This window comes from Apium graveolens, chromosome 2 (assembly GCF_009905375.1).
Source record: "Apium graveolens cultivar Ventura chromosome 2, ASM990537v1, whole genome shotgun sequence".
NCBI classification, from domain to species: domain Eukaryota; kingdom Viridiplantae; phylum Streptophyta; class Magnoliopsida; order Apiales; family Apiaceae; genus Apium; species Apium graveolens.
The window spans coordinates 254,655,103-254,727,191 of record NC_133648.1 but is presented as its reverse complement, the minus strand read 5'-3'; the positions used below and the strand labels follow the sequence as shown (position 1 = coordinate 254,727,191).

Here is a 72,089-nt window from a genome sequence, read left to right as displayed (position 1 = left end):
AGTTGTGTTTTGAAGTTTTCCGATGTTCGCCGGAAACTGGCAAACTTCACGGCCAAATTCCGGCCAACTCAGGGATTGTTAGGATGAATTGATTGCATGGTTGTGTTCCTGATGTTGTGTAGATGTGATCTGGAGCTTGTGGTAAGGTGAGGAGGTCGGAATCGTGTTCTCCGGCGAACCCGACTGTTTTCCGGCGACGGGGTGTAAAAATTGCAGTTTGGTCCCTGGACTTTTGGGGACGATACAGTTAAGTCCCTGAAGTTTTCAGACTTTGCAAATTTAGGATTCCTGTTTATAAAATGTTTAAAAATCATATTTTCTATTTATTTTTATTATAAAAATTCGTTTTTAATTTCTGAAAATTCTAAAAATTATTATTTTAATTCCGAAAATTATTTTTAATTCACAAATAAATCTGAATTAATTAGTTAATTAATTTCAGTTAATTTCTAATTGATTAATTGGTCAATTAATTCGAAAATTAATTGATTAATTGATTTAATTAATTATTAATTGATTTTTATTTAATTATTTAATTAGATTTAATTATTTAAAAATGATTTAAAAATTCCGAAAAATAGTTTCGAGCTTTAAAATATTATTCTAAATTATTTTCAAGGCTCGATAATTATTCTAAAATTTTTTCGGAACCAGAATTGGCCAACCGAACCCTGTTTATTAACCCGAAATTGATCCAACGACCCGTTTTAATTCCGAAAAATGTTTTAAAAATCATTTTAAATACCCGAAAGCATATTTATGACCCGAGACTTCTTTATAAATGATATGTCATTGATTACGTGATGTATTATGTATTATACGTGACCTGTTGTTTGACTATCGGTTTATATATTCGGTGTTTACTTGGTTATTGCATAGATTTCAATCCGTTAATCGAATTTGGGTAAAATGAAGGGTAGATAGAAGTATGTGTTGAATAGAATCCTGTGAGTTGATGATTGATAGATGCTTATGATATGTGAGCAGAAGAGGCAAGGTGTAGGAAAGGGAAACAGGTAGTTGAGGAGTAAGACGATTGTGATTGAAAGCAAGTGCAGGATAGTAAGCTAATATCAGGCAAGTGTTCTGAACTTTCTCGAGATATTGTAATTCTTGATAGTCTTGTTGACATTGCAAGTGCTTTGAAGCACGGAAACCTAAATCCTGATTTCAGTTATTGTTCTTGAGCTATGAACCATATTCTTTCTAATCCATTGATTGTTGTATACCCAAACAAGAACCACAAATCTACGATACTACTCCACAAATACATACAAACTAAATACCAGACACTGAACTGAATTATTATATACTCAATCCATGATATCTTATGCTTTGAAAGACCAAATCCTTGAAACCCTGAAACGTTGTTTCCTTTGTTATCCAATTCTTTCATTACCCAGCATTCAAGCTTTGAAAGTACCTTGTTGATCCTTACAAGGATTTAAACCCTTTCATTATTAAACATTTATTGTTGTTAATGATTTCGGTTATTGTTTATTATTGCATATTCTGTTATTATGTTAGAATTGGATTGTTTTTATAAAATTGTGGACCAGATTCGTGGTCAGACCATATAATGGTCAAGTTAGGCCAATGTGTGCCTTGGATCCAGTAGTTAGAGCAATGTTGTGTGCCTTGCTCGGGGTTAGTGCGTGACTGATCAGCAGCCTAACCTTGGTTTTTAAATTAAAAGTATAATATCCAATTCTAAATCCTAATCCATTGTTCACTTGATATCATAATTATATTCACCTGATGATCATTATTCTCAGTTTTGTCATTGTGACTTGCTGAGCTAGTTAGCTCATTTGTGCGATGTTGTTTATATTCTTTCCAGTTAAAAAGGAACCAGTTGGTAAAGAGAATCCCCAGTCCAGCGCGAGAGCTAGGGGTTCAGGTTGAGAAAGCTGAGCTAGTAGGCTTCTTTTGGAATAATTTAAGTTTATAAAAGTTTGTATTAATGTTTAATACTCAGTTTGAGTTTGAAATAGTTGGGATTTGAACGGTTTGTAATATATTAGTGTGTGTGGCTTGTGTGCATACTTTAACCTGTTGCGGTCCGTGGTGGTTGGTAAGTAGGGTCACTGCATATATTATTATTATCTTTATTATTGTTATAAGCAGGTTATAATTAAGGTGTGTGTGTGGACCCCAAACTTCTGACCCGGGTTTGGAGGGCACCACAAGTTTGGTATCAGAGCTACAGGTTATAAGTCACTGACACAAGCCTAGGTTGACGGGAATGGGTAGAGAGATAGGATTAGAAGTAAGGTATAGGATGATAGAACGTCGAGAGGTTGAGTGTTATGGTATAACCGGTATTAGTATAGTTTGCGTCGTGGTACGAGATTCTTATATTACGATATGATTTCAGATAGCAGAGATGGCCAACTCTTTTATTCCCGTATCAGCTTATCACTTAGAGCCTTCAGTTGGAGTGCCGTTTTCAGATCCACGTCTTGTGATTCCACCAGCATTGGCTATTCTACCTCCACCGGTGTTGCAGCCCGTACCATTGCAGGCTATTCCACCTCCAGGCATGAGGCCACCTGTCAGAGGACCCCCACCAGCTGATTCAGATTCCACTGGGCATTCAGTAGCGAGTGCCCCATTCCAGTCTACATTGCCCCCAGTTCCTTATTACCGGTATGAGGCTCTTCTATTGGAGAGTGATTCCTTGTTGGCTCAGATCAGAGAGTTACAGCATATCATTAGGACTATAGATGTTGATCGTGGTGTGAGGGAGCTTCGAGAGGAGATTTACGTGACACGGAGGGTTCTTGAGGCTAGGCTACATGGAGCCACACTACCTGGCAGAGGTCCTGATGTACTGCTGGGCTGGGCTACTGAGGTGATGGAGGACTTTGAGAGGCTGGCAGGACCAGAGTTTCCTTGGAACTGAGTTAGAGATTTTGAGATGGAGATGCTGAGCAGTATTGTTATGGTTATGTAGTATGGACAGTAGTGTGTAGTGTGTATCAGTAGACTTTTGAGTTGTATTTATAGACTAGCGATGCTGACTAGTGAGTAGGTTGTTGTACCCTTTTTGCTTTTACTTTCGAAGCGTCTTTACGCTTGTACTACCCTAAAACTTTTGATCTATATATATCAGTACCTTTTTCCTTTCCAGCACTGTCATTTATTTTATTACACCAGTTATACCCTGTGATACCATGTACCCTGTTTTCCATAACTGTTTATATTCTGTAAAGAAGCATGCAATTTACTTAGTTACAACTGTTTTCAAAAAGAGACATTCCTGTTTTACAAAACTTTTCTTTTATGCAAATATTTGATTCAAAAGCTAAATAAATTGATTGATTCTTTACAGAAAATGCCTCCCAAAAGAAATACCCGCACCAACACCCAGAATGAAGAAACCAACAACAATAATAACCAAGATGATACAACCCAGAATGTGAACTCAGGACCCATGGACCCAGCAATAGCCCAGATTCTTCAAATCTTGGCCCAACAAACAGTTCACCTGGCACAACAACAGCAGAGACAGACCAATCCCCAGGTAACTTTCAAAACTTTTCAGGCAGTAAACCCACCAGAATTCAAGGGTTCCTTAGAGCCAATTGAAGCAAATGTGTGGTTAAAGGAAATAGAGAAGGCTTTTGCCTTAGTGAAAGTAAAGGAAGAACAGAAGGTTGAGTTTGCAAGTTACTATCTGAAGAATGAGGCCACCTATTGGTGGGAAATGGTGAAGACATTGGAAGGCACAGATGTTATTGGTTGGGAAAGGTTCAAGGAATTGTTTTTAGAAAAGTATTTTCCTCAGTTTGTTCAGGATCAAATGGAGTTGAAGTTTTTAGAGTTAAAGCAAGGGAATATGTCGGTAACAGATTATGAGGGTAAATTTGAGGAATTGTCAAGGTATGTGCCGTCGTATGTTGATACTGATAGGAAGAAAGCTAAAAGATTCCAGCAAGGTTTGAAACCATGGATCAGAGGGAAGGTAGCCACTTTTGAATAGGATACCTATGCAGGAGTTGTACAGAAGGCTATGATCGCAGAGACAGAGAGTGAGATGTTCCAGAAAGATAAGGAAAGCAAGAAAAGGAAAGTTGAGGGAAGTGAGGGTCAGTCACAAACAGGGAAGTTTTCAAACTTTAAGAAGGGCAAGTTTCATCCAGGGAGAAATTTTAATTTCAGAAAACAAAATGCAGGAGACGGAGGCCAGGGCAACCGTCCAGCTAATGTGAATCAGCCGAATCAGTTGAGATTAACTTTTCCAGATTGTCAAGTTTGTGGAAAGAAGCATGGAGGAGTTTGTAACAAGTTGAACGTAGTATGTTTTAAATGCAACCAGAAAGGGCACTACTCGAGGGAGTGCCGAAATCAGCCAGCAAGAGAGCCAGCAAATAAGGATCAACCTATCCGGAATCCAGCAGTGAAAGTTCCAGTCATTGGATTTACATGCTTTAAATGTGGGAAGCCAGGACATATGGCCAGGGATTGCAAGACACCAGCCCCAGTCAGTAATGCATTAAGGATTATAGGATCTACCCCAACAGTGAATGAGACTCCAAGGGCTGGAGTTTTTGACATGTCGGTGAAGGATGCGATCCAGGATACGGATGTCGTGGCAGGTACGCTTAATGGGAATTCTTTATGTGCCAAAGTGTTAATAGATTCGGGAGCAACTCGATCGTTTGTTTCACAAGATTTTGTTAGTAAGTTAAATTGTCCAGTTGGGTATTTAAATGAAATAATGACTGTGGAATTAGCAAATCAAGAACGTGTAACTGTTAACCAAGTTTGTGGGAATTGTGAGATTGAGATTTCTGGTAGTAAGTTTTGTGTAGATTTGATACCGTTTAAGTTAGGAGAATTTGACGTTATATTAGGAATGGATTGGTTATCTAAGCATGATGCTCAGATAGATTGTCGAAATAAGAAAGTAATGGTGAAAACGCCAGACGAAGGAATAGTAAAGTTCAAGGGACAGAAGCAGGTAAAGAAGTTCTTAACGATGATTCAAGCCAAGAAGTTACTACGGCAAGGATGCGAGCATTTCGTAGCATATGTGATTGACAGAAGTCAGGAGCCAGCAAAACTTGAAGATATCCCAGTAGTGAATGAATTTCCAGACGTATTTCCCACCGAATTGCCAGGACTTCCTCCAGATAGAGAAATTGAATTTGCAATCGATTTAGCACCTGGAACAGAACCAGTATCCAAGGCCCCGTACAAAATGGCGCCTGTTGAGATGAAAGAGCTAGCAAAGCAATTGCAGGAATTGTTAGAGAAAGGAGTAATCAGACCCAGCGTATCCCCGTGGGGAGCCCCGGTATTATTTGTCAAGAAGAAAGATGGAAGCATGAGACTGTGCATCGACTATAAGGAGCTCAACAAATTAACGATTAAGAATAAGTATCTGTTACCCAGAATTGATGATTTGTTTGACCAATTGAAGGGAGCCAAGTATTTCTCCAAAATTGATTTAAGATCGGGATATCATCAACTAATGATTAAACCAGAAGATATACCAAAGACAGCTTTCAGAATAAGGTATGGGCATTACGAGTTTTTAGTGATGTCTTTTGGATTGACCAACTCCCCAGCAGCGTTTATGGACCTGATGAACAGAATTTTCAAGGAATATTTGGACAAGTTCGTTATAGTATTTATAGACGATATTTTGATCTATTCAAAGACGGAGGAGGATCATGCGGAACATGTAAGGACAGCTTTGGAGATTTTAAGGAAAAAGAAGTTATATGCTAAATTATCAAAGTGTGAGTTTTGGCTACAGGAAGTTCAGTTCTTAGGACACATAGTCAGTAACGAAGGGATCAAAGTGGACCCGACAAAGATCGAGGCAATTACGAATTGGGAAAGACCGAGAACACCCACTGAGGTAAGAAGTTTCTTGGGATTGGCAGGATATTATCGATGATTCGTTCAGAATTTCTCAAGAATTGCAACACCATTAACAAAGCTTACATGAAAGAATGAAAAGTTTATATGGAATGACAAGTGCGAAGAAAGTTTTCAGGAATTGAAGCGGAGATTAATCACAACACCTATTTTGTCACTTCCAGAAGATCAAGGGAATTTCGTAATTTATAGCGATGCTTCTCATAAAGGATTAGGATGTGTTTTAATGCAGCACGAAAAGGTGATTGCATATGCGTCAAGACAATTGAAACCACACGAACAAAAGTATCCTACTCATGACTTAGAGCTAGCAGCTATAATTTTTGCTTTGAAGATTTGGAGACATTATTTGTACGGAGAAAAGTGTGAGATTTTCACGAATCACAAAAGTTTGAAATATATATTTACCCAAAAGAAACTTAATATGAGGCAAAGGAAATGGTTAGAATTGATCAAGGATTATGATTGCTCGATTAATTGTCATCCCGGTAAGGCGAACGTGGTGGCAGACGCATTAAGTCGGAAGGAAAAGTTAAATGAGTTATCAGTACCTGAAGATATATATAAGGAATTTCAGAAATTGGAATTGGAAATTAGAGTTTGCAAACCTGAGGAAGCGAAAGTGTATAGTATGACTTTCCAGTCGGAGTTGTTGGAGAAAATAAAGAAATGTCAGAAAGATGTAATGGATCAAGATATAAATCATTTGGTAGGTGAAGAATTATGCACGCAGAAGGATGATCAAGGCATTTTGAGATTTTCATCTAGAATCTGGATTCCACCAGTGACGGAGTTAAAGAATGAAATTTTACAAGAAGCACATAGTTCAAGATATTCCATCCATCCAGGGAGTACCAAAATGTACAGAGATTTAAAGAAGAATTATTGGTGGCCAGATATGAAGAGGGAAATTGCGGAATGGATTAGAAAATGCTATACCTGTCAGAGAGTTAAAGCAGAGCATCAGAGACCAAGCGGATTGCTACAACCATTGGAGATTCCAGAGTGGAAGTGGGAACATATTACCATGGATTTCATAGTTGGATTACCAAGGACAAGGGCTAATCATGATGCCATTTGGGTTATAGTGGATAGACTTACCAAGTCAGCTCATTTTCTACCTATAAATGAAAGATTTTCGCTCGACAAGTTGGTCCATATGTACCTAAAAGAAATTGTAGTTCGTCATGGAGTTCCAGTGTCTATCGTATCTGATCGAGATCCAAGGTTTAATTCAAGATTCTGGAAGAGTTTTCAAGAATGTTTGGGAACAAGACTGAATATGAGTACAGCTTATCACCCCCAAACGGATGGCCAAAGTGAAAGAACGATCCAGACAATCGAGGATATGTTACGTGTTTGTGCTATTGATTTCAAAGGAAGTTGGGACGAACATTTACCCCTGGTAGAGTTTGCTTACAACAATAGTTATCATGCCAGCATTGGAATGCCACCTTATGAAGCCCTTTATGGAAGCAAATGTAGATCTCCAATATATTGGGATGAAGTAGGAGAACGCAAGATACTTGGACCTGAACTGGTACAGCAGACAAAGGAAGTTGTTGAACTTATCCAGAAAAGATTAATAGCCGCTCAAAATCGACAGAGGAAATATGCAGACCAATCAAGGAAAGACATGGAATTTGAAGAAGGAAGCTTGGTATTACTGAAAGTATCACCATGGAAAGGACTAACGAGGTTTGGAAAGAAAGGGAAGCTAAGCCCAAGATATGTCGGACCTTTTGAGATCCTAAAGCGCGTTGGCAAAGTAGCTTACGAATTGGTGTTACCTCCGCACATGGAGCACATTCACAATGTTTTTCATATATCGATGCTTAAGAAATATAATCCAGACTCCAGGCATGTAATAGAATATGAGCCAATAGAGCTTCAGGCAGATTTATCATATGTAGAGAGTCCGATAGAGATTCTAGAAGAAAGAGAGAAAGTATTGAGAAATAAAGTGGTAAAGTTAGTAAGAGTATTGTGGAGAAACCCAAAGGTTGAAGAGTCAACCTGGGAGTTAGAAAGTGATATTAGAGAAAAGTACCCTCATTTGTAATCTTAGGAGATTCTGAGGACAGAATCCTTTTAAGGGGGGAAGGATGTAATATCCGGGATATATCGTGTAATTATTTTTGATATTATTATGTGTGCCCAGTATCTATTCTGTGAGTTAATTGTTAAGTGTTATCTGTACTTGAATATTCAAAAATAATATTAATTGAGTATTTTAATTTTTATATGTCCAAAATAAAATATAGATAATTGTCATATCTTCCTAATTATTTTTATGTTGGTTTATGGATTTATAAGAATCATATGAAATTTCTAAAATCTTTTTCCGGGTAATTAAAATCTATTTTATAAAAACGGGAACCAACCGACGTCAACCGTTGTTACGTTTTCAGAACCCGAAACTCTTTCGAGAACTCCTTCCTAACCTAATTATAATATTCCGAGCATTTTCCATGTTTCGACTTTTTCGATCCGGCTTACGGTTTGTCCTACGCGGGTCCCGGCGCAACATTTTCGATACAATATTCGTTTCGGTAAATCAATAAAACCCGTATTCTCGATAAACGGGAGCTTTTTATTAAACTATCCCAATTATCACTTCGTAATACGTGTAACCAGGCGCTGAGACCAAGACCGCAGTACAAATTGTACTGATTTGGATAATTATCCCGAAAACCGATACCGTTTGGATCAGTTTTTACAAATAAACGTACCGTTTTATATCCGGAATGATCCAACGGGATACTAATTTTCCATAATTATAAATAGCCTTTTACCGTATTTTATTTCGTATCAAAATCATTTGCAGATAGTTAATTATATAATTTTCAGAGAAAAACCCTAATTACATAAACTGTTCTAAGAATCAAACAGCAAAACGAAGGTGTTACTGATCTCTGTTTTTAAAGCTTGAGTAACCAAAACGAAGGATTTGAGGTGTTCTATCAGATTCTGAGCTTTGTTTCACTGTAGAAATCAAGGTTATTTTTCTAAAAATTTATTTATTTTCGAATTTATTTTATTAAAAATATGAATTTTTGTTCGGATGATTGTTTGTATGATTTGATGATTGCATGTTGTAGAGCTTGTTTTCCTGATGATTTTCATATGTCATACGTCTGATTTGGAGTTCAATAACATGTTCAAATTTGAGTTTAATTTTCGAATTTCAAAATTAGGGTTTATAACCCGTATGAATGTTCTTAATTGAAATTTGGGGGTTTCTTATTCTGTGATAGATTGATGTTGTGTTATAGTGGGTTGTGTTCTCTGTGAAATTTGCAATCTAGTCGTATAAGTCTCATGAACCAACGAGGTCTGTAGAGAAGGGAGTTGTGTTTTGAAGTTTTCCGATGTTCGCCGGAAACTGGCAAACTTCACGGCCAAATTTCGGCCAACTCAGGGATTGTTAGGATGAATTGATTGCATGGTTGTGTTCCTAATGTTGTGTAGATGTGATCTGGAGCTTGTGGTAAGGTGAGGAGGTCGGAATCGTGTTCTCCGGCGAACCCGACTGTTTTCCGGCGACGGGGTGTAAAAATTGCAGTTTGGTCCCTGGACTTTTGGGGACGATACAGTTAAGTCCCTGAAGTTTCCAGACTTTGCAAATTTAGGATTCCTGTTTATAAAATGTTTAAAAATCATATTTTCTATTTATTTTTATTATAAAAATTCGTTTTTAATTTCTGAAAATTCTAAAAATTATTATTTTAATTCCGAAAATTATTTTTAATTCACAAATAAATCTGAATTAATTAGTTAATTAATTTCAGTTAATTTCTAATTGATTAATTGGTCAATTAATTCGAAAATTAATTGATTAATTGATTTAATTAATTATTAATTGATTTTTAATTAATTATTTAATTAAATTTAATTATTTAAAAATGATTTAAAAATTCCGAAAAATAGTTTCGAGCTTTAAAATATTATTCTAAATTATTTCCAAGGCTCGATAATTATTCTAAAATTGTTTCGGAACCAGAATTGGCCAACCGAACCCTGTTTATTAACCCGAAATTGATCCAACGACCCGTTTTAATTCCGAAAAATGTTTTAAAAATCATTTTTAAATACTCGAAAGCATATTTATGTCCCGAGACTTCTTTATAAATGATATGTCATTGATTACGTGATGTATTATGTGTTATACGTGACCTGTTCTTTGACTATCGGTTTATATATTCGGTGTTTACTTGGTTATTGCATAGATTTCAATCCGTTAATCGGATTTGGGTAAAACGAAGGGTAGATAGAAGTATGTGTTGAATAGAATCCTGTGAGTTGATGATTGATAGATGCTTATGATATGTGAGCAGAAGAGGCAAGGCGTAGGAAAGGGAAACAGGTAGTTGAGGAGTAAGACGATTGTGATTGAAAGCAAGTGCAGGATAGTAAGCTAATATCAGGCAAGTGTTCTGAACTTTCTCGAGATATTGTAATTCTTGATAGTCTTGTTGACATTGCAAGTGCTTTGAAGCACGGAAACCTAAATCCTGATTTCAGTTATTGTTCTTGAGCTATGAACCATATTCTTTCTAATCCATTGATTGTTGTATACCCAAACAAGAACCACAAATCTACGATACTACTCCACAAATACATACAAACTAAATACCAGACACTGAACTGAATTATTATATACTCAATCCATGATATCTTATGCTTTGAAAGACCAAATCCTTGAAACCCTGAAACGTTGTTTCCTTTGTTATCCAATTCTTTCATTACCCAGCATTCAAGCTTTGAAAGTACCTTGTTGATCCTTACAAAGATTTAAACCCTTTCATTGTTAAACATTTATTGTTGTTAATGATTTCGGTTATTGTTTATTATTGCATATTCTGTTATTATGTTAGAATTGGATTGTTTTTATAAAATTGTGGACCAGATTCGTGGTCAGACCATATAATGGTCAAGTTAGGCCAATGTGTGCCTTGGATCCAGTAGTTAGAGCAATGTTGTGTGCCTTGCTCGGGGTTAGTGCGTGACTGATCAGCAGCCTAACCTTGGTTTTTAAATTAAAAGTATAATATCCAATTCTAAATCCTAATCCATTGTTCACTTGATATCATAATTATATTCACCTGATGATCATTATTCTCAGTTTTGTCATTGTGACTTGCTGAGCTAGTTAGCTCATTTGTGCGATGTTGTTTATATTCTTTCCAGTTAAAAAGGAACCAGTTGGTAAAGAGAATCCCCAGTCCAGCGCGAGAGCTAGGGGTTCAGGTTGAGAAAGCTGAGCTAGTAGGCTTCTTTTGGAATAATTTAAGTTTGTAAAAGTTTGTATTAATGTTTAATACTCAGTTTGAGTTTGAAATAGTTGGGATTTGAACGGTTTGTAATATATTAGTGTGTGTGGCTTGTGTGCATACTTTAACCTGTTGCGGTCCGTGGTGGTTGGTAAGTAGGGTCACTGCATATATTATTATTATCTTTATTATTGTTATAAGCAGGTTATAATTAAGGTGTGTGTGTGGACCCCAAATTTCTGACCCGGGTTTGGAGGGCGCCACAACACCTGAATGCCATATGAACTCGTTACACCTGTGACAACAAGACCAACTCATTCATAATCGTTCTATCTATCTCACTGTTTCAAAGGACTAACTTAATTTATATTAACCTTCTTTTCTTTCCAATTCTAATAGTTCGTATTCATGAATTTTCTATTTTCACTGACGGTTCTACTTTACGTTTCAGGCCTCTTTCTATTCGATTAGCCTGACCCATGATCGTTTTCAATCGTATTCGAGAATCTTTAATCGGTCTCTGGCATTTTCTATCCGTCTGCGCCCGATATCTTGAGCTCATGACGCCTGATGCTTCGGAATGTTCTACATCTATTCAAAAACTAAAAAGGAAAATCTCGGCAATTGCATCTACTCACCACTTGGTGGTATACTTTAATTTCTTTTCAATCACCATCAAGTATATTCATTGAGCGAGAATCTGTTATTATCTGAAAGGAAATATTAATTTGGAACGGAATGAATCATAATCTTTATTCAAAACCCGGTCTCTTGGTACTAATACTCATTTTGTTGTCATATCAAATTAGATATCAACACGAACTTTGATGCTCACAACGTCCCATACTGAAGTCAACATCAATCATCTGTATTAATACCACCTTTGATATCTAACAACAAAGTAAGTATCAGCATAACCTAGAAGATGGATCAAATCCTATTCTTTAATTCCTAACTTTTCAAATTCCTTCACTTATTCTCCATTGATCCTAATGATATTCACTTTTCCTTTTCTACTCAAGATATATGTCCTTAAATGACCCTTTTCTATTTGGTAGTTAACCACACACCGGAGCTCAATTATAACCAGAATTCATATCTTTGAAGCTGAGAATGCAGTTGTTATTTTTCAACTCTTCGCAAGCATATCTTCAGGCGTTCTACTTGGTCTTCCTTAGTCCTTGAATTAGCGAGGATGTTATCAATAAATACAATCACACTATCCCAATACTCCTGGTACATTGTGTTCACTTAATCTTCAAACTTATAATTTCTAATAATCGACGCGTAACCTCATATCTCCATTCTCTTTTTCCATGACCGCTTTTGTGCACAGCGCAAAATACTCTTTATTTCATTATTCTTTCATTTCATATTTCTGAAGTTTTCCTTCACTTATTATTTCATCCCTATTGAGTTAGACGATACAGGTCTTTTGACACCAGCTTGACTCTGTGCAGTAACCGACGAGAAATTCTTACCTCATTCCCTGAGGTAATCTTGGTAAATCATTCGTTCGAACCTCCGGGACTTCACTTTAATTTTAAGGAATTCTGACATGAGATTCATTGCAACGTTCTTCTCTAGCAGTTTACCATTAATACCTTTGTTTAATCATTCCTGTTTACACGCATTCCTTGAATGAAATTCCCATCTTCAATTATCAGCATTTCACTTCTTTCTCCAATCAGTTATGGCACAACCGACATTCATAACTTGCATATATCCGGGATTATTTTATAAAATTTCTTTATCATCCTTTTGATTCAATTTCTTTTCTTCATTATCTCTCCATTCACATTATTCATTATCTCTTTTAAATATAACGAATATCTTTTTCTTAGTAATATTAATCTGTTTATTATTGGATAAGTCATTTCTGGAGTTCATACTGGAATGAAGGCTGTTATTTGTAATATTTAAATTCTTACTAACAGAATTATCGAATTTTATCGGTTGCTATTTTCTTAGCCTTGCTTAACGCATCACAGATCGCGTGTTTGACTTCTCTTCATTGACCAACATCTCTTTTCCCTGAGTTCACATACGGACTTCATCAGTCTCCGTCTTTCATTGGATGCTTAAATTTGCGAGCTTTTTGTTATTTTACAACAACTTCCATTTAATCACCGTTCAAAAGAAATGTACACTCAAATCTTCCATTAATTCGTCATTCAATATGGGTATACATCCAAGTTCTCCCTGGAACGCTATTGCAGATGATATAATTCCTTTGCTTTATCTTGAACCTTCAGTTCTTAAAAATATTCTTCTTACTAGCATGTACCAGTAACTTCCTGTTCCTCTTATTTATCGAAAAGAGCGTATTCTTCTGGACCAAACCTTGCACCTGTTTGCAGTAACATCACGCTAATTGTAGTAAGCTTTCAATTTATGTTAACGCCATTACTTTTTCCAAATTTCTTATCGCTTTAATTTCGGATCTGGAAATCATGTTAGAGCTTGACTAAATCTAATTGGAATCGATCTCCATTTAACTAACCATTAGTTGGCAAAGTTGATCAATTAACTCTATTAAATGATCACTTAAACCAAGTGTTGACTAGCTAACTGGAATCAAAGACCAATTATATAAAGTCGGTTTGGTCATAACAACTTTCTCAAGAACCGAGATCGCAATTATTTGGAGTACTGACGAGAACGACAATATACTTCTTCGTCCTTAAATATAGGGTAATTTTTGAAAATTTTGGCAGCACTTCCCCTATATCATCGACTACCAGTCGGACTCAAGACGACACCATCTGTAACGCCCCCAAATCCGGGGTCAGAGGATTTGGTCGTCACTATAAAACCTCAATCCAAATTAACCTGTTTAATCAATAAATAAATGTCAGCGGAAGATATTTAGCATAAATGACCCCAGCTAATCCAAGATCTTTTAAGGTTATGGTTCTAGAAACAAGAATTCCAAATTCCAGCAATAAATTTTTCACTTTCTTTTACATTTCTTTACAACAATTCTCAATCTCAAAACTTAACCCGCTAGTATAACTTCGAAAAGAAGTATACTAGGCCCAACTATAAAATACACAATTATAATATAATATAATATAAACAACTTTACACAATAAAACTTACACTAGCCCGCAAACCCTGGACCAACCACCTTCCAAAAACTTCTTCTTTGCTTCCTCGAATTACGCAGCTAAACAGCGCAAGCTAATCCTTACTTGAGGTTAAATTTAAAAACAGGCAAGTATAAGCGAAAGAAATGCTCAGCAAGTTCATTATAATATATATATGGTTGTTTTGACATAAAACCGACATCTACATCAGAGCAGAACCGTTAAAATCATAATTGCTGAATCATAAAATTCTAGTGGAGGAGCCTCAGAATTGATTCCTTAATCGTATTCAAAACCATTTTGATATTTTTGAGCGAAATGCTTCAGCAATACTTTGAATCTTGACGAGAATCAAACTCGTAAAACAGTGTTTACAAAAATATCGTAAACAACAATAACATGAAACAATGATTATAGAGTGGATCATAAACTCATTCAAAACCGAACTCTTCAAATTAATACTTACTTTGCTGTTATATCAAATTAGATATCAATACGAACTTTGATGCTCACAACACCCATACTGAAGTCAACATCAATCATCTATACTAATACCACCTTTGATATTTAACAACAACGTAAGTATAAGCATAAATCGGAATCTTAATCAAAACTGCATTTTACCATTATTCCAAAACAGAAACAATTGATAAATCATTTATTCCTATGAATTTCAAAAACGATATGATAATTTAGATTAAGATCATCCTCCGACGGACGTACTATCACATGCTGATCAGCCCGTGTGATAGCACAAGGTCATGATTCATAGAAACGTGACCCCAAAAACACGAGTACTCAAACAAAAAGGCAATATACCTGCCTGTGGCAAAAGTTGTGTCATAATATTTCATAGGGCACTAGAAATAGCCATCCGCTGGACCGTCCGTCCCGGTCACTTACGCAATTATGATCTAATCTTAAATCTTTTATTGAAATGGGGTCATAATAATCGACACCCGAAATAATTTTATTCCCCCAAATCTTGGGTAGAAATATTCACAACCAAATCACTTTTCTCAAAATCTAAAACATTTATAAATCCGATAATTGGATAAGTAAAATCACTTGACTATTCTGAACATAGAATAACAGAGGGTACTTGCGTAAACAGAATCATTTAATTCAGCGATATGTAAAACATTTATCGATTCTAAACTGAGAATAGGGAAAGCAATACTTGCATCAAAAGATTTAAAATAAATATCACTTGAACAATAAGTGATGATAGGGATACTTGCATAATTAATTCGAAATAAACATCACTTGAACGATAAGTGAAGTCAGGAGTACTTGCCTTTGGGTTTTTAGCAGTTAGTCACACTCGCAAACACGCATCAGTTCTGACATTCTGTCTTAAGACATCACCGTCCTTCTATTCAACACTTGACTGATATGCTGCTCCTGCAATCGCTAGAAGCCAGATACCCAATACCATTCCATCTCATTCCTTATCCACCGTCTTATCCCGATCAACTCAAGAGATCCGCATCTATAATTAAAATATAAAACTTTAATCGTCTAAACGATAACCACTCGATGAATTACGCGTCAAATCCTATCGTCTACCCATACGATAGCCCACACACAAGGAAAACAGTCAAACACAAGACTTATGACCCACATATACACGTAATTCACATAGCATGTAAATACATAACGCATGTATCACATAATTCATATCACATATGACTCGGTTCGTCAAAACATTCGACTCGGTACGCTTAAAACTGAAATCAGGTCAAAAATATGATTTATCGATGAATAATCGACTCAGAATCATTCGTAAAACAAGAGACCTTTCGAAACAAAAGGATTTGGGTCTCGAAAGTATTTTTATTGAAAGCAGAATATTTTTCTGAGTCTAGAGGCGTTCGTTTCGTATTAAACGGACGGACGGTTTATTTATTATGAATTTTTGAACATTTTTCGGAATTAAAACGGGTCTTCGAATCATTTAATAATTAAATAATAAGGCTCGAACACTCGAAAATAATTTTATAAGAATTATCGAGCCTGAAAAATAATTTAAAATAATATTTTCTTGGAAATCGGACAGCACCTCCTCTATTTCTTGGACTGCCAGTCGATATCATATCGACACAATCAACAACAATTAACACAATAATTTATATTTACGCGTATAAACACTCCAGAAATGAATAACACGGTCAAAAATGACTTCTACAAAAACTTCTAAAAAAAATTATGAAATAAATATATAAACACTAACATGTTATAATATTCACAAGTACGAAGGCGGAATTTCAGAATCGTTACCCAAAATAAATTTTGATCACCCCTTAAGAGAATATCTGATGTCCGGAAAATATCTCCAGAAAAATCCGAAATTAATAGCCATAGACATATACACGCTGAGATGCCATGTGGAGTAATCAACGCCTTCAAACTCCTTTTTAATGTCCTGAAAATAAATTAAAACGGAAATATAGCGGAAATATGCCCCGCAAATTTTCTTCTCAGAACCTCGCAATATATATACCTATGCGTAGGTATCGAAGCGCTGATCGTTTATATATATACCAATTGAAATTTGGATATACAGTTGAGAAGATGAATTTTTTTAAAAATTTAAAGGTATAAAAACAGGGAGGGACAGAGAGTAGAGAGAGAGGGGACTGTTTTTTTTGCTTTTGGTAAAAGGAAGGGGTAAGGCAATTCGGGGGTGCGCCAGGAGTGGGGAGGGTTGCACGTGGCCGGGGCTGGGGCTGGGGCTTTACATGTTTCTGTTTTTTTTTTATTTCCTTTCCTTCCACTGTACTACTTGCAGTACTAAAGAATATATAAGCCTAATTTTGTCCCGAAATTTAGAATTTAACGAGCAGGCTTACGGGTACAATTAACCCGAAAATTACCAAATAAGTTTTAAAATTCTCGGAATAATTAAAAACTAATAAAATAAAATTTTCATAATTTTTAAAACATTTTTGACTTGCTCGTTAAACCCGCATTACACAATTTAACGAACCGAGCTGCACTTGAAACAAATTCAGAAAATTACGAAAATAGTCTTAAAATGTTACAAATATCCCGAAGTTTATAAAAACATAAATTTCGAAATTTTAAAACAATTTTTGAAATGCAATTTATACCCGCTTTTATCAATTAAACGAATTAACGCGCGGGGGAAATTAATCCTAAAAATTTCCAAAATAATTTTAAAATTCTCGGAATATTCCAAACTTAAATAAATATGAGTTTCATAATTTTTGAAGGACTCTAGAATTAAATACAGATTTTATAAATAAATGAAATCAGAAAATCATACAGGGCTAAATAATTGATGAAATATTGATTTCTAAATTTTATAAAATCCCAAAAATAATTATTGTAATTATAAAACCATAAAAACAATTTTAGAGACAATCCAAGTATTTATGCAAATAAATATTCGAAAATAGATTACTTAGCTGCTAAGTAACTAAAAAAATGATACAATTTAATACCATATTTGGATAATCATCAAAACCTAGCTTTTTATAAAACACCATATACGAAAATAATGTAAAAATATCCCGTCTCTCGAGAATACGGATTTTGTTGATTACCGAAATAACTATCGTATCGAAAATCTTGCGCCGGGCCGCGCACGGGTCAAACCGTAATCCAGATTGAAAAAGTCAAAACACGGAAAATGTCCGGAATTACCAGATTAGGTTAGGAAGGAGTTTTCGGAAGAGTTTCGGGTTGTAAAAACGCAAAAACGGTTGAAGTCGGACGATTCCCGGCTTTATAAAATAATTTTGGTAATTATTCAGAAAATAATTAATAATTCATAAATTAATATAAAATCATCTAACAGTCCAAAAATTACCAGAAAAATATCACAATTATCTATATTTTATTCTGGACATATAATAATTTAAATACTAAAATAATATCACATATAAACACCCAAACATCAATTCCAATTACCAGATAATTCACCAAAATTCACATAAAATTCACATAAATAAATCCAAATAATTATAATAATAATATTTGAAAAATATGGGATATTACAATGTACCCCCCTTATAAGGATTCCGTCCTCGGAATCAGCAGAAGAGAGCACTTAGGGTTTTCTAACCAACTTTCCATTTCCAAATAACCTCAATTTTCCATAATCTTAAACAAATCTTGTATTCCTGGTATAATAAAACTTTTACAGGAGCTTCGCTGTGTACCACTGTTCCGTCTACATCTTTTGACCAATTCCTCAATAGAATCGCTTTACTGATTGCGAGAAAGAAGAATAGAGAGAAAGATAGAGGGAAGAAAAGAAAGAGAGAGATAGAGAAATAAAGAAACAGAATGACTTCGCTATACACCCCTGATATTTTAATCGCATTGCAATCCACTGTTGCTCTTGATAATCCCATCACATAACCCTGCTTTGACTTGACCAGGATAACTCAGCTTAACTTGATTGGCATACCTTCGAATGTTTGAGATGATAAAATCATGGAATTTCAAAAAGAAATGAATTTGATACCATAATGGGACCAAGATCTGAATTTGAGAAAAAGTATTGTTGAAATAGAAGAATAACTGAGAGATCAATAAGATCAAGTGAACTTGGTATTGCGTGTCCAAATTAAGACACTACTAAAGGTTGTTAACCTTCATGTATTCACAACACACACAAGTGATGGCGTCCCATCCAACTCCTATCACACAGACAGGGATACCTTGTGTCCCCTATAGTTAGGGTTGTTCATCTCAGTCAGAATAAAGAATATGAAAGAAATTGAAAATCAAATGAATAAAGCTGACAAGATTTCAAAGCTGATATTTCTGAAGGAAATGAAATCCAGAGAACAAAATTATGTCACCAAATAAGCAAATGGTGTCACATCATCAAGAAACTATCCACCAAATAAGAAAAGTGGAATTAATTATCATAAGTTGACAGAGCTATCAAAACCTGAAAAAAAATAGGCTTCATGACAGCCTCTAGCACATTTAAAACACAGATAGGATTGAAAATGAGTGTTAGGGAATATATCCTCTAACAATCACTTCTTTTGAGAGAGGCCAAAAGAAATTATGGAAAGAGAAGGTATTGTCAAAGTCTTAATACTTATCTTCTATCTGAACTCTTCTGTTCACTTGTCATCCACTTCTAGACATTTCTTCACGTTCCAAGGATATCGATAATCTCCATCGTCGTCGAATCGTAGTCTCGAAAGATTCCACAATAGAAGTTTTGCAACTGCCAGGAGTTCCATCCAGCTCAGCACAACCATCTCAAACGAATACGCCTTATCTTAACTTATTCGTTGGTACTATATCCAATAGTCCAACAGGAACTCGATATGAGCTCAAGCGTCCTCACATAGCTATACACACTCCTACACACTCTCGTTTCTAGTTTACTATAACCTCAGCTCTGATACCAACCTGTAACGCCCCCAAATCCGGGGTCAGAGGATTTGGTCGTCACTATAAAACCTCAATCCAAATTAACCTGTTTAATCAATAAATAAATGCCAGCGGAAGATATTTAGCATAAATGACCCCAGCTAATCCAAGATCTTTTAAGGTTACAATTCTAGAAACAAGAATTCCAAATTCCATCAATAAATTTTTCACTTTCTTTTACATTTCTTTACAACAATTCTCAATCTCAAAACTTAACCCGCTAGTATAACTTCGAAAAGAAGTATACTAGGCCCAACTATAAAATACACAATTATAATATAATATAATATAAACAACTTTACACAATAAAACTTACACTAGCCCGCAAACCCTGGACCAACCACCTTCCAAAAACTTCTTCTTTGCTTCCTCGAATTACGCAGCTAAACAGCGCAAGCTAATCCTTACTTGAGGTTAAATTTAAAAACAGGCAAGTATAAGCGAAAGAAATGCTCAGCAAGTTCATTATAATATATTTATATGGTTGTTTTGACATAAAACTGACATCTGCATCAGAGCAGAACCGTTAAAATCATAATTGCTGAATCATAAAATTCTAGTGGAGGAGCCTCAGAATTGATTCCTTAATCGTATTCAAAACCATTTTGATATTTTTGAGCGAAATGCTTCAGCAATACTTTGAATCTTGACGAGAATCAAACTCGTAAAACAGTGTTTACAAAAATATCGTAAACAACAATAACATGAAACAATGATTATAGAGTGGATCATAAACTCATTCAAAACCGAACTCTTCAAATTAATACTTACTTTGCTTTTATATCAAATTAAATATCAATACGAACTTTGATGCTCACAACACCCATACTGAAGTCAACATCAATCATCTATACTAATACCACCTTTGATATTTAACAACAACGTAAGTATAAGCATAAATCAGAATCTTAATCAAAACTGCATTTTACCATTATTCCAAAACAGAAACAGTTGATAAATCATTTATTCTATGAATATCAAAAACGATATGATAATTTAGATTAGGATCATCCTCCGACGGATGTACTATCACATGCTGATCAGCCCGTGTGATAGCACAAGGTCATGATTCATAGAAACGTGACCCCAAAAATACGAGTACTCAAACAAAAAGGTAATATACCTGCCTGTTGCAAAAGTTGTGTCATAATATTTCATATGCCACTAGAAATAGCCCTCCGCTGGACCGTCCGTCCCAGTCACTTGCGCAATTATGATCTAATCTTAAAACCTTTTATTGAAATGGGGTCATAATAATCGACACCCGAAATAATTTTATTCCCCCAATTCTTGGGTAGAAATATTCACAACCAAATCACTTTTCTCAAAATCTAAAACATTTATAAATCCGATAATTGGATAAGTAAAATCACTTGACTATTCTGAACATAGAATAACAGAGGGTACTTGCGTAAACAGAATCATTTAATTCAGTGATATGTAAAACATTTATCGATTCTAAACTGAGAATAGGGAAAGCAATACTTGCATCAAAAGATTTAAAATAAATATCACTTGAACAATAAGTGATGATAGGGATACTTGCATAATTAATTCGAAATAAACATCACATGAACGATAAGTGAAGTCAGGATTACTTGCCTTTGGGTTTTTAGCAGTTAGTCACACTCGTAAACACGCATCAGTTCTGACATTCTGTCTTAAGACATCACCGTCCTTCTATTCAACACTTGACTGATATGCTGCTCCTGCAATCGCTAGAAGCCAGATACCCAATACCATTCCATCTCATTCCTTATCCAACGTCTTGTCCCGATCAACTCAAGAGATCCGCATCTATAATTAAAATATAAAACTTTAATCTTCTAAACGATAACCACTCGATGAATTACGCGTCAAATCCTATCGTATACCCATACGATAGCCCACACACAAGGAAAACAGTCAAACACAAGACTTATGACCCACATATACACGTAATTCACATAGTATGTAAATACATAATGCACGTATCACATAATTCATATCACATATGACTCGGTTCATCAAAACATTCGACTCGGTACGCTTAAAACTGAAATCATGTCAAAAATATGATTTATCGATGAATAATCGACTCAGAATCATTCGTAAAACAAGCGACCTTTCGAAACAAAAGGATTTGGGTCTCGAAAGTATTTTTATTGAAAGCGGAATATTTTTCTGAGTCTAGAGGCGTTCGTTTCGTATTAAACGGACGGACGGTTTATTTATTATGAATTTTTGAACATTTTTCGGAATTAAAACGGGTCTTCGAATCATTTAATAATTAAATAATAAGGCTCAAACACTCGAAAATAATTTTATAAGAATTATCGAGCCTGAAAAATAATTTAAAATAATATTTTCTTGGAAATCGGACAGCACCTCCTCTATTTCTTGGACTGCCAGTCGATATCATATCGACACAATCAACAACAATTAACACAATAATTTATATTTACACGTATAAACACTCCAGAAATGAATAACACGGTCAAAAATGACTTCTACAAAAACTTTTAAAAAAATTATGAAATAAATATATAAACACTAACATGCTATAATATTCACAAGTACGAAGGCGGAATTTCAGAATCGTTACCCAAAATAAATTTTGATCACCCCTTAAGAGAATATCTGATGTCCGGAAAATATCTCCAGAAAAATCCGAAATTAATAGTCATAGACATATACACGCTGAGATGCCATGTGGAGTAATCAACGCCTTCAAACTCCTTTTTAATGTCTTGAAAATAAATTAAAACGGAAATATAGCGGAAATATGCCCCGCAAATTTTCTTCTCAGAACCTCGCAATATATATACCTATGCGTAGGTATCGAAGCGCTGATCGTTTATATATATACCAATTGAAATTTGGATATACAGTTAAGAAGATATTAATTTTTTTAAAAATTAAAAGGTATAAAAACAGGGAGGGACAGAGAGCAGAGAGAGAGGGGGGACTGTTTTTTTTGCTTTTGGTAAAAGGAAGGGAGGGGTAAGGCAATTCGGGGGGTGCGCCAGGGGTGGGGAGGGTTGCACGTGGCCGGGGCTGGGGCTTTACACGTTTCTGTTTTTTTTTTTAATTTCCTTTCCTTCCACTGTACTACTTGCAGTACTTAAGAATATATAAGCCTAATTTTGTCCCGAAATTTAGAATTTAACGAGCAGGCTTACGGGTACAATTAACCCGAAAATTACCAAATAAGTTTTAAAATTCTCGGAATAATTAAAAACTAATAAAATAAAATTTTTATAATTTTTAAAGCATTTCTGACTTGCTCGTTATACCCGCATTACACAATTTAACGAACCGAGCTGCACTTGAAACAAATTCAGAAAATTACGAAAATAGTCTTAAAATGTTACAAATATCCCGAAGTTTATAAAAACATAAATTTCGAAATTTTAAAACAATTTATGAAATGAAATTTATACCCGCTTTTATCAATTAAACGAATCAACGCGCGGGTGAAATTAATCCTAAAAGTTTCCAAAATAATTTTAAAATTCTCGGAATATTCCAAACTTACATAAATATGAGTTTCATAATTTTTGAAGGATTCTAGAATTAAATACAGATTTTATAAATAAATGAAATCAGAAAATCATACAGGGCTAAATAATTGATGAAATATTGATTTCTAAATTTTATAAAATCCCAAAAATAATTATTGTAATTATAAAACCATAAAAACAATTTTAGAGACAATCCAAGTATTTATGCAAATAAATATTCGAAAATAGATTACAAAGCTGCTAAGTAACTAAAAAAATGATACAATTTAATACCATATTTGGATAATCATCAAAACCTAGCTTTTTATAAAACACCATATACTAAAATAATGTAAAAATATCCCGTCTCTCGAGAATACGGATTTTGTTGATTACCGAAATAACTATCGTATCGAAAATCTTGCGTCGGGCCGCGCACGGGTCAAACCGTAATCCGGATTGAAAAAGTCAAAACACGGAAAATGTCCGGAATTACCAGATTAGGTTAGGAAGGAGTTTTAGGAAGAGTTTCGGGTTGTAAAAACGCAAAAACGGTTGAAGTCGGACGATTCCCGGCTTTATAAAATAATTTTGGTAATTATTCAGAAAATAATTAATAATTCATAAATTAATATAAAATCATCTAACAGTCCAAAAATTACCAGAAAAATATCACAATTATCTATATTTTATTCTGGACATATAATAATTTAAATACTCAAATAATATCACATATAAACACCCAAACATCAATTCCAATTACCAGATAATTCACCAAAATTCACATAAAATTCACATAAATAATTCCAAATAATTCCAAATAATTATAATAATAATATTTGAAAATATGGGATATTACACCATCAATCAACCAAATCGTCCACAATCATATCCGTCCACTTCCATCAACCAAATCCATCCATTCAACACAATTCAGATTATATCATTTTGATCAGCATATGTATTATTAATTGGCATAACATATATCTTTTTAATTATAATTGGGTCTTACATCAATAATGATTAATATAACCATACCTCTCTCAGTTCTTTCAGGATATTACAAAATGTTATTAGTGAACTTTAAAATTTATCTTGTTGCTTTTCAAGGATTTTACTTCGCGATTCTTTTAACTTATTTCTTGTCATTACCAATTGGGTACAGTTACTTTTAAGAATTATGCTGCATCCGCCAACTAATCACAACAATCATCTATCTTGGACAATACACATTCAATTTTATTAACCAATCAGTTTATCTTTTAATAACCACGCACGGTTTTCATTATTATCGTCATAATCTGATGGAAACTTAATCATTATCTCGTTATTTCTTAAAAGACTCCACAGTCGAATCACCATTTCTTCATCTCCACTTATGTTTCCGTATTGAACTTTCGTCACTGGTCTGGTTATGAGTATTTAATCCACCATAGCTTATTTACTCAAGTTAGAGAACTTCACAATTTCTTGAAGAACACGTTCGAAATTCGATTACATTTAAGATTTCTTCTATCTTGAATCTTCACGACAAATATCTTCCCACGATGAAGGGATGCTTCACGTATTAATTGCCTATATGAGTTATTGTGCATAATTACCTTGATCTTCGATGGTCGTCTCGACACTCGTTCACTTTGTCTTACGCACACAGCTTTATTTTCTTATTTTATAATTAATTTATTTCTTACAGTTCATTAACGATTCACTTCTCGTCGAAATCCTCTGATTTGAAGTGCATTGCGTTAACGTAATATACCATACTAATGAGATCCTCATAACACGAACAACTGTCAGATTTGATGTCTTTGCCACGACCGTGTTGTCGGTGTGTCCATTCTTCCTTGCTCGGCTTGCAATCATATCCTCCTTCGACATGTAATTCTACCTATCGCATGGGAATATTCTATTTATTTTGTAATCGTCAGAGAACAAACTCAATGCAAGAGGAGAGTGTGTGAATAGGATTTTGAATGAAAAGAAGGATAAGGAATAACAATGCAACATACGATTGGGAGAATCTGTAAATCAGTAAATTGAAGGAAGAAGAAAAATTGAGTGAAGAAAGAGACAACCATATTCGTGCTCAAGATGGCCAGTCTTTCATACTATATGGCATATAGTACATGATTAGGTAGCGTCCCACCCGACTCTTCGTCATTTCGACAAAGCGTCATATCACAACACTGTTTGTCTCAGTCAGGAATCAAGAATTTGAGAAGAGAAACAATTCAGAAGGAATATAATAAATTTTCTTTCATTTTCGCCTCATATAATTTATCAACAGAAGAGCTCATACGTACTCAAGAATCAAAAGAACATATGTTATCGTATTAGAAGAAAGAGTGTCAGTGTTAATAACCTTCCACGCTTCACTTACGTATGCCCTCAGAAACCATTCGAATGCGAGATTCACAGTCTGGATCACATTATAAATTCGGAATATCGTCTGGAAATGCCTCCACATAACTGCTTTAATAATTTGATCATGATTGCGCTCCCATAAAATTTATAGTCATTTCTTTTGACTTCATCTCTGCCACGTAGAATAACTGTTGATCATGCCACACCTCAACTTCGTCGATAGAAATATGATTCTTCTCCAATCATCTGGAAGACTTTTCTATTTCCTTCAATCATCCTCTGTCCGTTCGAATTATAAGTTTTGTTAAATTTTAATAATTTCATGAATTGGGTAAATAATATTTTAACATGTTGATTCAATCATTAATATTATTATTAAACAAAATTTATGTTTGTCTTTCACGGAAAAACTTTAAACTTTCCTCTTGCCAATGCGTCTACTTGGTCCTCTGAACTAACAACACTGAATCTAATTCCATTCTTCTTTTTAGGTCATTTTCTGTTTACAATAACAAGAACATAAATAGTAATTCGACAACCAAATTGTAAAGCTTATTTCATGCCAAAAATCCTCTGAAATCTAATTAAGAAAATCTTTTTCGAAATCTCATTTTAAAGTTTTGAAACTCAAATATTTGGTCGTCATTACTATATAAGTTACTTGCTATTTTTATGATTTACCAATGAAACGTCTAATTAAAAGAATGCCCATATAAGGGTCTTTCCACTTTGATACTTCTTCCACTTTTTCTTGGATTTTGCTCGTACTTATTAGTCTACGAAACTTCATTTACCGTCGTATATCATTTTATTCACAATTCTACCGCAACGCTGACATTTAGTACTGTCTTTGACATTCTCGTCGTCGTCCTTGACGTTAAGCTTACAACCGCGCATGCGATTCGACGTTCAGTCTATAGATAGGGTCGCATCTTCTTGCTAGTCTTACCTATACCTAGTAAGGTAGATATCATTTCTTGCGCAGCTCCCGATAAGTGATAAAAATCTTCTCGCAACGGTGGTGCCTTCGAAACACGCAACATTGGTTCTTCATCAGCTTCCATCAACTGGTTGCCTTCGGCGTGGAGCTCGTCCTACTACCTAATTCTAAGTTAAATCGTACTGAAACTCATGAAGTTCTCACAAGACTCAATCGCATTTTCCTTAAAACCACATGAAAGTAGGGTAACATACCCAGTCTCCATCGATCTGTTGATTCCTCATTACTGTAGAATCTGAGAACTCAGTATACCTATAGCGTTGCGATATTCGCCTTACATTTTCTCAACAATCCTATCTTATCAACTCCATATCGGATCTGTTAACCCTAATTCGCACTCAACTCAACTTAACCTGAGCATGCCTAGGGTCTTTCCTATCTTGTACGACCTATCATTCCTATCTTACCCTCACCTATTCTTATTTCAGTGACCAATAACCTGTAGCTCTGATACCAACTTGTAACAACCCAAATCCGGGGTCAAGATTTGGTGTCACGAAACAATCTTTACATAATATAAAAGAATATTCAATTAACCCCTTGATTCCGGATCATTTACAGGTTATGGTATGAAACAAGAATCTACCCTTCTACAACTTACAATAACTAAAATAAAAGTGAAAATACCTTTGTCCTAATGATCCTGTCATATTCTTCTAACTTCTTCAACTTCTCGCAGCGGAGATTTCTCTAACTTCAGCTGTCTATCAAAGCTATTTACTTTTATCCTTATCTGAATCTGGAAGAAATAGGAATTTACAAAGTAAGAGTGAGCCAAAAATGCTCAGCAAGTATATACTTTGAGTTTCAAGCATTAATACCAAAGGAAAAACTTCTGGACAAAATCTTAAAAATAATTTTAAACAATTCGATTTATTTGAGAGAGTTGAGCAAATAAACGTTGGTTGTCACCAACCTTTAACTAAAATCCAAAAATGACAAGCGATTCCCCGATTCATCTCCTGAATCAGGGTTTTGTCCGGTTTTGGAATCATAAAAACATTCGAGAGAGAATGCCGTTAATGGCGATCAACAACAAATTAGACTGGACACTAGTTCACATCTATATCCTGCTGATCAGTTAGGATACAGTGCAGATCTATACCCACCTGTATAGATCCAGTCGGGTCCCCAGGCTTTACGACCCATCTCAAGGCACCGGTCATGTCCCGGCCCTTAGGATTAAGTAAAACTTAATCCTCAAAATATCACCATCCAGCCTGTGGAGTATTTTGATATCAAATCATTTTGAATTCAAAACATCCCAATTCAGGATTCGCAAATAACCCGAAAGAATGGGTATTTGCTCAAGAGATCAATCGAATTATAGGAACACGAATAAAATGATCATGCATAATAAGAGTAATTGCAGTGAAATATAAAACATTTAACTATTCTGGACTTAGAATAGGAACGAATAAATATTTGCAATATTTTAAAAGAAAAATCAGGAATACTTGCAGTATTTAAAAAAAATCAAGAATACTTGCAGTATTTAAAGGAAAGTTCGGGAATACTTACCTCAATAAGCTTTAATTACTATTACTAGTTAATTTTGGTTCGACTTCAACATTCGGCCTTATCGTCAAACTATTATCCCATTCTGGATACGATCCCAACACTCAGGCCCTTCGACTGGAACTTCATTAATCTCGACATCTAATCGCTAGATCATTACTAGTCCAACGTCGAATCTCGGGTCTTCCGACTAGGATCTACAGGGTTAAAATACCCTAATTTAGATAATCTTCTCGCTCAACATAACACCCCTATCACTTCTACCCATACGGTTTCATAACCCGACCCGTACTTATATGTATTATTTAAATACACATAGCAGTTATGGTTCACATCTTCGAAACTTGGTTCGGTGTTTGTTTTCGGAAAATACGTATACTCGTCATTTTGAAAAAACGGGTAATCAATTATTTATTTATAAATTATTTTGTCTCAATCGTAATTAAGTTCGTATAATATAACTATATATAGTTATTCGACCTCTCCGATAATTATAGGTTACGTTCTCGTATTTTCAGAATTATTTTCCCGAAAATCGGGCAGCGTCTCCTTTATTTATCGGCCTACCCGTCGAAACAATTCGACGTCAAATTCACAACCAACAGCAACAATATCCAATCCAATTTGCAATCCCAAACACCATTACAATTTCAATTATTTATTATTATCATTCGTACTTTTACGTTTCTGTTTGTATTTTTCGTTTCACAAATAATTTTTTACCGAACTAATTTTATTTAAATAATAAATGTAGGACTCAGATAAAAATCATCATTGCCTACCGTCGGATCGCCGAGGCTCATCGCCGACGGCGGTAAAATTCGCGGGTTTCCGTTTATCGGACATCCTACACAAATTTCCCCGATTAATACCATTATTTCCACATGAATAAACATTTATCACGTATATATATATATATATATATATATATATGTTATATATATGTTATATATATTTTTTTTCAATAATTCCTGCAGAATTAAAATAATAATAAATTCAGTCGAAACAACCGAACAGAACGACCAAACCACAGGGACACGGTCAGATAGATATTTCATTGTTTTTGTTTATGTTTTATCCCTTTTTCTGTAAAGCCTAATCTGTTTCGTGTTTCGCATTATAACAGTATAATATATGAATAACGACAAATTACAATATTTTCATATTTATTCGAAATTTACAAAATAATAAATAAAATAAATAAATAAATAAAATGAATAAATAAAATTTCTTTAATTTTTGAATTATTTTTGGACCGCAAATCCGACCCGTATTTTTACGATTTTAACAAACAAACGGGGAGGTGGATTTAATCCGAAAATTTCTAAAATAATTTTAAAGTTCTCAAAATATTCCAAACTTAATAGACTTAAATTTTCATGATTTTTGAAGTATTCTGGAATTAAATACTGATTTTACAATTAAATGAAATCAAAAAATTATTTAAAATTAAATAATCGATAAAATATTTATTTCTATATTTTATAAACTCCTAAAAATAATCAATAAAATTATAAAGCAACAAAATAATTTTAGAAACAATTTTAGCATTTATAAGAATAAATATGCAATAAAATTACTTTAAGAATGAATTAAGTTCATACAGCTCGATAATTAATTACAAAATTAATCTTTGCATCCAACAAATCACAACAATTAATACTACAGCGACACATAACTGACAGAAACATCACATATTTTATTTATTTAATAATTCGGTAATTACATTTACACATCGGATCCGAAAATAGGTTAGTTAGCCGCTAAGTAACTACGTAACGATACATTTTTAATACCCAATTTTGATAATTATCAAAACAGATCCTCTTATAAAACACTTTATACAAAAATAAGGTAATAATATCTCGTCTTTTGAGAATATGGATTCTTATCGATATATAAAATGATTTGCGTATCGAAAATTTCACACCGGGACTCGTACAGGTCAAACCGTACCCCGGATCGAAAAAGTCAAAATACGGAAAATGTTCAGAATTATCAGATTAGGTTAGGAAGGAGCTTTCGGAAGAGTTTCGGGTTGTAAAAACGCAAAAACGATTGAAGTGGGACGATTTCTGGTTTCTAAAAAGTAATTTTTTATAATTACGCGAAATAATCATTATTAATTCTATAAATCCTAATAAAATCATATGATAATCCAAAAGTTACCAGAAAAATATCAAAATTATCTAGATTTAATTCTAAATAATTGAAAATTAAAATATCTCAATTTTATCAGAAATAAACATCCAAATATTATTATCCATCATCAAATAATTCACATAAAATTCAACAATCGTGGCCCTTTTCTTATAAGTAGAAAAAATAGTTTACTGTTAAAAGCAAGCAATTTAAAATAGGAGGGCTTTTAGTAAATGGGAATAAGTACTAAGGCAAGTTAGCAACAATGACATGCAAAATGTGAAAAATATATACTAAGATGGGAATGAACCAACTATGAAATTACATGTACGAAAACTAACCTGCAAAAGAACTATTGTTGAGTCCTGCAAGCCAACAGGTTAAAGATCAGAATTAAGTACTTATTGACTAATAAGATGGTTGATAGAGAAAATTATGAAAGTAAAACTAGGTTGCAATAGTAACAGCTGCATAAAGAATTAATATATAGATATTGCCGAAATATATAAACCACCTAGTTACCAACTATACTACTATGATAGAATACAAAACACATATACAAATAAAAATCAAATTTATTCTACTTAAAATATTATTTATTAGATATACTAAAGAATACATATATATGATTTCCACCATGCAATCATAACACTAAATAAAATATTCTAAAAAATACTTGCAATTAATACTTCCATTGTAGAACACAAACATCAATTTATAATTATGATTCTACCAAAGAATATAAACGACGCTAGAATTAAATCCGGAATGTAACCACCTTAGAAGACAAAATACCACTTCTCCGTTCATTTTTAATACTAATCGTTACGAAATACCCAAAATCAGATTTAATCTATTATTTGTGCTTCCATGATAGAACCCAAAAAACACACAAAAGCATTTTTTTTTCTAATTTAAGAGATACAAATTCTGAAAATAAAAATATTCATCTATAATTGAATCAAAAACTATAAACACCTATATATACTTTTATTCTAATTAGCAAAAAAAACATATACTTTTATTCTACTGTAGAATTAATATCCTTACCTATTTGGTGAATATCGTATAATATCGTATAATATCAATTTCTAACTGAAATGTTCCTAAAAAAATGAATTAAAGAATAAGAATGCTGGGATTTACATGAAAACAAATTAAAAGTAAGAATCAATCTTTTGTCAAAAAAAAGAAGTAAGAATAATCTAATTTATCACAAAACATTAAATGTGCCAAATAAATGACTCAATAACAAAGATTATGATTCACTTATTCTGATGAGATTTTCAGATCTGAACTCGTAATTGACGATTATAATCTTCATATCTTCGATCTCTACCTCGCCCACGATGAAGCTGTGTGTATAAGTTTGTGTACGGCGTTAGAATTGTGAGCGGCTATTTATTGTTTTATTTTATTTGAAAAATGGTCTTAAACTCTATCATATTTACAATTATGTCATAAATAATATAATTAATCCTGACCATTAGAAGAATGGAGGGTTGAGATCATGGTTCTCTATGAATCTCTATTTAAAAAAATATCTATAGATTGGGACTCATGATATCCATCCCACTAGTTTAGCAATTTACTTCCTCCATCCTATCTCCTAAGGGGTTTACATACATTTTAATTTAAAATTCTTCAAAAATGATGTAGTTGTCTCAATTTTGTTTAAAAAAAATTCTTGTAAATAAAAATATAATGTTCAAATTTTTATATAAATAAGAAAATTTTAAAATTAAATTATGAAATTATATTTAATAATAGCCTTAAAATTCATGATAAGGACATAAAAAAATCTTAAAAAAATGAGTGGGATGGAGTGAATAGCAGTGTTTTTTTTTCAATGACAAAAATAGGGAAAAAAGTTAACCAAATTATAACTTCCGATTATTTATACGTTTGTATAGATCTTTAATTATTCTCTTGTATTTATATTTCATAAGATTACCTCAGAATATTTTTATTACTCTCATTTTTTTTTTAAAGTTGTTTCATATCCGATTCTTCATTAACTATCAGTTTTTTAAAGCTGATTATTGCGAGCTTGAAGAAAAGTCAAGTGAATTTTAAACAATATCCAACCAAACCAGATCAACTGAACCAAATTTTTAGGACAATCCAAACTTGACAAAACCTTAACAGAAAAAACACACACAGTCACACGCTCATCTCTTCTCTTACAATGACTACTAGGTTATGGTCATTTTTAGTTCCTGTACTTTTGCTATGTATACCTTCCTGTACCTATTCAACTACCACTTCTGATCTCTTTGAAGCCTGGTGCATCTCCCATGTCAAAACATACTCTTCACAACAAGAAAAGCTTTACAGACTTAGAATATTTGAAGAAAACTATATGTATATTACCCAACACAACATGAACAATAATATGGCTGCTAATTCATCATTATCATATACTCTGTCAATTGATAATGCCTTTGCTGATCTGACCCACCAAGAGTTTAAGGCTTCTAGGTTAGGTCTGTCATCTAAAGGGCTTATTAGAATGAATCTTGGTGGATCAAGTAAAGATTCTGATGATGTGAACAATGTTCCTACTTCACTGGATTGGAGGGATAAAGGTGCAGTTACCAATGTTAAAGATCAGGGAAGTTGTGGTATGTGTTACTTCTGTATAAATATCAGTCACTCTCACCTTGTGTTTATTTTCATGTGAATTGATGTTAATTTGTTTGTATCGATTTCGCATAATTTTTATTCTTGTAGCTTAGTGGTAAAGTCAGTATGTGACCATCCCTTCTTTACATTTTTGAGATATTGCTTGAACACCCTTTTACTTGCCCTTTATCCCAACTGAATATTGGTCAAATGTCTCATAAGGTGTACTAAAGGGGATACCATCTTCTCTGGGTGTAACATATATACATAAAGATAAGAAGTGTTTATAATGTGTTACTACATTTTTCCAAATACCTTAGCTGACTATCAAGGAAATTTGAGGTAGTTAAGTTTCATCATTGATGTATTGTTGAGGGGTCCAAAAGAAAAGGCAGAGAATGTCAATGAAGTATAGTTAGATCGTTGGTTGATATGTATATTCAATTGTATTGTCTTGCAAACTCAAATTGCAACTACAACTTTAATTTGCAGAAATATTAACATATGAGATGTAATTTGTAACATATGAGATGTGCTAGCATTTAGAACATATTTCCCTGTACTTGATTTAATTCTCCATTAGATCTCTTAAAAATAATCTGAAGATTATCCCTCCTAGGCTCCTATGTTAGATTCTTGAGTACTTATAAAATCAGGCAGCCTTTTGCTATTACTTAACAAATTTATGCTAATGCCTTGAATTATATTGCTCAGTTCCTATTTCTTGATTTTCTGCATCATCTGAATTCTGATCATTTGGATAATTTTAAAATGAGTTGAATTTGTTAGCAGCTAGTCCTACGTAGTCTTTTATCCTATGTTACCCGAACTCTTCAATTTCGCCCTCATACCCATGTCGAGCGGACATGACATGGGTGTGGGCATGGGATCTGAGTTGGATCCTTCAAATAAAAACTGGACACTCGTATTTTCAGCAATATAGTTTAAAATGATTGACAAAGCCTCACAACATCTTGTTTCTAGTCTATTTACAGAAATATAGTTCAAAATGATAAAGCCCCGCAATATCTTGTTTCTAGCAAGGGATTTCTATAAATTACTATTTTCATGCTATTCTTTTGATTTATGCTATATGTTGAAATAAACAATTAGCAAATGTCTTTATATTGGTAGAAGACACTAGTTTACCAATGTAAAATATATAAAATGTAGGTATAATATCACATATGTAATGGTTATATGCCGAATCCCCGCACCCGTATCCATTTCCACAAATCCTAATTTTTCAGAAAGAGTCCGACACTTGGATCGACACCCGTGTCAGACACCTGTACCGAATCCGGGTAACATAGCTTTTTTCAGTAAGTTATTAAATCAACCGTTTGTTTATGCTGTCTATTCTTTTTCATTTTTCAAAGAAATCATCTAGTAATCATCTGAAACCATATGTAGTAAATATCCTCAAGCATAACTAATCCACATATTTGTAATCATTCCTGTTTTCGCATAACCTTTGATAATATTCTGATTTTATTCAAAAACTGAATTGTTTTTTATATGTTGTTTAGGTGCATGTTGGTCATTCTCAGCAACTGGAGCAATTGAAGGTATTAATAAAATTGTTACCGGATCTCTTACCAGCCTGTCTGAGCAGGAGTTGGTTGACTGTGATAGATCTTATAATGATGGTTGTGAGGGGGGACTCATGGACTATGCATATCAGTTTGTTGTGAAAAACAAAGGCATTGATACTGAGGATGACTACCCTTACCAAAGTAGGGACACAACATGCAACAAAAACAAAGTAAACAATTTATGTTTCTTCTCTGTTTTCGGTCCAACATGCTTCATGTTTGTGTATATCACTGTTAGATCAGGCTTGAACATGTACAGTAGACCACAGTGTTCTCATTTGAAAATATACCAAAAGTTGTATTCATCTGATGGTTATCAGCAATTATATGGTCTTCCTTACTTAACTCCCCAATTTTATTGTCCCTGCAGTTGAATAGACATGTGGTAACCATAGATGGGTATATTGATGTGCGGGAAAATGATGAGAAACAACTCTTGGCAGCAGTGGCAGCTCAGCCAGTAAGTGTAGGTATATGTGGAAGTGAAAGAAATTTTCAGCTATACTCGAAGGTTTGTATAAACAATATTGCATTTGATCCAAAATAAATCACACGTTTGTCATAACCTTATTAAACACAAATGAAAAGTCAAACTCATGTGATCTTTCATTGTCTTCATGTTTCTTGATATAGGGAATATTCAATGGACCATGCTCGACTTCTTTGGATCATGCTGTATTAATTGTGGGATATGGTTCAGAAAATGGAGTTGATTATTGGATTGTGAAGAATTCATGGGGAAAGCAGTGGGGAATGAATGGCTATATGCACATGCAACGCAACAGTGGAAATTCTCAAGGTATTTGTGGGATAAATATGATGGCGTCATATCCAACCAAGACTAGCCCAAATCCACCACCCTCTCCTTCCCCAGGTCCTACAAAATGTAGTCTATTAACTTCTTGCTCAGAAGGTGAAACCTGCTGCTGTGCACGAAGCCTTTTTGGTATATGCTTGTCATGGAAATGTTGCGAGTTAAATTCTGCAGTATGCTGTGATGATCATCGTCACTGCTGCCCTCAAGATTATCCAGTCTGTGATACAAAAAGAAACATGTGCCTCAAGGTTTGTGTTTCTTTTCAGCTTCTAGGTCTCTTCTGCTAATTTTTTTATCCCATTATATCATGCATGGCTGTCTAAGTTGCTTAATCTTGCCTAGTAAGATTTGGATTTTGGATTGTACCCAACGATCAATAAGTTGATTGTGCATCAGTAATCTTGTCAGTGGCGGAGGCACATGGTACCCAGGAGATGCTTTAAACGTACCCTTTATTTTCTCAAGTACGAACAAGGTCAAGTTGATATATTTGGAGTATTCTAAAAGAAGCAGTAAATATACTGAAACTTTAACACACATAAAAATACATTTGCAGCCCAACCAAATTTTAGACCATAAAACTAACGGAAATAACTGGTTAATATAGTGAAAAGAACTTTATCTTACTTAGTAATATATACAGTAAAATACATTTTTATGCCTTAAACAAATACAGATTTACTAGCTCTATAAATGAATTTAAGTTAGTATTCTTGTTTAAAAGTTTATTTGTATTAATTTTGGAGCACCCTGACATTGTTTTCTAGCTCAGCCACTGCATCTTGAAGTATTGTTTTTTATTATTGCGGAAAGAGTATTGTATTTGTCACTGGCATTGTAGTTAGTCTAAAATTGTCTCGTCAAGTTTAGGGTGTAAGCTTGCTTGGTTTTTGTAACTCATTTTTGGTCTACTTCTTTAAGGACTACACCTTCAACAGGAAAGTCCTTGATTTATTCAAGTTTTCTGTTGGTGCTCTGATGCTAATTTATCGCTGGACTCCAGCAGAGTACTTGCTAAAACATAATAATATACTAAATAATTAAGGCAATGTCAATATTTTTTCCTTAGTATTCCAGAATTTAACGAGGTTAGTTATTGAATAATTGTAGTCATAGTGACATGATAGTGTAATTAGGATGTAACTTGAGGAAATCTTGCTTTTTAACACTGCAACTGGTTTCATTTGTTCCTGTTACTCTTAATCAAATTACGGAATGAGATTTTGTTCACAACTCTTCTCTGCATCTCTCTATGGCCTTATGGTTTAATATTAGTAGCTTCTGCACTTCCCTGTACTTGCTTCCTAGCTCTATCCTCATATCCTAATCCTAGATGTGCAATGTCATTACAAAATCAATATCATAACAAAATATAGTTTGTTATATTATCTCATTCAAACTTCATAGCTAGACTCCAATACGGAAACCATATTTTTCTTGCTATTAACTACATTTGAGCAAATTGTATCCATAATCTGATGCTAAATGATCCCCCGGTTGCAGCAAACAGGCAATTACACGTTGGTAATGGAGTTTAAGAATAAAAAATCTTCAGGGAAGTTAGGTGGCCGGATTTCTTTTCTGGGGGGCTGGATCCTCTGGAGGTAATTCCATTTAATAGAAATATAGCATTATAGATGTATAACTGACTAGTTTACTATTTATATATTCCACCATGTATGAATAGTTATAAACATTTGTTCAAAATATAGATTGTGGTACACATTCTATAATTATTTGGACGAGAATTTCAATTTTATTGGATTTTATTTAACTTAATGCTCCATGTTGTAAAATGTGGTGATGAGTTTCCTTGTATGATTATTTTTCAATTATTAAAGATGATCATTATTTAAGTGAATGCAGTTTGCATCTATGAGTTATTTGGTGATTAATGTTTATTAATTATAGACGAAACCACTGCAAATGTTTTGAACTATACATAATGAACGGGTACAATAGTTTTAACTTGAAACTCAAAATGCTCTGTAAACAAAATTGTCAGTCTACTAGAATTGTTCGAATATAACAGTATTTTAGGCATAATAAAGCGCTTTTCATATCAATATAAGTTCATTCTCATTTCAAACCTGCGTTCTCTCGAAACGATGGAAGCTTATTTGGACTATTCTTCCTTTCCTCAACTTCAAATGGTTTCGTAACCCTCCTACATTTGATGCTGAGATTAAGTTTATCAACTTTTTCTTTCGTCGAAACTATGATTCTGATGTACTGAAATTGAATCTCTATTTACATTTTCCCCCAAACTCCAGGACTCCTTTAATTGACAAGTTTATTAGTTATTCAATTTCACACAATGTCGAAGAACTAATTGTCGATGTTCCGGGTTTTGATTTTATTGATGCTATTAAATTATCAAGATACGCAAGTTTAAGTTCTGATAATATGAATAAGCTCGTAATTAGTCTAGATTTTGTTAATTTCGCGGAGGAAGAACTGTGTTTATCTTGGAATGTACCTCATTTAGAAACGTTGCACTTGATAAGGCCTTATTATTGGAAAGCGTACTAGTTATGTGAACGAAGCTTGGAGTGCTTTACTTGTTTATGAACTCTGGTACTTGATGGATTTGTGTTACCACATTCTATAAGCTACCCTGCTTTAACCACACTTGTACTGCATATCATAAAATTTACTTATAATTCAAGTGATATTTTTTACTCACTTGTCAATCTACGGAACCTCACCTTGTTTTTCTGGACAAGCATATCGGATGATTATGTTATAAATTGTCCTCAGCTGGTGAACCTGGAAATCAATTTCTCTGATACTACCATTGGTAATTGTGGTCATGTCATTGTATCGTCATTGAAACTCCGAAATTTCAGTTCTGTTAGTTTTTCCCAATCAAATTTGAAGTTTGTGAGTTGGAGAATGTGAATATAAAATTTGGGGTTTCTCAGTTTCCAGTTACTGAGATGTTAAGGGGACTAGGAAGTGCAAGGATTTTTACTTTTAGTCTTGACTGGAGGACCATTTAGGCACTTTCTGCTGTTTCGGGCCTTCTCGTCCATTCTCTTCCATTTAGTAACTTAAAGTCTGAAGGTACCGTCAGGGTATAATAAATCAGGTATGGTATGCCCACTAACCTCAAAAACTACTTACTCGGCTGCTCTCTAAAAGCCACTATCATCACACCATTGTCCCAATCCAACAAGATTACTCATACGTTGACAACTTCTGTCACAGCGCAGAATGTGGTTCTGCAAGAGCCCTTGGCAGCTCCAACCAAGGTGTTGGTTGGTTCTAAAAATGTACATAAAACTGTATGCATTGACACTGTGGGCATGGGAGTGCAAGAAGAGCAGCTACTGCAAAATTCTGCAGTAAACGCTGACAGGGTTAGACAAATTAGTGCTCCAGTGGAAGGGACTAACATATAACCGAGTGAGCTTAGGGAATAGTGGTTTCAGCTTATGCAGGGCCATGAGGTCAACTCCGAGTTTGTGTGTCTACTCGATATCATAATGAACAAGTACCCAGAAACTTTTGAGCAATTCACCCCCATAAATAAGAAGTTATGTATAATGAAGCTGAATATGCTATGCACCTCAGTAAATGTCTTCACCAAAATCTGTATGAATCAGGTTGATGCTGAGATGATCGCTGAGCACAGGGCTGTGTTTACTGCCTTACAGAATTTTGGATTCAACGTTAGTTGGCTTGTGAACCGTCTGAACTTTATAGAACAACTTCGGTTTTCACAGCCCCTACTTCCCGAGCTAAATGCAATAGAAAGTCAAATTGAAGATGCCAAAAGTAAATTACAAGATTTGCATATACTTATTAAAGATCTGCATACTCTTCGCACTGAGAAGATGCAAGAGATTCAGATAGCTTTTGGAACCATAGCTGCAAACCTTCTTGTTGGCTGCATCGGAGATGATTTATTGTCTGGTCCCTAGTTTTAACGGGATTATTTGCACGTTTGAGAGTTGTTTGGATGCTGTAGCATCTTACCTATTTTCTGATCCTCAAATCTCTAGTATGTTTGTACTTTATAGCATCCTGTGTATGGATTAGGTTTTGCACTATTTTTGATTTTCTACTAATTGTCACTTCGCTGCAATAGATATGATCTCTTGGTCTTGGCTGGTTCCTAATTTTCTGTTCTTTTTGTGATTGAGCACTGAGCAGTGTATAGGAGTCTTTGTCGCTTTGTTATTTTTATATTACGTGTATGACAAGAACACGTGCCCAAATCAAAATTTAGCATTGAAAAAATTTGGGAAAAATATTCAAGAACCTGACGTCCAAATCAACAAATTGTCGAAACACACACCCTATCTGTTAGGTCACAAAACACCGTGGAAGGGGGTTGAATACAATGTAAAATACAATCAAATCGATTTCGAACACAACTAACAGTAAACAGATATATTCGATATAATAAACTCTGTTACAATAGAACTGTTCTCTCTCAGTGATGAACAAATATCACGAGAGCTGCTATGTTACAATGTATGATCTTCTCGATAATGATAACACATATATTGTAAACCTATGTCTGTGTTTATATAGTACACAGTTACAAGATAACTTCCAATTGATATGGAATATAGTTCTGTCTCCTAAAATATATCAATCAGATATCTTATACAATTCTTTCAGTTCTCTAACTCTTTCCATGCATATCTTCTTTTGTATTAGTCTCGATCTTCTTTCCTGTAAATCAGCTTCCTTCCTTAACTGTAAGTCCTCTCGTACTTAAGTTCTAATATCCATCTTCTGATTTTTATCTTCTGATAATCTAAGTTATGATATCCTTAAGTTCTGACTTGCAGTAAGTACTAATATTTCTTGTTTGTTAAGATCTGAAAACTAAACATGAAACATATTAGACATGATATCTCAAATATATCTAACAATCTCCCCCAACTTGTAAATTATGCAAAATATACAAGTTAATAGATTTGATGATGTCAAAAACATTTAAGTTCAAATGCAATGAGAGTTTAATATGACTATTAACTACAATTTACAGTCCTTGTAGCTTTACCAACTTCACTGGATCAATCTGAATCCATAATGATTCTTAACAAAATCTCTTACCAGCTTGTCTTCAGCTTTCCTCAGAACTTCAACTAACCGTGCTTTGACCTGCATCAATTCTTCATCTTTACTATCACCAATTTGATAAATGGCTGTTCTGAGAGCTTGAATTGATGTTCTTTCAAGTCCATCACCAAGTCTGGTAACTCTAGGATGTGAAGAGTTTTCATTATAACATAAGCATTTTCCTTTCATAATAACTTACACCTTAAGCATAGGAATTTCTCTTCCATCACCTTCAGTAATCATTGGTATATACTAATAAGTCTTTGTACCAGAGATTCTAAATAGATCTCTTATAGCCTTCAAAATGTATTCTGACCATCTTCTTGTAACATCATATTTTACTTCCAGAAGATAGTGAATATGTTGAAGTTCTTTGACAGACTTCTTAGCACATCGGTATCAGCTAGTCTGTAAGTTAATCCATAATTGAAAAATAAAATCAATTTCTCCTTTAGATTATCCTTATCATGAGCATCTATCACAATTTGAGCAGACAGCACTTTGTCAAGGTGCTTTTGTTTGATTTGTTCATATAATTTATCTATCAACATGAAAGGATCTCTTAGAGTAACCTCTACTCCTGTTTGTATCTTCTCTTCATCAGAACCTAATCCAACTTTATCTCTACGTTGCTTGGATCTCAACCCAAATGTTGCGAGTTAATTCATCATAAGATTGGATTTTGGTTCAACTGGAGTAGCTTTCTTCCATAACAGCTTCTTCTTATCAGCAATTGTCATCTTTTCCAAATCAACTTGATCAGAATTTGTTGTTTCTTTTATAACTTGTTGTTCTTCATTCTGAACAAATTGAGCAGTGTCAGAGGTTGTTTTAGATTCTTCAATTATCTTTCTTCTCTTCAGAATTTGAACGGTTTCATCTTCTATCAAATCATCATCATGCATTGTAGTTTGATAGACTGGAACAGAAGAACTTATCTTTTTCTCAATCTTTAAAGGTTCACTAACTTTTTTTTCCTTTTGACTTAGGATCAATCTTAGTTTGTGATCTAGTCTTGGACTTTGAAGTCTCAGAATTTGACTTTTCCCTGATCACAATGCCTTTTTCCTTAGGCCTTTGAGGTTTCTTTGCATCAGAAGCTTTAGATTTAAGATTTGTCTTCTCAGCTGCAAATCTAGCTTCTTCCTCCTTGAGAGTTTCCAAATCCATTCCTGGATTTTATTTCAGAAATAATCTTCTAGCTATCTCCTCATCAAGTGTCTGGATTTTAGGATTTTTGTAATAAATAGTAGTCTGCTTCCCTTTTAGCTTCAGAGTTTGTAAAAACTTCTGAGAGTCTTTAGATCCTGACTGAATTAGAATATCAGAACTTGACATCAGACTTTGCTTATCAGAACTTGACTTCAGACTTTTAGAATTCATAGCATCAAAACTTGACTTGTTCTGTGTAGAAGATTTTCCTTGAATTTTTCCTTGACCTCTACTCTTATCAGAGTTTCCCTGGTCATCACCTTTATCATCTTTCTCTTCAGTATTTGAGTAGGTGAGCATTTGGACTTAACTACCTTCTCCCCCTTTTTGGTATCATCAGGAAGTAAGAGAGAGAGAGAGAGAGAGAGAGAGAGAGAGAGAGAGAGAAGAAGTTCAACTGAAGATTGGATTTTATCCAATTGAGTTTTCTGAGAAACTTGGTTAGCCAGAACCTCATCAATTTGGGCCTGTTGCTTCTCTTGAATCTTCTCAATGACTTCAATTTTCTCAAGAGTAGGTCTAATATATCTGTTCTTGTCAAGCTTGATTTGTAGATCTAGCTTATCAGCATGTTCCTTTAGTGTATCAACCTTTTCATGAGTAGAAGAATGTAGATCTTGAAGATGTTTGGTAGAAAGAGCAGTGATCTTGAGTTGTGTCTTTAAATCAACATTTGTGAGCAACTCATCAGCTTTAGCAATATGCTCTGTCAGAATTTTAGAGTTTGGAATGAAATCAGTGTCATTCCACTTCTTGGTTCACACCACACCTCTGTGAGTATCCTCCCAAGGAATAGGTGCTTCATGTTCAACAAATTTCTTCACCAATTCTTCCTTGCCCAGAATGGGAACTGGAGTCTCAGCAGAAACATTGTCTTCAGAACTTGAGGAAGACTCATTATGTTCTGACAGCACAACAGTGTGTGAAGCAACTGGAGATTCAGGAACAACTTCATTTATATTCTGAACATCAAAATTTATCTCCAGAGCTGGTGTGGTTGGTGTAGATGGTATCTCAACATTTAAAATTGGAAAATGAGTTGGAGATTGCTGAGCTTCTTTAGATGGAGCTTCCAGATAAAGAACATTTGGTATATTCAAATTATGAATATCTATTTCAGAAGTTGTAGTTTGTTCTTCAACATCATCTGTAGCTTTAATAGGAGAGACAGGAGGTGTTGAAACAGTATCCTGAGCTTAAGTAGGGAATGACAGAGCTTCAATTACCACAGGTTCTGATGAGATCAGAGATTCTTGATCCCCTTCCTCAGCTTCAGTTGAATCATCAGATATAGGCTTGACTTTGTACCTTTCTGCCCTCATTTTCTTTAGTCTCCTTGCCAGTGAAGGAGTTGCTTTAGCAGCTTCAGAACTTACAGATTTCCTCTTCAAAGTATCAGAACTTTGAGCTGCAGTTTCTTTCTGAGAAGTAACATTCTCAGCTCCAACTATCACAGATTCTGATGCATGAACCCGTGCTTCAATTATTTCCTCATCACTATCAGATTCATCCCTGAGAATCATCTTCCTTCTCTTTTATGGAGGTTGAGGAACATACTTTGTCCTCTTTGGCCTGAAAGATGAAGATCTGATGGTATGTGCTGATGATTCAGGTTGAGATGATTGAGTTGATGGTTTAAAAGATGTCCTGATGGTAGATTTTGGTTGTGGTTGAGAAGTTTGAGGTGTTTGGGTAGTTGTGGTAGGTGTTGATGGTTGAGGTTCAGATGGTTGGACATCAGGATATAGTGCAGTGTATGTAACTGGATCATAGGTTATTAATGCCTGTTTGACAGATAAAGGAATTTGGAGGGGTCTTAACACAACCTTCTTATTATCAGTAGATAATAAGTCATTAAAAGCTCTTTTAGCTAGTCTAAATGGTGAAAGTGATTCACTAGCTAATTGGGGCTTATAAGAACAACAAACACTATAGATAAGCTGACAGAATCTAGCAAAATAGACAGTATTCCTATCTTCTGTCATCCTATCCCCAATAAAGCCTAAAATAACACTTGCATAATCAAAATCAGTTTGATTAATGTGAGCATACCCGATTTTTAGACTGAGTATGGGGATTGTATCGAAATTAGAACATTTGTTGGCGAAGGCCTTTGTAATGCAGTCAAAGAAGAAACTCCATTCCCTCCTTATGTAAGGTCTCTTAAATTGACCCAGCTTGGCCAATGTCTTTTCATACCCCAGATTGGCCATCATATTTTGAAGAACTGGCTCCTCAACAGTTGTATAAGCACAGTTCTCAGGCAACTGCAGTGCTTGGCGAACTGTAGCCAAAGTCACGACATGCTCATCCTCCCCTATTGTAAAGATAATACTTGGGGACCCTTGAGCACCACCATCATCATATATTCCACTTCTCCAAAACTCAAGCACTTGGGTTCCAGAGATTACTTCAGGTTGGGTCAAAGCATACCCAATATCAGAATTATCAAGGAAATCCTGAATAAAGTGAAGTTCCGATGGAGCGTCAGCCTTGCTAAGAATAGACGAGTAGTTGTTAGGAACAAACTTAGCTCCATTGAAAATCAAGTCTTTTGGTGCCATCTCTGAAGAAATTAAGTGAGAAAGATAGTGTTTGCAAGGTGTTTGATAAAAGTCCTGAAAGAAAACGTTTCAGAGAATATTAGAGAGAGAGAGAATAAAAGAGATTAAGAATAGAAAAGTAAGAAAAAGATTAGAAAATCTTTTGACTCCCATATATATACTCTCTCCACTCAACAGTTATATTTTTGAAGCATGGGATACACTTTACACCTGGCAACGTGTGAACAGTCAGTAAAAAAGTTAAAGCAGGAGTTAATGGGCACGTAAAATAAGCAATAATTACCGTGCACATGCAGTTTTTCAGGACTTACACGTCTACCACTAACCCTTAATGATTATGACTGTTTTTATCTCACCTGAATATTCTGATTAAATATGACTATTTCAGTTTTTATCACAAATAAGTCAAGTAAAGAATAATACCACGTAAGCATCAGAGATTGTATCAGGATTTAATATCAGAACTTGAACTTATATCAGAACTTAATAGTCATCAGAATATGACTTCTGTACTCAAAAAGTGAATATCTTTTTCTGTGATTCTTCATACAAATACTGACTTATTTTCTTCAGATTTTAATCATCAGAACTTCCATCAGAACTTGTTCTCAGAATTTATGCAAATGACACTTAACTTTTTGACAAAAACAACGTAATCACCACAGTAATTTTCATCATTCATATGGAGTGAAAGTGTGTGCATTCAACAGAATATCATATAAAGATTAAAGTCTGATAAACTTCAGTACATCTTAGAAATAAGGCATAACTAAGAAAAGTGCTTAAAATCTGTCATCAATCACAAAGTCTACTCAAGAACAAATTTATGCAAGAATCCACCTCAACTGTTTGTGCTCATTTTATGCATCTTTTGAAATTCCTTTTTACAGTGGCTTCTCAGTGTAAGTGAGTCACGACTGCTTATCAGAATTTATGCTGTTGTCAGAGTATTTCTCCAGTAATCAGAGAATGTGAAAAGTCACCAAGAAAATTTATTTTCTTTTTCTAATGCATATTACTTAATACCAGCAATGCACTTGGATCTTCCCTTCCACATATTTACTCTAGATCTCAAAGGAGTACCTGACTTTTCTTTTGATAAGTGAGGTTTATCAGCATTTAGTTTATCCTTAAGATTTATTGACATCAGAATTTGACAGATTAGAAGCAAGAATCTAGTTTGTGACTTAGTAATAAGATACACAAAGTAAACTTGACTAAGCTCAAAATCAGAATTTGCTTGTGTTAATGAGTTTCCACATAAACAACTAATTCAAACATGGGATTTCTAGTATGTTAAAGACTACTAGGTCAGCATCTAGCACAGTTATCCTCATTGGATTGAATAGTCACATAACATTCAAAACACTATCAGAGTTTAAAGATCCACATTAGATAACAATCAACATATAATGAATTTCAATTAAAGAACAGATTTCATGAAGATAAGACAATCTGTAAATACTGATCATAAAGTCTGATGCATGAGAACAAAAACTAAGCAGATTTAGAGAAAGAACCTGAAACCATTCCAACTTCATTTACCAGTCTTGTAAAAGTAGCTTCACATAGTGGTTTTGTGAAGATATCTGCTAGTTGTTGATCTGTTGGAATAAAATGCAATTCCACTGTATCTTCCATCGCATGTTCCCTTATAAAATGGTACCTAATGCTGATGTGCTTTGTCATTGAGTGTTGAACTGGATTACCTGTCATAGCAATAGCACTTTGATTATCACAGTAAATAGGGATTTTAGAAAATTCTAACCCATAATCCAGTAACTGATTCTTCATCCAAAGAATCTGTGCACAACAGCTTCCTGAAGCAATATATTCTGCTTCTGCAGTTGATATGGAAATTGACTTCTGTTTCTTGCTAAACCAAGAAACCAGTCTGCCTCCAAGAAATTGGCAGCTTCCACTAGTGCCTTTCTGGTCTATTTTGCATCATGCAAAATCTGCATCTGAGTAACCTATTAGCTTAAAATCTGATTCTCTAGGATACCACAATCCTAGATCAGCTGTACCCTTAAGGTACTTGAAAATTCTTTTCACAACTATTAAGTGAGGTTCTCTTGGATCAGCCTAAAATCTTGCACAAAGACAGGTAGCATACATGATATCAGGTCTACTTGCAGTTAAATAGAGTAAAGAACCAATCATACCTCTGTAGTTAGTAATTGTTATGCAAGACATGCCTGTATCATAACAAGACTAAGTCATATTGACAACCCTAATATTAGTTGTATTGTAACCTTAATCTGTAATTTATACTTGTAACACTTAATGTCTGTAAAATGTAAATGGAGCAGACTGGAGCATTTTTCCCTAAACAGTGTCAAGCCTAAGAATTCTATCTGGAAGAAGATCAAGAAGGTCGTGCCTCAGAAGAATTATGAAGAAGCTTGGAGTAGAATAATTCTGTTTGGTGAAAAACATTCTAAGTCAAGATCTCTGCAAGTCACAGAATTAGTGTTATAGAGAAGTCATTCGAGAACTCAGAAAGACCTATCGAGAACTTAGGAATTGTCTATCGAGAACTCAGGAAATGCTATTGGAGATATCGATAAGTCAGATACCCAGAACTCAGAGATATCGACAAGTATACATTCATTAGAGAACTCTGAGTTATCGATAAGCCAAAGTCCATTAGAGAACTCTGAGTTATCGATAAACCAAAATTCACTAGAGAACTCAGAGTTGTCGATAAGTCAAGTCAACAATGAAGTTTCAGAGATATCGACAAGCCAACATGCCTATCGAGATCTCAAGTTCTCTACAACTTAATTGGAGATCTTGAAGTGAAGAAATTTCTCTAAGTACATAATTGCAGAACAATTCAATATCCAAGGTTACAAATCAACAAACAATTCACACAGCTGAATTGACAAGTCTACAAAAAGCAGCTTGAGAGATGTGCAAGATTAATGGTGAAGATTAACTGACAAAAGATGATCAACCAATACACAGTGGATGAAGATATGCTAATCTAGATATGGAAATCTCACTTTTCCTTTAAATAGAAGTGATTAGTGACATGTTTGAAAAGTGATTAACACTTCTTATTGTTCACTGTGTAAACCAAAGTTAACTATCATATAAAGTTAACTGAGGTCCTTTGTTTAAAAAGGACTGAACAGATTAGAAATTGTATTCTCTCTCAAGAAAGAAGCTAAGTTATAAACCAAGAACTTAGAGATTTTGTAGCAAAACATTACTTGATTTTTAATATAAAATTAAGTGAGTTTTGAAGATCTTTGTTTTACATATTTGCATTGTTATTTATGTTTAACATCTATTCTACAAAATCATTGATAACAACCAACTGCTAAACCCAAAGTCGATCAAAAAGTAAACATTTAAGCCAAAACACATTCACCCCCCCCGTCTGTGTTGTATTCATATCTAACAAGTGGTATCAGAGCAAAATCTGAAAGTAAACAGATTAGATCTTGGAAAAATGAATACACAGAAAATCAGTAGTATCAAGATTCCTCCCTTTGATAAGGCCAACTACACTTTATGGAAAAAGAAAATGTTGCTGTTTATAAGAATGGCCAATCACCTTTACATTCGAATTTTTAAGAATGGGCCCTTCACTCCTAATGTTAGAGTTGAGGAAACCACAGATGGAGACATGGTTATTCCAGCTCATTATGCTCCCAAGGATGCCTCTGAGTATACTGAACCTAAAAGAGAGAAAGTTTCCCTAGACAGTGCTTTGTAACTGATACTAATTGAGTCACTTGACAATGTAATGTATAACAACATTGTCAACTGTGACACTGCTAAACAGATCTGGGAAATGATTGAGATACTCTGTGAAGGAACTGAGGAGGTTAGATCAAATCAAAGAAGGATATTGATTTCTCAGTATGAGGGTTTTATGGCTAAACCAAAGGAAGGTATTACCGATGTGTTTGAAAGGTTTAATAAGCTGATAAATGACTTGCAGCTTCATGATAAATTTTATGATATTGAAGAAGTGAATTTGAAGTTCTTGCTTACTCTCCCTGATCATTTGGAACAAAAGATCTCTGCAATCAGAGAAGGAAGGGATTTGAGTAGAATCACACTGGAAGTGCTCTATGGGGTTCTGAAAACTTATGAACTTGAAATGATTCAAAAGAAATCATTAAGGGCTGGTCAATGATATGTAATAGATGGCTCAAGTGCACTGATTGTGAATGATGGCCAGACCTCTAATGATGAGCAAAGATCCCAAACTCTAAAAATTTCTACAAGTGAGAAAAGAGTCAATGACACTAAAGAGCAAGTCATACTTGAATTGGATGAAGAAGATGAGTTCTATACTCTTGATGAGCTTGATGAGCTAGAAAAATCAATGGCTTACTTGGCTAGAAAATTCTCTAACATTAGAGTGAAGAAACCAAGATTTTTCAAGAGCAAAGGACAGTCCTTCAACAAAGACAACATCTGGAAAGGAAAAGGGAAGTACACTCCTGATAGCAAAACTGGCTACAAAACTGGATCTGTTGATAGATCAAACATAAGGTGCTTTAACTGTGATGAGTTGGGCCATTTTGCTACAGAATGTAGGAAACCCAAGAAGGCAAAGAAAGACAAAGCCTATCTTGAATTGGAAGCAAAGTATGATGCTCTTCTAAAGAAGCAACAAGGGAAAGCTTATATTGCTGAAGGCAAAAGCTTGGATGATTCAGATAATGATGAAGATGAAGAAGTTGGAAACTATGCACTCATGGCCTTGGAGCAAGGAGATTCTTCATCATCTAAATCACAGGTACCAACTCTTACCATAATTGATTTAAATGTGAGTCAATATAAAGGAAACTGTTGAAAAGATGAGCACAGAAATGTTCCACATTCATACATGCATGGTTGTTGCAAATGAGGAAGTTAGCAGATTGAAAAAGATCAATGAAAAACTTGAGAGTGAAAAACAAGACACTGAATTGTTGCTGGTTGAGCTTGATGCTGCTAAGCAAGAAAATACATACTTAAAGAACAAATTAAAGTGTGCAAGTGAAATTGAAGCAGTATTGAGAGAAAGGCTGGAGAAGAATGAAGTGAAGCTGAAATCTTTCAAAAATGCTTCTGAGTTAATTGGCCAATATCATGAAAAGAACAAGACATGTGCAAACATTGCCATTGGTCTTGATTATGAGGGTTTGAACAACAAAAAGAAGTTTGTCAGTGACAAAGGAAAATCAACTGAAACTGAGAATGTCCCAATTATTTTGAAGAAAGTTGAATCACCTCTGTTCAAGGCATGTGAGGTGAACTTCAGTGAAGAAGAGTTGATCATCAAACAGGAGATAACTGATGAGGACAAGGAAAAGAAAAATGATGAGACAACTCAGTCTTCCATCTCTGTTGAAACATTAAAAGCCAATCAAGAAACTAAGGAGCCTGTGAAGGAGATTAAAGCTGAAGAGGTCAAAAAGAAAAAGAAGAATAGAAATGGAAAGATTGGGATAAACAAAAGTAATAATTTTGCTTATGTTGTAGATGCTCCTAGAAAGAGGTGTGAGAATTGTGGATCAATGAATCACCTAACTCACCTTTGTAAAAAGATTAATAGCAATCCACCTGAAGGAGTCTGCAAGTACAATGAAGCTAAGGCTAATGACCCCTATTCATTCTGTGACAAGTTTGACTGCATTCCCTGCAACATGAAAGTGATGAAGAGTTGCCACAAATTGAGAATTGATCTCATAGAATCAAAAGTTGATTCTATATCTGAAAGGGAAAATGCTCAACAGTCTATGAATTCCATTTTATCTGAAAATTCTCATTCTACTTCTGCAAAATCAGTTAATAAGAAGAAAGTGCCCAACACAGCTTGGGTAGCTAAACACACTTAATCGTCATTGTGTGCAGGGCAAAGGAAAGAAGGTCATATGGATCATTGATAGTGGATGTTCCAGGCATATGACAGGTGATAAGGCCCTGCTATCACAATTTGAGGAGATGGCTGGCCCTTTGGTGACCTTTGGAGACAACAGCAAAGGATTCACAATGGGATATGGCAAGATTGTTTCTGGAAATGTTGTCATTGAAGATGTAGTACTAGTTGCTGGATTAGAAGTAAATCTTCTAAGTGTTAGTCAATTTGCAGACAGAGGTTTTCAAGTTGTTTTCAACAAAGAAGATTGTGCTTTTATTAGCAAAAAGACTGGTGAAATTGCTCTTAAAGGAGTAAGAAAGGGAAGCTTGTTTGTTGCGGACTTAGACTCAACAAATAAGGATGGAGTGTGTTGTTTCTACACCAAGGCATCAAAAGAGAAAAGCAAATTGTGGCATAAGAAGCTATCTCACTTAAATTTCAAAGCAATTAACACCTTAGACAAGAAGGAGCTTGTGAGAGACATGCCCAGTCTGGAATTTGCTCTACTGGAAGTTTGTGAAGCTTGTCAGAAAGGAAAAATAAAAAGATCAAGTCACAAGTCAAAATCTGTGAATTCTATAAGTGCATCTCTGCAACTTATTCACATGGACTTGTTTGGGCCAGTAAATGTCTTGTCCATTTCAAGGAACAAATATGCCCTTGTCATGGTTGATGATTTTTCAAGATACACTTGGGTTGAGTTCATGTACTCTAAAGATGAAACTCTAAACATTATAATTGAGCACATCAAGAAAGTTGAGAAGCAAGCTGAATGAAAAGTTAGTGTGAAAAGATTGAGGAGTGATAATGAAACAGAATTCAGAAACTCAACATTAAGTGAATTCTGCAAAAGCAAAGGCATTGTTCAAGAATTTTCAGCAGCTAGAACACCTCAACAGAATGGAGTAGTTGAGAGGAAAAATAGAACATTGGTTGAAGCTGCTAGAACCTTGCTACAAGATGCTCAATTGCCAACTAGTTTTTGGGAAGAGGCTGTTAATACTGCATGCTACACTCAAAACAGATATCTCATCAACAAAGCTCATGGAAAATCACCTTACTCAATCATGTCTAACAGGATGCCTACAGTGAAGCATCTACATGTGTTTGGAAGCAAGTGTTATATTCTAAAAGACAACTCTGAATATGTGGGAAAATTTGACTCTAAAGTTTTTGAAGCAATTTTTCTGGGATATTCATTGGAAAGAACAGCCCACAAAATTTATGTGATTGATCAAAAGAAAATTATGGAAAACACAGATGTGACTTTTGATGATGACAAGTGTCCAGGCTTGGAATGCCTTGATGTAAATGATGCTGAATCCCTTGCATTTGAGAATCTAACCATTGATAGTGATTCTGATGAGGAAGATGAAGTTGTGGCACAACAAATGACAAATGAAGAGACCTCTGAACAAAATCATGGGAATGAAAGCTCTCTTCAGACACCTGAATTTGATGGCACAGACTCAGGGGGAGAAGGAGAGAATGGAAATGACAGTCATGGTAATACTGAAGAAAATGATGAAGGTACTAGTCAACAGACACACACTAGAAAGTGGGATAGGAGTCATACAGTAGAAGCTATTATTGGTGATCCCTTAGCTGGTGTGAGAACTAGAAGTGCAACTGCTAATGAATGCCTCCATGCATGTTTTCTATCTCAAGTAGAGTCCAAGAAAACTGAAGAAGCCCTATTGAATCCTGATTGGATATGTGCTATGCAGGAGGAGCTGAATCAGTTTGAAAGAAACAAAGTTTGGAAATTAGTCCCTGCATCAAAGAACAGAAGCATAATTAGAACTAAGTGGGTGTACAGGAACAAAATGGATGAAAATGAAATTGTTACTAGAAACAAAGCAAGGCTGGTTGCTAAAGGCTACTCACAAGAAGAGGGAATTGACTATGATGAGACTTTTGCTCCTGTTGCAAGACTAGAAGCAATAAGAATTTTTATGGCATTTGCTGCACACTCAAATTTCAAGGTGTATCAAATGGATGTCAAGAGTGCTTTTCTTAATGGTGAACTAGAAGAAGAAGTTTATGTGCAACAACCACCTGACTTTGAAGATCCAGAATTTCCTAACTTTGTTTACAAATTACTCAAGGCTCTATATGGATTGAAACAGGCGCCTAGAGCGTGGTATGACACACTGTCAGAATTTCTATTCAAACATGGTTTTACCAGAGGTACTATTGATAAGACTCTCTTCTACAAGAAGCATGGTGAAGATATGATCCTAGTTCAAATCTATGTGGATGATATCATCTTTGGATCTACAAATGAAAAGCTCTGTCAAAGATTCTCTAGGCTAATGTAGAGTGAGTATGAAATGAGCATGATGGGAGAATTGAGTTACTTCCTTGGCCTTCAAGTTAGTCATAGAAGTGATGATATTTTCATCAGCCAAACCAAATATATGAATGATTTATTGAAGAAATTTGGTATGGTGGATAGCTCACCTGCATCTACACCAATGTCTACTGCAACCAAGTTGGATGAAGACAAGAAAGGCAAGAGTGTGGATATTTCAAGCTGTTGGATTTTTAACGCAGCGGGGGCATGGCAAAACACTTTTACACATACAAAATCCAAATAAAAGCATATAAATCGTGAATAAAAATTCGAGGGATCAAATCTAACCTTTAAAAATAATTCGGAGACAACGATCAGAGATCCATAGCAGTTGCTCCTCAAGTGTGAAGCACTCCACCGGTATCCACCAAGAAAACGATGTTAAGGAGGAGGAAAGAGGTGGAGAGAATTGGGTTTTCCAAACTTTTTGGGTTTTCGGGTTTGATGTGGGTTAGAATAAAAATAGGGTCTATAATAGTGTATTTATAGGCAAAATTTTCAGCTGAAATTTTCCCATAAAAAATATTATTATTATCCCATTTATTATTCTCATTAATAATTAAAACACCTTTTAATTATTAATTCTTTTTCTAAACACTTTAGAAATAATTCTCTCTCTTGATTTAATTTCCAAAAATTAAATCCTTAATTAATAATATTAAGAACTTTTCTTAATTAATTTATAATCAATTAAATCTCATTTAATCAATTATTAAATTTGCCAATTAATTATTTATTTCACAAATAAATAATTATTTAGCCATTATTAATTAATCCCTCCACCATTAAATCATTCTCTTTTTATGGTGTGACCCTGTAGGTTCAATATTAAGCCGGTAGTAGAAATAAATAATAATAAAACTATTTTATCATTATTTATATAAATTCTCTAATTTATTAAATATGATTAATTAATTAATCACATTTATTCTACATCGTGAGGGATACTTCTCAGCATATCGCGACTATCCGGATAATATGAATTCACTGCTTAGAATATCAAGAACCTATTCAGTGAATAGTTACCGTACAATAAACTCCTTCTACCCTACAATGTCCCGATTAAATACAAGGCATGAATCTCGTGTCAAGCCTATCTAATTCAATCACTTGCTTACCATTTACTATGCGTAGTTCTATGCAAATTAGAAACTCGTTTCTAATTTCATTTACTCTGGCCAGAGATTCCTGAACTAGCATAAGTGGATCAGCCTTGAACATTCGCTTCCTTCACTGGAAGGGGTAGATCCTTTATTGATCATACACTATCTTCGTGTATAAATTCCTATACCCAGAAGAGCCCTAATAATTGTCCCTGGAGACTAAGAACTAAACCAAAGCATAGTTCAGTGTACACAAGATGACTATGATGATCTCAAGTCTAAGGATACTTGTACAACTATCACTAAGTGAACAACTGCTGACACGTGAGTGAACTCCATCAGTTGTTCAGCTGTGTGAGTCATGTTCAGTGAACTTATTCTATAATAAGCACCTACATACTAGCTATAGTGTCACCACACAAATGTCTATGAGAACAGACATCCTTCATAATGAAGCAAGCATAGTATGTACCGATCTTTGCGGATTATTAATTACCAGTTAGTAATCCTACGACCAGGAACTATTTAAGTTTAGAGTTATCATCTTTTTATGTCTCACTATTATGATCTCATCATAATCCATAAAAAGCTTTACTCTAAACTATGGTATATCTTATTTAAACACTTAAATAGATAAAGCCCGTAATAAAAGCAAAACAAGTCTTTATTAATATCAATGAAATCAAAACAGATTACATAAAAGTTATTCCTAAATCCTAATACATGATTGGACTTATGACATATTCCTTTCAATCTCCCACTTGTACTAAAGCCAATCACTCTGGTATCTAATACCCATCTTGTCTTTATGACGATCAAAGTGACTTTCAGAAAGTAGCTTTGTGAGTGGGTCTGCTATGTTGCTATGTGTGTCAATTCTATTTCAATACAGTACAAGAAATGTTACCGCGCTCCCACTAACCCTTTTGTAGACCCATGGTTCATCTTTGTTTTTGATAAAATCAAACTCTTTGATTGTCTCATCAAAACGAATGTTCCATCTTTTGAGAAGCCTGCTTTAAACCACACATGGTTCGCAGCAGCTTACACACTAGGTTTTCATTTCTCTTGGAAAGAAAACCATATGGCTAATTGCCAGATCTCATAGTCGTAGTAAGCAGCAATCGCAAGCAAAATCTGAACTGATTTTAACAGGGCTACAGGTAAAAGGTTTCATCAAAGTTAATCCATTGCCTTTATTTGAATCCTTTTGCCACAAGCATGGCCTTATAGGTCTCCACCTGGCCATCTGCTCTAATCATTCTTTCGTATACCGTATACATAGATTCCATTCCGGATTTCATGGCACTTTGCCATTTCTCTGAGTCAACACTACTCATAACCTCATTATAGGTCACAGGGTCGACATCATCAATGATCGACAACTCATTGTCATTCTCAATGACAAGGCCATATTACCTCTCAGGTTGGCGAGACACTCTCCCTGACCTATGAATGGGCTGTTCCATAAAAGGTTGTTCAGTCAGAACAGGTGTTTCCACTTGATCCGTAGTAGTTTGTGCTTCTTGAACTTCATCAAGTTCAATTTTGCTCCCACTGTTTCCTTCAAGGATAAACTCCTTTTCCAAGAAGGTAGCATGTTTGGATACAAACACCCGATGATCGGTGTAAAAGTAATACCCTAAAGTCTCTTTAGGATATCCCACAAAACTACATTTTACGGATCGATATTCCAGCTTATCTGGGCCAACTTTCTTGACATGAGCTGGACATCCCCAAATCTTAACGTGTTTAAGACTCGGTTTCCTTTCTTTCCATATCTCATACGAAGTTTGAGGAACAGATTTTGGAAGGCACCTTATTCAGTAAATATGCTGAGGTTTCCAATGCATAACCCCATAGGAATACTGGAAGATTTGCATAGCTCATCATGGACCGAACTATGTCTAACAAAGTTCGATATCTCCTTTCAGATACTAATCTGGAGGAGTCCACTGGGAGACTATACTATTTACTTTGAGATAATCCAGAAACTCTCCATTCAAGTATTCACCACCTCGATCTAATCGAAGAATTATAATACTATGTTTGGTTGTTTCTCCACTTCATACTTATACTCTTTGAACTTTTTAAAGGCTTCAGACTTGTGTTTCATCAAACACATATCCGAATCTAGATCTATCATCTATGAAAGTAATGAAGTATGAAAATCCACCCATGTCTTGCATAAACATTGGTCCACATACATCTGTGTGTACCATTCCTAGCAAATTTGCAGCCCTCTCTCTATGTCTACTAAATGGAGACTGCAGTGCCACAATGAAGTGAGATTTTCATCATCCCTTTTCTTTTATTAGTTTGTTTAATCTGAAGTAAATTATGTCACATTTATACAGACCATTATTTAAAGTACCACATCCATAAAGAATATTATCTCTAAGAATAGAACATTCATTATTCTCAATAATAAATGAAAATCCAGCCAAGTCTAACATGGGAATAATATTCCTCAAAATCGAGGGAACAAAATAACAATTATTTAAAACAATAGTCTTGCCCGTAGGCATATGTAAATGAAATGATTCTACATCTTTAGCAGCAACTCTTGATCCATTTCCCATCAGTAAAATCACCTCCTCTTCCTCAAGAGTCCTACTTCTCCTTGGTCCCTACAACAAATTGCAGATATGAGAACCACAGGCGGTATCTAATACCCAAGTAGAAATTTGATTTAATGACATATTCACTTCTATCATGAACATACCTGAATCAGAAGCGGTAGTCTCACTACCCTTCTTCTTCTTCATTTCTGCAAGGTAAACCTTGCAGTTCCTCTTCCAGTGCCCCACCTTGTTATAGTAAAAGCAAACAACTTTGCTCTTGGAGTCTTCAGCTTTTGGTAGAACCGGCGTTTTCTCACCTACTTTCTTCTTCTTGGAAGGGTTCCTCTTCCTTTTCTTAGGATTGGAACCTTCACCAATTAGAAGAACAGAACTCTTCTTAGGGGAAAAATTTGATTCCGCAGTCTTCAACATGTTGTGGAGTTCAGGCAGGCTGACATCCAACTTATTCATGTGAAAGTTCACAACAAACTGCGAGAACGAACTCGGAAGTGATTGCAAGACCAAGTCTTGGCTCAGCTCCCCATTTATGGCAAAACCAAGTTGTCCAAGACGTTCAATCAAATTGATCATCTTAAGTACATGGTCATTCACAGATGATCCCTCAGACATCCTACAACCGAACAACTCCTTCGATATCTCATATCGAGCTGTCCTCCCTGCCACATCATACAACTCTTGTAGATGCATGAGGATAGTGTGAGCATCCATATGCTCATGTTGCTTCTGTAGCTCAATGTTCATGGAAGCTAGCATGATGCATTGTGCAACATTTGCATCATCTATCCACTTTCGATACACAACATGTTCATCATTATGTGCATCACTAGCAGGTTCAGTAGGCTTAGGTGAGTCAATCACGTATTCCAGCTTCTCAATCCTGAGAACAATTCTCAAGTTTCGAAGCCAGTCAGCATAATTAGGACCAGTCAATTTGTGAGCATCTAGTATGCTCCTGAGTGATAGTGCAGAAGACATAACGTACAAAGTAAATCTATAAATGATAAACACATAACAACACTTAGCAAATATTCGATTTCATTTCAAAACACTATATGAATCGGGTCTTTATTCATAAGTGGCTCCCACTAGTTTTCTTAATTTGTTCAACCCCCTACGTGAAAAATTAAGCATTCATAATGCTAGTGGGAATAGGGATCCTACATTCCATTACACGACCCCGGCTGTAGCACGAACCGCCATGTAATGTTCAATAGGCAGACAACTCCTGTCAATTACATCTCATGTTATTCCCTAATCAAACTTTAGCCTCTTGAATACTTGAGTCTCAGCTGTAGCACGACAAACTCAATATTCTAAGTCAAGTCTAACCCAACATTCCGTACAGTTGAATCAGTCCCCAAAGGCCCACGGCTGTAGCACGTACCGACCTTTAGATTCTTATTCAATGTACACATCTCTATGTAATAGACACGTATTTCTTATTTCTAAATCAAATCCCTCGGCTGTAGCATAAACCGACAATGATTCAAAAATAAGAACTACTTTCTATCATGTTGGAAGGCTATGACCGACACAAGCCCGTTGTATCATTGGCCAATTACTACTTGATATTATTTAATTTTAGAGGGATTATATTACGTTACAATCATAATCATATTATAAAGAAATTCTTCCTTTTAAATTAAATATTTCAAATCAATAATCAATAATCAAATGATTCCCAGATCGGGTGGAGCATTGTCAAGAGGCGTCACTTAATAACCCTTTCTTACAGATAGAAATCTGTTGTTGACAGAATCATCCTTTCTCTCATATCGAAAATTCATATTCAATTACGTGTTTCATAAACACAAGAATCTCATGATTGTATTCGTAATATTGTTATTAAGGTTATGAAACAATTTCACTATACTAGGTTGTCTAACAAACGCCTTATGTTCATTCAAGTTCACCTAAATCTATCATCGCATGATAAACTAAGCATATATCACATATATCAACATGAATAAACATCAAGGTAGGCATGTTACATCATCTAGCACATTAGTCTAAGCATTATACATCTCTATGTATCACATAAAGCATTTAAAATCAATTCAAACGATCAAAAATAGCTTTAAAACACTTCATGGAATATAAACAGTTCAAAACTTTTATATAAACTAAAATTGATCACTCCATTATATCCGTGTCGGAAAAATGAATCCAACGGTATATTGCACGCCCAAAACGGAGTTACGAAACTCCCAGAAAATCAATTTTAATGTAAATAGTCGGGCTGTAACGCATTACAGGAACGCGTTACAAGCCCTGTAACGCATTCCGGTGATGCGTTACAAGGGTGTAACGCATTCCGTGAATGCGCCACAGGTGTGTAACGCATTCCCGGAATGCGTGACACCCCTATTTTTATTTTTTTTTCTGCAGCAGCCGCCGTACCTGACTCGAACTCCGTGCATGTCAGACCTGACAGCCGACACACAGACAAGAACAGTAGATGCAAAACAACAGATATACATATATATAAACATACTTACAATTCATATATATATATATTTGATTTATTTAATTACGAATTTAATTGCAACAACTTCAAAAATTCATAATAAAAAATCTATACATCATAAAATTGTGAAAAAAATACCCAGACGATCTACAACACTTGTAGAACCCAGATCAACATTCAAAATTATTCTGAGAAACGATTTCTCATCAGACAAAATTAATCCATAATATAACTTGTAAAAATCATAATTAATTCATACAAGCACATAAAATTCTGAAATTTTTACCACAGATCTATATGCATACAACCTACGCTCCGATACCATTGTTGGATTTTTAACGCAGCGGAGGCATGGCAAAACACTTTTACACATACAAAATCCAAATAAAATCATATAAATCGTGAATAAAAATTCGAGGGATCAAATCTAACCTTTAAAAATAATTCGGAGACAACGATCAGAGATCCATAGCAGTTGCTCCTCAAGTGTGAAGCACTCCACCGGTATCCACCAAGAAAACGATGTTAAGGAGGAGGAAGGAGGTGGAGAGAATTGGGTTTTCCAAACTTTTTGGGTTTTCGGGTTTGATGTGGGTTAGAATAAAAATAGGGTCTATAATAGTGTATTTATAGGCAAAATTTTCAGCTGAAATTTTCCCATAAATAATATTATTATTATCCCATTTATTATTCTCATTAATAATTAAAACACCTTTTAATTATTAATCCTTTTTCTAAACACTTTAGAAATAATTCTCTCTCTTCATTTAATTTCCAAAAATTAAATCCTTAATTAATAATATTAAGAACTTTTCTTAATTAATTTATAATCAATTAAATCTCATTTAATCAATTATTAAATTTGCCAATTAATTATTTATTTCACAAATAAATAATTATTTAGCCATTATTAATTAATTCCTCCACCATTAAATCATTATCTTTTTATGGTGTGACCCTGTAGGTTCAATATTAAGCCGGTAGTAGAAATAAATAATAATAAAACTATTTTATCATTATTTATATAAATTCTCTAATTTATTAAATATGATTAATTAATTAATCACATTTATTCTACATCGTGAGGGATACTTCTCAGCATATCGCGACTATCCGGATAATATGAATTCACTGCTTAGAATATCAAGAACCTATTCAGTGAATAGTTACCGTACAATAAACTCCTTCTACCCTATAATGTCCCGATTAAATACAAGGCATGGATCTCGTGTCAAGCCTATCTAATTCAATCACTTGCTTACCATTTACTATGCGTAGTTCTATGCAAATTAGAAACTCGTTTCTAATTTCATTTACTCTGGCCAGAGATTCCTGAACTAGCATAAGTGGATCAGCCTTGAACATTCACTTCCTTCACTGGAAGGGGTAGATCCTTTATTGATCATACACTATCTTCGTGTACAAATTCCTATACCCAGAAGAGCCCTAATAATTGTCCCTGGAGACTAAGAACTAAACCAAAGCATAGTTCAGTGTACACAAGATGACTATGATGACCTCAAGTCTAAGGATACTTGTACAACTATCACTAAGTGAACAACTGCTGACACGTGAGTGAACTCCATCAGTTGTTCAGCTGTGCGAGTCATGTTCAGTGAACTTATTCTATAATAAGCACCTACATACTAGCTATAGTGTCTCCACACAAATGTCTATGAGAACAGACATCCTTCATAATGAAGCAAGCATAGTATGTACCGATCTTTGCGGATTATTAATTACCAGTTAGTAATCCTACGACCAGGAACTATTTAAGTTTAGAGTTATCATCTTTTTAGGTCTCACTATTATGATCTCATCATAATCCATAAAAAGCTTTACTCTAAACTATGGTATATCTTATTTAAACACTTAAATAGATAAAGCCCGTAATAAAAGCAAAACAAGTCTTTATTAATATCAATGAAATCAAAACAGATTACATAAAAGTTATTCCTAAATCCTAATACATGATTGGACTTAGGACATATTCCTTTCACAAGCTACAGAGGGATGATTGGATCATTGCTTTATTTGACTGCTAGTAGACCAGACATCATGTTTGCTACTTATCTATGTGCTAGATTTTAAGCCAATCCAAAGAAATCACATTTGATGGCTGTGAAAAGGATTTTCAGATACTTAAAGGGAACTCCAAACTTGGGATTATGGTATCCTAAGGGAACTGGTTTTGAAGCTGTTGGATACATAGATGCAGATTTTGCTGGATGCAGGGTTGATAGGAAAAGTACTAGTGGAAGCTGTCAATTTCTTGGTCAAAGACTTGTATCCTGGTATAGTAAGAAACAACAATCTGTGTCAACTTCCACAGCTGAGGCTGAATATATAGCTGCTGGAAGTTGTTGTGCTCAGGTGCTTTGGATTAGAAATCAGCTCATGGACTATGGTCTAGTGTTACACAAAATTCCTATTATGTGTGACAATACTAGTGCCATATCTATAGTAGCTAATCCAGTTAATTATTCTAGAACAAAGCACATTGATGTTAGGTACCATTTTATCAGGGAACATGCTGTAAATGGTACCATTGAGCTCATTTTTGTTCCAACAGAGAAACAATTAGCTAACATTTTTACTAAACCTTTGGATGAAGCAACCTTCACTAGACTTGTGAGTGAAATTGGAATGCTCAATTCTTCATCCTAAGGCAAGAACTCAGCTAATGTGTTGCAGCAGATTAATTTCTAATAAATCAACCGAGTTTGATTTAATTGGAAATTAACTGAAATATGAATTATAAATATTTCAGAATCTCTGTATATTTTTTTTTAAAACTCAAAATTAAGATAGAATATTTCAAATTCTAAGTAAACTGCTTAGTTGTTAATTTACATCTTAAATGTGTAAAATTAACACAAGGCAAAATAATAGTACTCAAAGGTATAGAGATCTGAGTTCTCGATAAGTCAAAATGACTTATCGACAAGTCATTCTAGAGTTCTCGAGTGAGTCCTCGATAAGTCTATTTACAGACTTCTCGAATGACTTCTCGATAAGACCATGTAGAGTTCTCTAATAGTGTTAATTCACAGAGTTCTCGACAAGGATATTTTGAGACTTATCAATAACTCAGAACGAAAATAATTTAATTCAATGAATTATTTTAGACAAATACTTTTGGAAAATTTATTCTGATTTCAATTTGATTCAATTCAAATAAATTAGAATCATTTTTTAGTCCATTTTCGGACAAACTGGGCATTTATCAGAGTTCTCGATAAATCATTTCTTAGTCCTCGAAAAGAATTAATAAAATGACTTATCGAATGTACCTTTTTTTTTAAAATTCAAAATTACTTCTCGATAAGTTTAATATCAAACGTTTATTTGACTTCTCGATAAGTATTTTACTTTTTCTATAAATACCCAGACTTCTCGATACATACACTGTACTTACACTTTTTCGAGATCTCAAGTGACCTAGCTTTCAGACAAAAGGCGATTTCTCTCTCGTTTTTGCTCCTTTCTCAAAACTTATTCTTACCCACTACTTCTACACGCTATAATGGCACAAAACATTGTTAGAGCTATCATTCCAGAGAAGGGAACCAACTTTATTGCTTTTCTTGATGCTAACCAAGCCCCTAATAGTTTCAAGGGGTTTGTGAAGTTTCTTTCTGAATCCTATATTACAGGTGCTTTAACTACAAGTCCTGTGCTGTATTTGAATGTTCTTCATGAATTTTGGACATCAGCTATAACTAGGAAAGTTGTTCTAGAGAATGTCACTTCTATGGTGGTCACCTGCACAATTGGAGGCCAAGAAATTGAGTTTTCAGCTGCTGATGTGAATACAGCCCTGGGATTGCCAACTGAGAACTATGGAGAGATGCCAACTACAGATGAGCTGAGTGAATTCATGGACTTCATCAACTACAGTGGCTCAATCAACTTGGCAAGTCTGAACAGGACAAACCTTAGGAAGGAATGGTCCTTTGTGTTTGATTCTGTAGTGAGGGCTTTCACCTGCAGAAAAACTGGCTTTGACAACATCTCAAGTGTGGTGTAGAAGCTGGTGTTCTCAATAGCTCACAACAGGCATCTGAATGTTGGGGCTCTAATTCTGGAGGAGCTGGCTACCAGGCTTACTATGCCTTTGAAGAATAGAGGTAAAGAAATCTTTTTGCCAAGGTTTATTATGTCTACTTTAGCTCATAAAGTAAATGACATACATTTGTTAGCTGATATTGATAGTAGTAGAATTGGCAATTGTAAGCAAGTGTCCAAAATAATATTTGGCTCACTTACTACAAAGAATAAGGTGAGTGTAAGTCTTAGAATCACTCCATTTATGTTGGAGAGATTCAGGACTTATCCTTACCCTATGCTAGACATGAGGGCTCCTCAATTTGCTAGTTCAGCTATGGTTCCTGAGCCTGTGGAAGTACAAACACAGGCACATCAATGGGGACCTTCCAAAGCTGCAGCCCCTTCTTCTAAACCACTAGATGTTAGCAAACCAACCACTTTAGTCTCTCAAAAGACTGAAGTGAGTAAAAAGAAGAGAAATGAACCAACCCTTGCTGTTGTAAATGAGAGTGAAATAGTTCAAACTGAACCAGAGTCACCCTTGGTCAAGAGACCAAAGAAGAGCAAGATACCTGAGTTGACCACTCAAAACACCTCTGTGTCCTCCCAAAAGGGCACAGTTGAATAAATGGGGATTAAACAGTTACTAGATGCATCCTCTCAACAGGGTGTATCTATTGAAAAGGGCATTTTCCCCAATACATCCTGTACTGAGTCAGCACAACCTATACCTAGAGTGTATGGTAGAAGAAATAAGGATGGCACACACATTGAGGGCACATCATTTGAAGCTCCCTCGTCCATTCAGGGGGAGCTGCCAACACTCACAACTGAGCAAACTTCTCTAATCTCTCAAATTTCTTCATCATATAGAGCACTTGAATCTGATTCTCAAGTGCACCAACACTCAAGTGACATGGTTCATGAAACTGTGATCACCACCCAGAACCAACATCTATATGGTGAGAGGCTACTAGCTGGGGTAGACCTTGATGACACCATCAAAAACATGGGGGTTTCATCAGTTTTTACTGAAGACCCCATGGTCACTCTTGCACCTTCATGTGCACAATCATCTTCACAGATGAATAGGTTTGAGGGTATTACTCTTAAGGGAGAGCTATCTAAATCCTCTCCAATTCAATTGGAGGTTCCTCTAGAAGGAATAACTCCCCTAAAAAACCTAGCTGAAATTGCCTTGGCAGTTGAAGCTAGGAGTACAATTGCCAATGACCCTGTTATGGGAGAGGCAAGTTCATCACATTTATGTGACAGTGCTCTGCAAGGTGCACAAAGGTTTGAGGCTGGTGTACGTGACATTAACCCAGTCAAATCCTCTCCAATTCCAATGGAGGTTCCCACTACATGTGGTGAACAACAAACTGTCAAAACCACAGATCTATCTGTGAGTCAAACTGTGACTTCAGTCACAGGTGATAATCTAGAAATTTCTCAACAACCATCCACATCTCAATCCAGCCAACCACATGTCATGGTTCAATGGCTATAAGATATAGAAGCTCAGCCTTCTACAGTTGATGACATGTTGTTAGATCAAATCTCAGGCTTGGCCAATCTCTCTCAACAATTGCTCACTTCAGACATGGGGAACCAGGACTATCAAGCTATACTTCTATGCTTTAATGAAGAGCTTAAACAACAGAAGGAGAAGATAGTAGATGAGACTGAAAAGGATGGCAATGTAGATGCCTGGTTGTCTGATGACCATGTGGCAGAAATGGATGAAGTTTTGGCTAGATTCAGGAGGGAGTACATAACTATCCTGGGAAGCAATGCTAAATCTCTCACTCCTCCTGAAGTCTATGATGCCATCATGGATGTGTACAAAGCTCAACTCAAGGCTTTCCATCTCTTTGGAAAGGCCCTTGAAGTAAAATTGACTGGACATGAAGATAAAATCAGGAAGCTGATCAAGGAAAAGATGGATGACATTGTGCCTTCTCAAAAGGACATCAAAGATAAATTCCAGTTTTTCACTGAGCAAATATCAAGGATGAATCTGGCCTCCATAGAGAAGGAAGTGTCAAATATGAAGAGTTCTTTCAAGGCCCTGTTTGATCAAGTTCAAGCTCATATCATAAATTCAAATGATACCAGGGTCAAGCTAAATCAAATGCATACTGCTAGGTATGAGCCTTCATTTTTTCTCATGGAGGGTGTCAGAAAAGCTGTTGATGAACACTTTGGGTCCTTCTCAGCTACAACAGTCTCCACTACCTCTACTCCTCAAATAAAAGAACTTCAAGATCAAATTTCTTCACTTCAAGCTTCCAATTCAGATTTATATTCACAAGTCAGAGCTCTAACCACATTGGTTAAGAGTCAACAACATGATATTCAGGCCCTAGTGGAGTCCCATAAGCATTTACTGTTAGGAATATGTGTATTAGTTTGATGATAAGTTAAAAAAAACACTTAAGTAGAAATCTAGTGTTTGTAGCCTCAACGGATAAGACCATCTTGGCTATCCGTTGAAGGAGTAGCTTTACTTAGAAATAAGTTTAGTATTGTAGCACATTTCATTCTTTGGATTCAAGTTGTAATTCTTAGATGTTGTAGGAAATTATCAGTCATGTTGACTACTAGTGGATATGCAAATAGGAGGGCTAACTGTAAATATTTCATGCCTTGTAATTTTGTATAAGTGAAGAAGTATCAACTGATATTGAAGACCTTCAACGGATAAGAAACAAAGCTCCAACGGATGTCTCTAAAGCTTCAACGGATAATATCCATCAACGGATAAGTGCTTCAACGGATAAGGCTTCAACTGCTAATGCATCAACGGATAAAGCTTCAACGGATAAAGCCTCAACGGATAAGGCACATGGGTTGACAGAGATAAACTGGAATGTGGCAGCCTCTAGGAGGAATCAAGAAAATGCAGCATTTCCATTCTGGTGCAAACAAGGGAGTATTCAAAGATTAACAGCTAAACCTAAATTGCATTGGATAGAGAAATGAAGAAGAAACATGTGAAGAGCCTTTTTAATTGTATTTTACAGTTTTGTCTTCACTTGTAAACTTGGTGATATATAAACCAAGTATCAGCTAGTAATTAGATGTGAATTTTCAACAGCTGTTTAGAAAAATCCAGAGAGAAAATCATCTAGTTTGTACTAGGAAGCAGCTGTGATTTAATTCTTTGAATCACAGATTTTCTAAATAACACATCTCTGGTGGAACAACAAATCCACCAGAAAAGTTTTTAAGTTCTTTGTGTTCTTTACATTTGTGTTTGAATATATATCTATCTGTATCAGCTTCAAGCCATCCACACACATTTGCTCACTAAAACACTTAGCCTTAGAAACTACTCAAAACTTGAAAAAGTTTTGAGATTTACATTCAACCCCCCTTCTGTAAATCTCATTGTTAGTCCACTGGGAATAACAATTGGTATCAGAGCAAGCTCTTAACATACAAAGAGTTTAAAGATCTATTCTGCTAACATCATGAGTGCACAGAAGAATCCTCCTGCTATCAACATGAGTAGGAAGGATATTGGTATAAAGATTCCAGTCCCGGAAAAAGATAATTATCATCACTGGAAAGTGAAGATGCATTTACATCTTCTTTCTCAAGATGAAAGCTACATCAACTGTATTGAAAATGGTCCTCACATCCCTCACAAAGTGGCCACAGCTGCTACTGCAACAGTTGTTGTTGGACAGTCCATTCCCAAGCCAAAAGCAGAATGGACTATTGAAGACATGGCAGAAATCCGCAAGGACAAGAAAGCCATGAACATTTTGTTTAATGGCTTATATCAAGATATATTTGACAATGTCATCAATAGCCAAACTGCAAAGGAAGTTTGGGATACTGTACAAATCATCTGTGAAGGTACTGAGCATGTTAGAGAGAACAAGATGCAGCTTCTTATTCAACAGTATGAATATTTTCACTTTGAAGAAGGAGAATCATTAAATGATACCTTCAACAGATTTCAGAAACTGTTAAATGGATTGAAGCTGTATGGTAGAGTGTACCAAGTCAAGGACTCCAACCTAAAATTTCTGAGGTCTCTACCAAAGGAATGGAAGCCTATGACTGTCTTTCTAAGAAATTCTCAAGATTATAAGAACTTCACACTTGAAAGATTATATGGAATCTTGAAGACTTATGAACTTGAAATAGAGCAGGATGAGCTGCTGGAAAAGGGAAAGAGAAAAGGAGGAACAGTTGCACTTGTAGCTGATAGTGAGAAGATTGAAGCCATGAATGAGGAGAAGACAATGCCAAGTCTCAAAATTGGCACAAGCAAATCAGAATCAAGCAAGGGTAAAGAGCAAGTAGCTGAGAATGAAGACAATTCCAGTCAGGATGACTCTAATGATGTTGATGAACATCTGGCTTTTCTGTCCAGGAGGTTTGGAAAGATGAAGTTTAAGAAAAATACAAAATTCACTAAGCCAAACAAAAACATGGTGGACAAATCCAAATTCAAATGTTATAACTGTGGCATTAGTGGACACTTTGCAAGTGAGTGTAGGAAGCTAACCTCTGATAAGAAGAAATTTGAGCAAGTTGATTACAAAAAGAAGTATTTTGATTTGCTCAAACAAAAGGAATGAGCTTTTCTCACTCAAGATGATTGGGCAGCAGATGGAGTCAATGAAGATGATGATATGGAATATGTCAACCTAGCCCTGATGGCTAATTCTGATGAAAATGAAACTAGTTCATCAAGCAACCAGGTAATTACTACTGATCTCTCTCAGCTTTCTAAAAATGAATGTAATGAAGCCATAAATGATATGTCCAATGAGTTATATCATTTGCGTGTTTCCCTTAAATCACTAGCTAAAGAAAATGCTAGGATTAAAGAGAATAATGTGTTTTTAAGTGATAGGAATGTTGTGTTAGAGGATCAGGTAATTGAGCTTGAAAAGAGTAAACTTAAATGCTTGACTATTGAGAGTGAACTAGAAGAAGCTGTTAAGAAAGTAGAAATTCTTTCTAAACAGTTAGAAAGTGAGCAAGAGGTAATCAAAGTCTGGAAAACATCTAGGGATGTTAGTGTTCAGATTGCCAAGGTTCAGGGAATTGAATCATTTCGTGAGGATGCCTGGAAGAAAAATAAAAAGGAGTTAGAATTAATTGATGGATTGTCAACGGATGTGGAATCAACGGATGATGAAAGTTATCCGTTGAAGGAAGAAAAAGAGCATCCGTTGAAGGCTCATCAATTAAAACAGGCAAGTAATTTCAAAAATAAAAATCTCAATAAGGATGGTTCAACTTTCAAGAACTTTGTCAAAGAAGGAGCTAGCACATCCAAAGATGTCAGTAAGGTGAATATAGGACACATGACTTTAGATCAACTGAAAAATAGGCTTAAGTTGGTTGAGGATAAAAAGGAAACTAAGAGAAAATCTAAAAGAAATGGGAAGGTAGGGATTAATAAACATAACAATTACACACCTGATAGGTATGCTCCTAGAAAAAGCTGTGTGCATTGTAAAAGTGTTAATCATCTATCTGATAACTGCAAATCTGTTAAGAATGCTCCCATGCCTTCAAATCCCTCCATGCCTAACATGTCTATGTCACCTCTGCATGCTATGCCTATTATGTCTCATCAGAATCCCCATGCACATTTTGCAAACATGCCATATATTAATAATCCTTATTTTACTGCATTTAGTATGCCTCAAATGCCATGCAATATGCCTATGTGGAATAATATGTTTGCACAATCTATGCCTTATCAAATTCAATCAAATGTGCTAAATGATTATGTGACTAACCCTACACTTCAACCAACCACATCTGAGACCAAGGTTGACCCAAAGTTACCTAAGTCAAAAGATGCAGGAGGAATGAAGTCTAGGAAAAAGACTAACAAGGCTGGACCCAAGGAAACTTGGGTACCAAAATCAACTTGATTGATTTTGTTGTGTGCAGGGAAAAAGAAGGAATCTATGGTACTTGGACAGTGGCTGTTCAAGACACATGACAGGAGATTTCACCCTGCTCACAGAGTTTAAGAAGAGAGCTGGCCCTAGCATAACCTTTGGAGATGACAGCAAAGGATTCACTATGGAATATGGCTTGATTTCAAAAGAAAATGTCATCATTGATGAAGTTACATTGGTTGATGGTCTCAAATACAACTTATTGAGCATCAGTCAATTATGTGACAAAGGGAATACTGTTTCCTTCAATTCTGAAGCCTGTATTGTCACAAGTAAGAAGGAAAATAAAGTGGTTCTAACTGGAGTTAGAAAAGGGAATGTGTATTTAGCTGACTGCAACTCTACAGATGCAGAATCTATTACTTGTCTTCTCAGCAAAGCAAGTTCAGTTGAAAGTTGGCTATGGCACAAGAAGCTGACCCATTTGAATTTCAAGACAATGAATGATCTAGTCAAAAAGGACTTAGTTAGAGGAATGCCTCTAGTAGAATTCACAAGGGATGGACTGTGTGATACTTATCAGAAAGGAAAGCAAAAGAAAGTATCATTCAGTAAGAAGCTTGAATCTGCAATTGATGAACCATTACAACTGCTACACATGGATCTTTTTGGACCAGTCAATGTATTGTCAATTTCAAGGAAAAGATATTGCCTAGTGATTGTAGATGATTTCTCAAAGTTTTCATGGGTTTATTTTCTTGGATCAAAGAATGAAGCTAGTGAAATCATTATCAATCATATCAAGCAAGTCAACAATCATCCTAATTTCAATGTAAGGAATATTAGGAGTGACAATGGAACTGAGTTCAAGAATTCAACCATGAAGTTGTTATGTGAAGAAAATGGGATCATGCATGAGTTCTCAGCTCCAAGAACTCCACAACAAAATGGTGTGGTGGAAAGGAAGAACAGATCACTAATTGAAGCGGCAAGGACAATGCTTGAAGAGTCAAAACTCCCAACTTACTTTTGGGCTGAGGCTGTTAACTGTGCATGTTACACTCAGAATATTTCTCTAATCAATCAGGCAAAAGGCATGACTCCCTATCAATTATTCAAGAGAAGAAAACCAACTTTAAACTTTCTGCATGTCTTTGGTTGCAAATGCTACATCTTAAGGAATCAATCTGATCACAAAGGGAAGTTTGATGCAAAGGCTGATGAAGGAATATTTGTTGGTTATTCTGCTGGAAAATCATATAGGGTCTACAATCTAAGAACTAACATTATCATGGAATCTGTGCATGTTGTGTTTGATGATAAAAAGATTGATGGACTAACAGATGAGGGACATCATGAAGGACTCAAATTTGACAATATTGAGATATATTGTGATGATAGTGAAGATGAGAATGATGAAGAAGGCATCTCAAGAAGTATTCAAAATCCGCCTTTGGATAATGCACAAAATGCTGCATCCGTTGAAAGTCATAATTCAGCTTCCGTTGAAAGAAGCAATGCAGCATTTGTTGAAAGACAAAGTGCATCATCCGTTGAAGTTCACAATGAAGCATCCGTTGATAACAGTCTGTCAACGGATAATCAATTCACTTCATCAGTTGATAGAGCTCCCAATTCCTTTCAAAGGATCAGCAACTCAGGGGGAGTTTCAACCAATCAACATTCTATCTCACATCATGACAATACTGAGGCAACCTCATCTAGAGCTAATCTACCACCTCAAAGGAAATGGACCAAGAATCACCCTTTTGAACTGATCATTGGTGATGCTACATCTAAAGTGCAAACTAGAAGGGCTACTCAAGATGAATGTCTGTATAGTAGCTTTCTATCACAGGAAGAACCTAAGAGAATAGAAGAAGCTCTATTGGATCCAGATTGGATTTTAGCAATGCAAGAGGAGCTAAACCAATTTGAGAGGAACAAAGTATGGAAGCTGGTACCCAAGCCAAAGAACAAGAGTTCTATTGACACAAAATGGGTATTCAGAAACAAGATGGATGAAAATGGCATTATCATAAGGAATAAATCCAGATTGGTTGCTAAAGGCTATTCTCAACAAGAGGGAATAGATTTTGATGAGACATTTGCTCCAGTTGCCAGACTTGAAGCCATCAGAATCTTTCTAGCCTACGCAGCCCATGCCAATTTCAAAGTCTATCAAATGGATGTCAAGAGTGCATTTCTAAATGGGGAATTGGAGGAAGAAGTTTATGTAAGCCAACCTCCAGGATTTGAAGATCCAAACTTTCCAGACTATGTGTATTATCTGTTGAAAGCACTCTATGGACTAAAGCAAGCACCTAGAGCCTGGTATGAGACTTTGTCAAAATTCCTTCTAGAAAATCACTTCACAAGAGGTACTGTTGACAAAACTCTTTTCTTTAGAAATGTTAATGGCTCTAAAATACTTGTTCAAATTTATGTAGATGATATTATATTTGGATCTACAGATGATAAGCTTTGTAAAAAGTTTGCTAAGTTAATGCAAAGTAAATGTGAAATGAGCATGATGGGAGAGCTAACTTATTTTCTTGGTTTACAAGTTAAACAAGTTAGTGGTGGAATTTTCATTAGTCAAACTAAATATATTTATGATCTTTTAAAGAAGTTTGACTTAATGGACTGTTCATCTGCAAAAACTCCCATGGCCACTGCCACCAAGCTTGAATTAAACAAGACTGAAAAGTCTGTGGATATTTCAAGTTATAGAGGCATGGTTGGCTCACTTTTATATTTAACTGCTAGTAGACCTGATATAATGTTTTCTACATGTCTCTGTGCTAGATTTCAAGTTGACCCTAAAGAATCTCACTTAGTGGCTATTAAAAGAATCTTCAGATATCTCAAAGGGACTCCAAATCTAGGAATTTGGTACCCTAGAGAGTCTGGTTTTGATCTAATTGGCTACTCGGATGCAGATTATGCAGGCTGTAAAATAGATAGGAAAAGCACAACTGACACCTGTCAATTTCTAGGGAACAAGCTTGTGTCATGGTTCAGCAAGAAGCAAAATTCTGTTTCTACATCAACAGTTGAAGCTGAGTACATTGCTGCTGGTAGTTGCTGTGCACAGATGCTATGGATGAGGAATCAACTATTTGACTATGGACTAACTGTTGACAAAATTCCTATATTCTGTGACAACACAAGTTCCATTGCCATTACTGAAAATCCAGTGCAGCACTCAAGAACCAAGCACATTGACATCAAGTACCACTTCATTAGGGAACATGTGATGAAAGGTACAGTGGAACTTCATTTTGTTCCAAGTGAAAAGCAGATTGCAGATATATTCTCCAAGCCACTTGATGAATCAACATTCACAAGATTAGTAAGTGAGCTAGGTATGCTTAATTATTCATAGATTTATGTCCTCTTTATAATCTGCCTTGAAGCCTGAAATGAATTTGCTGCAAGAACAAAGTTGGCTTTAAGTAAAAATTATTCTATCAACGGATATTCCCTATCCGTTGAAAGCCAAAATTGTTCTATCAACGGATGTTCATTATCCGTTGAAAGACAAATACATTTCTAGTAATTTTATCCCTCAACGGATAAAATAGTGTTGATCATCAACGGATAACTATTTACCTTATCCGTTGAAGTGTCACATCAGTTACTTTAAGTAAGTCACAGCCGTTAATTCTTTTACTTAACCATTGATACAGACATACACT

General features: G+C 35.0%; 1 protein-coding gene and 1 long non-coding RNA gene across 2 annotated transcripts; one reads left to right on the top strand and one right to left on the bottom strand.

The window, feature by feature from the left end:
* Nucleotides 1-21,282: 21,282 nt before the first annotated feature.
* On the bottom strand, nt 21,283-31,561 carry LOC141706257 (uncharacterized). The gene is made up of 3 exons (XR_012568729.1): nt 31,454-31,561; nt 30,526-30,549; nt 21,283-21,475 (listed from the first exon to the last, which is right to left on the bottom strand). It is a non-coding gene; the product is annotated as an uncharacterized LOC141706257 (long non-coding RNA).
* Nucleotides 31,562-32,233: 672 nt separating this feature from the next.
* On the top strand, nt 32,234-37,000 carry LOC141708377 (low-temperature-induced cysteine proteinase). Its single transcript, XM_074511982.1, has 5 exons — nt 32,234-32,808; nt 34,339-34,574; nt 34,775-34,915; nt 35,038-35,469; nt 36,725-37,000. The coding sequence occupies exons 1-5, from the start codon at nt 32,373-32,375 to the stop codon at nt 36,827-36,829; spliced, it is 1,350 nt and encodes a 449-aa protein (XP_074368083.1). The 5' UTR covers nt 32,234-32,372; the 3' UTR covers nt 36,830-37,000.
* The last annotated feature ends 35,089 nt before the right edge of the window (nt 37,001-72,089 follow it).

Excerpts from the sequence above, each read along its gene's own strand:
- LOC141708377 (XM_074511982.1), top strand. The coding sequence starts at position 32,373 with ATGACTACTAGGTTATGGTCATTTTTAGTTCCTGTACTTTTGCTATGT. Across the intron at positions 34,575-34,774 it reads CAACATGCAACAAAAACAAA|TTGAATAGACATGTGGTAAC; the intron begins GTAAACAATTTA and ends TTGTCCCTGCAG. Across the intron at positions 34,916-35,037 it reads ATTTTCAGCTATACTCGAAG|GGAATATTCAATGGACCATG; the intron begins GTTTGTATAAAC and ends TTCTTGATATAG.